The 71585-nt window shown below is 47.9% G+C and overlaps 2 protein-coding genes across 8 annotated transcripts; one reads left to right on the top strand and one right to left on the bottom strand.

Annotated features, from left to right (window-relative positions):
* Nucleotides 1-17579: 17579 nt before the first annotated feature.
* On the bottom strand, nt 17580-63757 carry LOC139249442 (zinc finger protein ZFP2-like). Of its 6 annotated transcripts, none has more exons than XM_070872406.1 (3): nt 63583-63757; nt 55606-55771; nt 17580-19196 (listed from the first exon to the last, which is right to left on the bottom strand). In XM_070872406.1, the coding sequence occupies exon 3, from the start codon at nt 18865-18867 to the stop codon at nt 17914-17916; it is 954 nt and encodes a 317-aa protein (XP_070728507.1). In that variant the 5' UTR covers nt 18868-19196; nt 55606-55771; nt 63583-63757; the 3' UTR covers nt 17580-17913. The 6 variants fall into 6 exon arrangements, with proteins under 6 accessions (XP_070728507.1, XP_070728504.1, XP_070728508.1 ...); XM_070872403.1 differs by lacking the exon at nt 63583-63757 and adding an exon at nt 61905-61999; XM_070872407.1 differs by lacking the exon at nt 63583-63757 and adding an exon at nt 56816-56829.
* Nucleotides 63758-63942: 185 nt separating this feature from the next.
* Nucleotides 63943-70696, top strand: LOC139249449 (zinc finger protein 664-like). 2 transcript variants are annotated; one of them, XM_070872425.1, is made up of 2 exons: nt 63943-64038; nt 65196-70696. In XM_070872425.1, exon 2 carries the CDS (start codon nt 65560-65562, stop codon nt 66016-66018), a length of 459 nt encoding a protein of 152 aa, XP_070728526.1. In that variant the 5' UTR covers nt 63943-64038; nt 65196-65559; the 3' UTR covers nt 66019-70696. The 2 variants fall into 2 exon arrangements, with proteins under 2 accessions (XP_070728526.1, XP_070728525.1); XM_070872424.1 differs by having other exon boundaries at nt 63943-64174.
* The last annotated feature ends 889 nt before the right edge of the window (nt 70697-71585 follow it).

The following is a 71585-nucleotide window of genomic DNA, read 5'->3' as shown; positions in this document are numbered from 1 at the left end:
TCCCAGAACGCCCTGTGGAACTCCATGGTCAGCCCGTCCAGCCCCGGGGATTTTCCCCTCGAGAGCCGGTCGAGGGCACCGGTCAGCTCCGCCAGGCTTAGCGGAGCTTCCAGATTTTCGGCGCCCTCCGGGCTGACCTTCGGCAGGTCCTCCCACAAAACTCTACGCGCTTCCTCGCTGGATGGATCCGGAGAGAACAGAGCCCCGTAATATTCACGGGCCCTGTTGTTGACGCCCTCCGGATCCGAGACGAGAGAGCCGTCGTCGGCCAGCAGCGTCAAGAGCTGCTTACGGACACTCTGCCTTTTTTCCAGCGAGTAGAAGAAGGGGGAGCCGCGGTCCAGATCCCGCAGGAACCGGATCCGCGACCTCACGAACGCGCCTCGGGACCCGACGAGCTGCAGGTCCTTCAGCGCGGCCTTCTTCGCTTCGTACACCGTCCGCAGGGCCAGGTCCTGGACGACTTGACCGAGACGGGCTTCCAGGTCGAGCACCTCTTTTTCTAGGCGCCCGACTCTGGCCGCCCGCCTCTTGGTCGACCCCCTCGCGTACTCTTGACAGAAGACGCGGACGTGAGCCTTGCCCACGTCCCACCATAGCCTCAAGGAGGGGAAGCCCCCCTGCTTCCTTCTCCAGTCGGACCAGAATCGACGGAACGAGTCCTGGAACCGCACGTCCTCCAGCAGCTGGTTGTTAAAGTGCCAGTACGCGGACCCCGTCCTCGCGCGGAGTGAAGCGAGCTCCGCCCACACCAGGTGGTGGTCCGAACACGGCACCGGCCACATGGAGGCCGCCAGGACGCAGGAAACGTACGCCCGAGACAGGTAAAGGCGGTCGACTCTAGACCATCCTACTCCAGGCCTCACCCAAGTAAAGGCGCTGGAGTCGGGGTGGAGATTTCGCCAGACGTCCACCAAGTCGAAGGACCCGACCAGGTCCCTCAACTTCTCCATCGCCGTCATGCACTGCGGGGCACCGGAGCGGTCCCTCGCCTCGAGGGTGCAGTTAAAATCCCCCCCGAGGACAATGCAGTCGCCGACGTCGACGGAGCCAAGAAGAGCGGACACCTCTTCAAAGAAGCGCGTTTGCTGCGGGCCGGGCTGAGGGGCGTACACGTTCACGAGATGGAGCGGCACGTCCCCCAGGTGAACCGTTACGTGCAGCAAGCGGCCTGGCACGGGCTCCTCGACCCCCAAGATCTCCGGCTGAAAATGCGGGCCCAGCAAGATGGCCACCCCACTAGAAATGGCGGTGAGGTGGCTCATGCGGACCTCTCCTTGCCATTCCAGGAGCCACGTGGCTTCGTCTCCCGGAACGGTGTGGGTTTCTTGCAGGAAGCACACCGCATATTTCCCCTCCCGCAGGAGCGAAAAATTGTCAAATCTACGGCGTGCCCCTCTGCCGCCGTTGGTGTTGAGGCTGGCTATGGTTATCTTCATGGCAAAAGCATAGTGCAACCTCTACCTTAACCTATTGTGGGGGAGGGAGCGGAGTCTTTTGTTGAACTCCGCTCCCTCAGCAGCCCAGCGAGGAGTCCCTCGAGCTCGCGAAGCTCAAGGTGTTGCGCCTTTGTCAAGGGCCCGCCCGCGGCCAAGGTTTTAATGGTGGCGCGGACGGACCCCTTGATCAGCTCTGGCTCGGACCATTTTTCCAGGGCCAGTCGGGCTTGGTTGCAGTGACCCCGGCTCTGGGCCAAAAAGTCCCGGAGTTCCTTTGCAGGAATGAGGATGGTCTCGGCGGCGGCCGCGAGCAGATCCACCGACTCGCTGGCGCTGGTCTCTAGGTCTTCACCCGCGTCCCCCACCGAGTCCCCGTCCTCCTCTGGGAGGTGGCCGCCAGCAGCCGGCCCATCGACCACACAAGATACGGCAAATGAACCGGCCGCTCCAACCGGCCCTGGCTCTGCCCCGATCCCACCCCCAGGATCGTCGGCAGAGGAGTCCCCACTGGGCTCTTTTAAAAATGGTGCTAGGTCGGGAAATGACAGCGGAAGGGGTTCCCCCTCCGCCCCAGGAACCGGAGAACAAGGAGAGACCCGGCCATAGGAGATCCCCAGGCTCTCCAAGTGCTCCAGCTCCACAGCAAGAGGCGAGGGTGGGTGTTCCTCCCCCTCCCCGCTGCCACCCCCCGGCCCAGCATCTACAATGTCATTATAAACATTTGTTTCGGTTTCTGCCAGGTCGAGCGACTCCCGGGGGAAGTTGGGTATTGGCTGGGCGGGTTCAGGTTCGGCCTTTTCGGCCCCGCCCGCCTCAGTCCCCGGGACGCCCGGCCCGGCGGCAATGCATTCCTCCACGGTCCCCACGCCCCCCACGACAGGCAGATCTTCCACGCCATCCCCGGGAGGCAGAGGCTGGGCAGCCTCGACTGTCTCACCCTCCCCGGGGACAGACTCCTCCCGCCTACGGCGCTGCTTGGGGGCGCTGGTGGGGGACGCGGGACACGCGGCGGGCACCGACTCCTCCGCGGAGGGATGTTGTTCCCCCTCCGCCTCAACGGAGCGGCGCCTCCTTTTGTTGCTGGAGGTGCGCTGAGGCAGGGAGACCTCCATGTCTGCCGAGGCCTCCCGCTCCGCCCCCCACTTTTTCTTTTCTTGCCCACGCCCGGGCCCCTCTGCTGTGTTGTTCAAGGGCTCGGGCATGGGCTCAGGGCACCCCGCGCTCGCCGGTGACTGGGTTGGGCTGAGCGCGGTGGTCAAACTTTCTGGCGCACTGAGGGGACCCGCCTCTAGATGTCTCGTCTTCTTCCGCGCCTTCTTTTCGATCGGACGCTCTCCCTCCCCCCCGCCGGAGGTCGTGAAAACAAAGGCCTCCGACGATGCCCGCGCACCTATGGCTCCCAGCACGCGGACGCAACTAGGGGGAGGGGTGGCGGCGGCGCCAGCCTTGGCCGCCCTCGGTGGTTTGGCGGCCTTGGAGGCGGGGCAGTTCTTACGAACATGCCCCACCTCCCTACAGGCATGGCACCGCACGCCGTCCGACGTCCAGAAGACGCGGTAGGCAGTCCCCTCGTGCACCACATTAAAATGACCCTCCGCCGTCTCCTCCCGCGCCAGCCGGACAAAGAGCTGGCGGCGGAAGGAGAACACATGCCGCAGGCTGCTCTCCCTGAGGCCGAGCGGTATGGGGTTAATCCTGCCCCAGTTGGTGTTGGTGAGGGAGGAGGAGCTCAGCGGGAACAAAGGGCGGGACGTTAGATATGATGACCCTCTGTGCGGTGGCCTCGAGAGGGTCCACCGGCAGGAACGTCCTGCCCACCGTGAGCCCCCTTTCAAGGGCCAGGGACACTGCTCGCTCCGACCCCAGGAAGAACACAGCCTTCCCAGATATCTTAGAGGCTGCGACAATGGCCGAGGGGCCGACTACCCCAGCCATCGCCCGCACGCACTCCTCGATGCTCATTGTGGGGTGAGTGTAGCTCTTGACCCCGTGTTTTTTCGTAATCAATCTGAAAGGTGGCAGGGCAGCAGGAGGCGCAGGACGTGCCGTGGATGTGGACGCCGCCTGCGCATATGTCCTTGCTGGCCCTGCCACCGGCGTGGATGGGGTCGCCATCACGGGGTCCCTTTAAGGGCTACACCCACCCCAAAGTCACAGGCCTTAATGGTCTTAATTTGCCTCATTCAATAAGGCTGAGCAGAGGAGCTCTTAACGAGGCACACCTCTCCCCAAGTTGACAATTGGGGAGGGGCCTTGCTCCCTCTGCTCAGTTGTTTTAATTGTTTTTTTTAAATTAGGAGGAAAGGGCTCTCAGAGAGAGAGGGGAGAGACAGAGAGAGAGAGATAGAGAAAGGGGGTGTGGGAAAGAGGGAGGCTGCGAGGGCAGGTCTCCCCTCACAGCAATGGGTGGGTGCACTCCCCAGATGGCAAAACAAAGCACAGTCTTTGGGTTGGTCTTCGGATGGGGGGAGAAGATGTCTTCACCTGGGGCAGCTGGAGCCACACAGGCACACACTCCCAACGATGTTCAATAGGGTGATTAATGATTCTTCAGCCAGGTCGCTCCAGCTATCCCAGGCTAGGCAATGGGGGAGGGGTGCTTCAATGGTGTGTGGGGCCTAGTTGTAGGCAAGACCCCCACACACACTTCCACACACACACATCCCCCGCGATGTGCCGGCCCTCGAAAAGTCTTTTTTCCTCCCCCCGCCAATAAAACAATGTATTTCGGGGAAATGCACCAACACCCACCTGTAGAATGTTGTAGAATCTCCCTCCTTCCACACAGGTTGTTGTTTTTTCCCACTCTCTCCAACTCTCTGTAGTTGTAGTAAATAATAAATTTTTCTGTGCTCCACCTCTCCCTCCGGATGTTGAATGGGTAGCAAGCCAGCCCTTCCCTCCTCTTCCTGGGTGTTCTCAGGGCTCACTCCAGGCTTTCGAGACAGGAGCAAAGCAGGTAGCTCCTTCTCTCTCTGCAGCTCAGCTCCAATTGAATAGGCCACGCCTCCAAAGCTCTACCATTGGTCCTTTTTCATGAAACTCTTTTTGGAGTTTTTCTGCAGAACAAAAAAACATTAAACCGTGCCACCCGACCTGGGTGACACACCAGACATTTACAAGGCCCCCCTTTTTTTTTCTCCTTTTTTTGTTTTTTTTTTGTGTTTTTCTTTTCTTTTTTTTTTTGGGGCACTAAAATCACAATTTTCCCCAGTGCCCCCTATAAAAGGGAAGGGGGCCACTAAAAGCACCGGCAATTAAAACAAATTAAACTTTAAAACGTAAAATCAAATTAAAATTTGGTTGCCGGGCGTGATGATGCACTCCAGTCCCTCCGGTGCCCACCTCTCGTGGAAGGCCGCGAGCGTACCGGTGGACACCGCGTGCTCCATCTCCAAGGACACCCTGGACCGGATGTAAGAGCGGAAGAGAGGCAGGCAGTCAGGTTGAACGACCCCCTCGACCGCCCGCTGCCTGGACCGGCTGATGGTCCTTGTGCATGAATCCCAAAAAGTTAGTTTGCAGGTGCAGCAGGTAATCAGGAAGGCGAATGGAATGTTGGCCTTCAATGCGAGAGGGATGGAGTACAAAAGCAGGGAGGTCCTGCTGCAACTGTACAGGGTATTGGTGAGGCCGCACCTGGAGTATTGCGTGCAGTTTTGGTCACCTTACTTAAGGAAGGATATACTAGCCTTTGAGGGGGTACAGAGACGATTCACCAGGCTGATTCCGGAGATGAGGGGGTTACATTATGATGATAGATTGAGTAGAGTGGGTCTTTACTCGTTGGAGTTCAGAAGGATGAGGGGTGATCTTATTGAAACATTTAAAATTATGAAAGGGATAGACAAGATAGAGGCAGAGAGGTTGTTTCCACTGGTCGGGGAGACTAGAACTAGGGGGCACAGCCTCAAAATACGGGGGAGCCAATTTAAAACCGAGTTGAGAAGGAATTTCTTCTCCCAGAGGGTTGTGAATCTGTGGGATTCTCTGCCCAAGGAAGCAGTTGAGGCTAGTTCATTGAATGTATTCAAATCACAGATAGATAGATTGTTAACCAATAAGGGAATTAAGGGTTATGGGGCGGGGCGGGTAAGTGGAGCTGAGTCCACGGCCAGATCAGCCATGATCTTTTTGAATCACGGAGCAGGCTCGAGGGGCTAGATGGCCTACTCCCGTTCCTAATTCTTATGTTCTTATGTACGCTCATTTGAGACACTACTTCCTCACCCTCAATCTGTATTAAAAATTCAACCATACTGTGATCACTCATTCCGAGAGGATCTTTCACTTGGAGATCGTTTATTATTCCTGTCTCATTACACTGGAGCAGATCCAAGATAGCTTGCTCCCTTGTAGGTTCTGTAACATACTGTTCTAAGAAACAATCCCGTATGCATTCTATGAATTCCTCCTCAAGGCTACCCCGTGCGATTTGATTTGACCAATCGATATGTAGGTTAAAATCCCCCATGATTACTGCCGTTCCTTTTTCACATGCTTCGATTAGTCCCTTGATTATTGTCGGCCCCAGCATGAAGTTATTATTTGGGGGTCTATAAACTACGCCCACCAGTGACTTTTTCCCCTTACTATCTATAATCTCCACCCACAATGATTCAACATTTTGTTCATTAGAGCCAATATCGTCTCTCACAACTGCCCTGATATCATCCTTTATTAACAGAGCTACCCGACCTTCTTTCCATTCTTGTCTATCCTTCCGAATCGTCAGATACCCCTGTATGTTTAATTCTCAGTCTTGGCCACCCTGCAACCACTCTATCTAATCTGTCTGGATCCCTCATGATTTTGATCACCTCTATCAATTCTGCTCTGAACCTTCTCTGCTCAAAGAAGAACAACCCCAGCTTCTCCAGTCTATCCACATAACTGAAGTCCCTCATCTCGTGAATCATTCTTGTAAATCTTTTCTGCACCCTCTCTAAGGCCTTCACATCATAATGTGCGGTGACCAGAATTGGACACACTGCTCCAGTTGAGACTGAACCAGTGTTTTCCAAAGGTTCATCATAACCTCCTTGCTTTTGTATGCCTCACCTCTGTGATGCCCAGGATCCTGTAAGTTTTTTAACTGCTTTCTCAACCTTGTCTGCCACCTTCAGCGATTTGTGCGCGTAAACCCGCAGTTCTCACTGTTCATGCACCCGCTTTAGGATTGTACCCTTTAGTTTATGTTGCCTCTCCTCATTCATTTATTCATGCTTCTCTAATTTTATTTCTTAACTCAAATTCACGGCCTTAATTTATTACTTCCTCTGCGCCCGTCAACTTAATCTGGCAGCATAATGTTGGCGAGTGTTAATTGATTGCCCTGGGAACCAACAGGAAGAGAGCTCAGAGATTGGTGGTGTTATGCTCATAATAAAGTAATTCAACTGAGTATTGCAGACAATGAGTAAGTGTGACCTTAGCTCCTTTATTCAGACTCCAGAGTGTTGGTACAGTGTGGGAGGCCAACTTATATACAGTGCTCCAAAGGGATGCTGGGATCCAACAGGTAAGCCCTCTGGTGGCAGTATTATACAGGTTGCCTGGGGTTGCATACATGACATCACTCCCTCCCAAAGTCAATAGTACTCTTATTTACAGGGTGAGACGATTTGGGGCTTTTCGCTCCCTTGTCGATAGACTCGGTTCAAATGCGAGTGTGGGTGAGTTGGTTGGTTCTTCGCTGGGCTGCTGGACAGCTGGACAGCTGGCCTTGCTGGGCTGCTGGGGATGGTGAGTTCAGTTTCGTGGTCAACCGTGATGTCAGTTGCCACTAGTGTGTATGTTGGAGGGTCGAAGTTGGAGTCCTCATCGGGTTGCTTGTGGCTGTTTGTGAATCACAGTTTGGTTTGATCTAAAGCCTTTTTGAATATTAGTCCATTGGCAAGTTTGACCTGAAACACCCTAATCTCTTCTTTGGCTATGACCGTGCCAGCAAGCCATTTGTGACCATGTCCATAACTGAGTACAAATACAGGGTCATTGATTCAATATCACATGACAAGTTTGCGCGATCATGGTACATGTTTTATTGATGCCACCTGTCCTCGATATGATCATGGAGATCAGGGTGGACAAGAGAGAGCCTTGTTTTGAGCACTTTTTCATGAGCAGCTCGGCTGGAGGAACCCCGGTGAGCAAGTGGGGTCTGGTGCGGTAGCTGAGCAGGACTCGGGTGAGGCGGGTTTGCATGGAGCCTTCCAACACGCATTTCAAGCTTTGCTTGATGGTCTGGACTGCCCATTCTGCCTGACCATTGAATGTGGGCTTGAACGGGACAGATGTGAAGTGCTTGATCCTATTGCGGGTCACGAATTCCTTGAATTCAGCACTGATGAAGTATGGCCCATTGTCACTGACAAGGACATCGGGTAGGCCATGTGTGACAAACATGGCTCGTAGGCTTTCGATGTGGCAGTGGGGACATGCTTACAGATATTATTACACATTCAATCCATTTTGAATAAGCATCCACAACAACCAAAAACAGGAATGGGCCCGCAAAGTCAACGTGGATCCTCGATCACGGTTTGGAGTGCCATGACCACAAACTTAGCGGTGCCTCTCTGGGTGCATTACTCAGTTGAGAGCAACTGTTGCATTGGCGCATGCACAACTCTAAGTCTACCTTGATGCCGGGCCACCACACATGGGATCTGGCTATAGATTTCATCATTATTATCCCTGGATGGGTACTGTGTAGGTCGTGTATTAATGTTTCCCTGACAGGGGGATGGGAACCTATGCACGGAGACAGAGGGAAATAAAATGGGGGCAGAAGCAAAAGATAGAAAGGAGAATAGTAAAAGTGGAGGGCAGAGAAACCCAAGGCAAAAATCAAAAAGGGCCACATTACAGCAAAATTCTAAAGGGGCAAAGAGTGTTAAAAAGACAAGCCTGAAGGCTCTGTGCCTCAATACGAGGAGTATTTGTAATAAGGTGGATGAATTAACTGCGCAAGCAGCTATTAAAGATTATGATATAATTGGCATTACGGAGACATGGCTCCAGGGTGACCGAGGCAGGGAACTCAACATCCAGGGGTATTCAACATTCAGGAAGGATAGACAGAAAGGAAAAGGAGGTGGGGTAGCGTTGTTGGTTAAAGAGGAAATTAACGCAACAGTAAGAAAGGACATTAGCTTGAAAGATGTGGAATCTGTATGGGTAGAGCTGCGGAATATCAAAGGGCAGAAAACGCTAGTGGGAGTTGTGTACAGACCACCAAACAATAGTAGTGAGGTTCGGAATGGCATCAAGCAAGAAATTAGCGATATAGCAGTTATCATGGGCGACTTTAATCTACATCTAGATTGGGTTAACCAAGGTGGTAGCAATGCGGTGGAGCAGGATTTCCTGGAGTGTATGAGGGATGGCTTTCTCATTCAGTATGTCGAGGAACCAACTAGAGAGTTGGCCATACTAGACTGGGTGTTGTGTAATGAGAGAGGATTAATTAGCAATCTTGTTGTGCGAGGCCCCCTGGAGAAGAGTGACCATAATATGGTAGAATTCTTTATTAAGATGGAGAGTGACAGGGTTAATTCAGATTCTAGTGTCCCAAACTTAAGGAAAGGTAACTTCAATGATATGAGACGTGAATCGGCTAGGATAGACTGGCAAATAATACTTAAAGGGCTGACAGTGGATAGGCAATGGCAGACATTTATAGATTACATGGATGAATTTCAACAATTGTACATCCCTGTCTGGAGTAAAAAATAAAAAGGGGAAGGTAGCTCAACCATGGCTAACAAGGGAAATTAGGGATAGTGTTAAATCCAAGGAAGAGGCATATAAATTGGCCAGAAAAAGCAGCAAATCTGAGGACTGGGAGAAATTTAGAATGCAGCAGAGGAGGTCAAAGGTTCTAATTAGGAGGGGAAAATAAAGTATGAGAGGAAGCTTGCAGAGAACATATAAACTGACTGCAAAAGCTTTTAGAGATATGTGAGGAGAAAAAGATTAGCGAAGACCAACGTAGGTCCTTTGCAGACAGAATCTGGTGAATTTATAAGGGAAACAAAGAAATGGCAGACCAATTGAACAAATACTTTGGTTCTGCCTTCACTAAGGAAGACACAAATAACCTTCCGGAAATACTAGGGATTCGAGGGTCTAGCAAAAAGGAGGAACTGAAGGAAATCCTTATTCGTCAGGAAATTGTGTTTGGGAAATTGATGGGATTGAAGGCCGATAAATCTCAAGGGGCTGATAGGCTGCATCCCAGAGTACTTAAGGCCCGAGATATAGTGGATGCATTGGTGATCATTTCCCAACATTCTTTTGTCTCTGGATCAGTTTCTATGGACTGGAGGGTAGCTAAGTAACACCACTTTTTAAAAAAGGAGGGAGAGAGAAACCAGGGAATTCTAGACTGGTTAGCCTTACATCGGTGGTGGGGAAAATGTTGGAATCAATTATTAAAGATGAAATAGCAGTGCATTTGGAAAGCAGTGACAGGATCGGTCCAAGTCAGCATGGATTTATGAAAGGGAAATCATGCTTGACAAATCTTCTAGAATTTTTTGAGGATGTAACTAGTAGAGTGGACACAGTGGATGTGGTGTATGTGGACTTTCAAAAGGCTTTTGCCAAGGTCCCACACAAGAGATTAGTGTGCAAAATTAAAGCACATGGTATTGGGTTTAATGTATTGACGTGGATAGAGAACTCATTGGCAGACAGGAAGCAGAGAGTCGGAATAAACGGGTCCTTTTCAGAATGGCAGGCAGTGACTAGTGGAGTGCCGCAGGGCTCAGTGCTGGAACCCCAGCTATTTACAGTATACATTAATGATTTAGATGAGGGAATTGAGTATAATATCGGCAAGTTTGCAGATGACACTAAGCTGAGTGGCGGTGTGAGCTGTGAGGAGGATGCTAAGAAACTGCAGGGTGACTTGGACAGGTTAGGTGAGTGGGCAAATGCATGGGAGATGCAGTATAATGTGGATAAATGTGAGGTTATCCACTTTGGTGGCAAAAATAGGAAGGCGGAATATTATCTGAATGGTGACAGATTAGGAAAAGGGGAGGTGCAATGAGAAATGGGTGTCATGGTACATCAGTCATTGAAGTTTGGCATGCAGGTACAGCAGGCGGTGAAGGCGGCAAATGGCATGTTGGCCTTCATAGCTAGAGGATTTGAGTATAGGAGCAGGGAGGTCTTACTGCAGTTGTACAGGGCCTTGCTGAGGCCAAACCTGGAATATTGTGTTAGTTTTGGTCTCCTAATCTGAGGAAGGACATTCTTGCTATTGAGGGAATACAGCGAAGGTTCACCAGATTGATTCCCGGGATGGCAGGACTGACATATGAGAAGGGACTGGATCAACTGGGCTTGTATCCACTGGAGTTTAGAAGAATGAGAGGGGATCTCATAGAAACATATTAAATTCTGATGGGACTGGATAGGTTCGAGGCAGGAAGAATGTTCCCGTTGCTGGGGAGTTCCAGAACCAGGGGTCACAGTCTAAGAATAAGGGGTAAGCCATTTAGGACCGAGATGAGGAGAAACTTCTTCACTCAGAGAGTGGTTAACCTGTGGAATTCTCTACAGCAGAAAATTATTGAGTCCAGTTCATTAGATATATTCAAAAATGAGTTAGATATGGTCCTTATGGCCAAAGGGATCAAGGGGTATGGAGAGAAAGCAGGAAAGGGGTACTGAGGTTGAATGATTAGCCATGATCTTATTGAATGGCGGTGCAGGCTCGAAGGGCCGTTTGGTCTGCTCCTGCATCTAATTTCTATGTTTCTATGATTCTTGGGCAAAACCACGCAATTATCCCACAAAAGAAAGTGCACCTGTATGGACATTTCGTATTTTCACCACTGGAACTGCTTGATCTTTTCATGCATCTCCGCTGGGACGCTGGACCAGCTCCCATGGAGGACACAGTTTTTTACAAGGGATAGTAAAGGATCCTGGTTGGTCCAGGTCCTGATCTGGTGGGCCATAACGGATGCCTTTTCGTTTGCAAATGCATCCATCACCAAGAGCAAGTCTGTAGGCTGTGCCATTTCTACCCCAGTGATGGGCAATGGTAGCCGACTGAGAGCATCAGCGTGTTTCTCTACCTGGTCTGTGGTGGATTACATAGTTGTATGCAGCCAGCGTGAGCGCCCATGTTTGGATGCTGGCAGAGGCATTGGTATTAATCCCTTTGCTCTATGAGAATTGCGATATGAGCGGATTATGGTCAGTTTCCAGCTCAAACATGAGACCAAACATGAGATACTGGTGCATTTTTTTCACCCCGTAAACACATGCCAGAGCTTCTTTTTCAATCATGCTATAGGCCCTTTTGGCCTTGGACAAGCTCCTGGATGCACAGGCGACTGGTGGCAATGTTCCCGATTCGTTAGCTTGTTGTAACACACACCCAATCCCGTATGAAGACACATCGCAAGCTAGCACTAAACGTTTACATGGATTATACAAGACAAGCAGTTTGTTGGAACATAACAGATTTCTGGCTTTCTCAAAAGCAGCCTCTTGTGATTTCCCCCATATCCAGTCGTCTCCCTTGCGTAGCACATGTAGGGGTTCTAGCAAGGTGCTTAAACCGGGTAGGAAATGACCAAAATAGTTGAGAAGTCCCCAGAACGATCTCAGCTCTGTCACGTTCTGTGGTCTCGGCGCGTTCTTGATGGTTTCTGTCTTGGTGTCGGTTGGTCTGATGCCATCTGCCGCGATTCTTCTCCCTAAGAACTCGACCTCTGGTGCCAGGAAAACACACTTCACGCATTTCAACCTGAGTCCCATGCGTTCTAGCTCACTTAGAACCTCTTCCAGGTTCTGCAAGTGTTCGATGGTGTCCCGACCTGTGACCAGTATGTTGTCCTGGAAAACAACGGGTGTGCAGAACCGACTGTAGCAGACTCTCCATGTTCCTTTGGAAAATTGCCACGGCCGATCAAATCCCAAACGGGCACCTATTGTAGATGAACAGACCTTTGTGCGTGTTGATGCAGGTGAGGCCTTTCGAAGATTCCACCAGCTCCTGCGTCATGTAAGCCAGGTTCAACTTGGTGAATGTCTTTCCTCCAGCCAGAGTCACAAATAGGTCATCTGCCTTAGGTAGTGGGTACTGGTCCTGTAGCAGAAAACAGTTAATCATTACTTTATAGTACCCACAAATTCTGACCGTGCCGTTACCTTTGAGAATTGGAACAATAGGACTGGCCCACTCATTGAACTCCATCGGCGCGATGATGCCTTCTCGCTGCAGCCTGTCCAGCTCAATTTTCACTTTCTCTCGCATCATATATGGTACCGCCCATGCCTTGTGTGTACCAGGAACCAAGTGGATCTGTACCTGTGACCCTGAGAAACTTCCGATGCCTGGCTGAAACAATGACGGGAACTTGCTCAGAACCTGGGCACGAGGTGTTGTCGATGGATGAGAGTGCTCGGATACTGTCCCAATTCCAACAGATTTTTCCCAGCCAGCTTCTGCCGAACAGTGTGGGGCTATCTCCTGGTACAATCCATAGTGGGAGTTCGTGCACTGCTCCATCATAGGAGACTTTTACTGCTGCGCTGTCAATTACAGGGATCAGCTCTTTAGTGTAAGTTGTTACCTTGGTATGAACGGAGCTAAGATTGGGCCTGTGTGCCTTGTTGCACCACAGCCTGTCGAAGGCCTTTTTGCTCATGATAGACTGTCTCGCACCCTTGTCCAGTTCCATGGATACTGGAATTCGATCCAGTTAAACTTTTAGCATGATTGGTGGGCATTTCGTGGTGAAAGTGTGTAACCTGTACACTTCTGCTCCTCGGTTCGAGTCTCTAGTTCAGCCTGATCCGCCATGGATCTGTTCTCCTCTGCAATGTGATGGTTTGCAGGTTTTGCAGCTCATCTGCACATTCGCTGGAGGTGTCCCATTGTTCCACAGCTTTTGCACACATAGTGTTTGAAGCGGCATTGATGGGCTCGATGATCACCTCCACAGCACCAACAAGGTGTTAACTGCCTCAAATTAATGGTTGATGGTGGTCTCTAGGTCATCTGAGGTCGTGCAGCTGCCGGCGTTTAAGTTCTGCCTAAAAATGATGTTACTTTGTGTACAGTACTTGCCGAAACCTCTTTATGCTGCAAAATTTGTTTGGTGTTATCGCTGGTGGACATAAATGCCTGGGCTATCATAGAAACATAAAAAATAGGCAGGAGTCGGCCATTCAGCCCTTCGAGCCTGCACCACCATTCAATAAGATCATGGCTGATCATTCCCTCACTATCCCTTTCCTGCTTTCTCTCCATACCCCTTGATCCCTTTAGCTGTAAGGGCCATATCTAACTCCCTCTTGAATATATCCAATGCACTGGCATCAACAACTCTCTGCGGTAGGGAATTCCACAGGTTAACAACTCTCTGAGTGAAGAAGTTTCTCCTCATCTCAGTCCTAAATGGCCTACCCCTTATTCTTAGACTGTGTCCCCTGTTCTGGAAATCCCCAACATTGGAGTGAGTGAGTGAGTTATGAGTGGGAGAGTGAGTGAGTGAGTGATTTGGTGAGTGTGGGTGAGTGGGTGGGTGGGTGAGTGAGTGTGTGGGTGAGTGGGTAAATGAGTGAGTAAGTGAGTGGGAGTGAGTAAGTGAGTTGGAGTGAGTGAGTGAATGTGAGTGAGTGGGTGAGTGGGAGTGAGTAGGTGAGTGAGTGGCTTTGCTCAGATTCGGTGTTTCAACAGTCAACAGTTTGCGAAGGATAACCTCATGGCCAATGTCAAGCACAAAAAAGTCTTTTCGCATTTGCTCAAGGAATCCATCGAATTTGCTCAAGGAATCCATCGAATTTGCAATGTCCTGCAAGGCGCCTTAGTTCAGCAACGTAGCTCATCACTTCCTGGCCTTCAGACTGCTGACACGTGTAGAATCGATACCTCGCCATCAGAACGCTATCCTTCAGATTTAGGTGCTTTCGGACCAGCGTACACAGTTCTTCATAGGATTTGGTTGTTGGTTTCATCGGAGCGAGAAGATTCTTCATGAGGCCACATAGGTTGTTGCCCCGCAGACGGTGAGGAGGATCGCCCTTTGTTTGGCAGTGTTCTCATCCCCTTCCAGCTCATTGACTACAAAGTATTGGTCCATTCGCTCCACGAAGGCCTCCCAATCGTCCCCTTCTGAGAATTTCTCCAGGATACCAACAGTTCTCTTCATTTAAGCGTGGTTGTTCGTTATCTCATCGCCAATTGTTATGCTCATAATAAAGTAATGCAACTGAGTACTGTAGACAATGAGTAAGTGTGACCTTAGCTCCTTTATGCAGACTCCATCCAGAATGCTGGTGCAGCGTGGGAGGCCTGCTTATATACAGTGCTCCCAAGGGATGCTGGGATCCCTTGGGACTCCAACAGGTAAGCCCTTTGGTGGCAGCATTATACAGATTGCCTGGTGTTGCATACATGACATAGAAACATAGACAATAGGTGCAGGAGTAGGCCATTCGGCCCTTCGAGCCTGCACCGCCACTCAACGAGTTCATGGCTGAACGTGCAACTTCAGTACCCCATTCCTGCTATAGAAACATAGAAAATAGGTGCAGGAGTAGGCCATGACAGGTGGGCCAAGGCAGCAGCGTGTTCTGCAGCCAATCAAGGTGCTTCAGGGTTGGAGCCTGAGTCGGGCTGTCAGGTGAGTCAGTGTGAAGCCCTCTTAAAGAATTTATCTTTTAACAGTTAAATCGAGGTTTGTTTTCTCAATATAACAGTTTAACATTTGTCAATATCTTGTTTCCCTAGAGTTCCTATTATGAGTTCCAGACAATTCAGTGCCAAGTGGAATAGATGTTGAAAAGATCATTCATTTCCCTCTTACCATGTCACTGTTACTTAAAGGGACAGAGATTGATTTCCCCTCATTATGCAGTCGTAGTAGTTAAAGTAACATCCTCCCTATTGGTAGTGAGTCACATTCTGTGCTGGAGGAATAGCTGGTGGCTTCAGCCTTTAAAATACTTCTCCACTTGTTGAAATCCCTCCAAAGCCTCACTCCTGCCTATCTCTGTAACCTCCTCCAGCTCAGCAACCCTCTTAATAGGTTGGGTTTGTTTTCTTTGGAACAGAGGAGGCTGAGGGGGGGACCCTATGGAGGTGTATACAATTGAGTGGGGCCTAGATAGCATGCAAAGGAAGGACCTATTTCCGTTCGCAGAGGGGTCAACAACCAGGGGGCATAGATTTAAAGTAATTGGTAGGAGGATTAGAGGGGATTTGATGGGAAATTTCTTCACCTAGAGGGTGGTGTGTGGTCTGGTACTCACTGCCTGAAAGGTTGGTAGAGGCAGAAACCCTCACCACATTTAAAGAATACTTAGATGTGTACTTGAAATACTGTAACCTACAAGGCTACGGACGAAGAGCTGGAAAGTGGGATTAGGCTGGATAGCTCTCGGTCAGCCTGTACAGACACGATGGGCCTAAATGACCTCCTCCCATGCTGTAAATTTCTATGCTTCTATAATGAGAAATAATTTACTGTGTCGGGGGTCCATGTTGCTGTTAGTTAAAGGTACAGAGATTGATTTACCCTCTTTATGCATCTTTAGTCGTTAAACAAAAATCTTTCCTGTTAGCAGTCAGTCACATTCTGCACTGGGAGAGACAGCTGGTAGCCTCAACCTTTAAAATACTCCTCTTGTCCAAATCCCACCAAGGCCTCGTCCCTCACTATCTCTGTAACCTCCTCCAGCCCACCAACTCTCTTAATAAGGAGAAACAATTTTCAGTGTCAGAAGACTCGGTAACCAGAGGACACCCATTTAAGGTGATTGGCAAATGAACCAGATGCTACACGAGGGGGAAAAATTAAGCAGCCAGATGTTATGGCCTGGAACACACTGCCTGTAAGGGTGATGGAAGCAGATTCACGTTACTTTCAAAAGAGATAAATATTTGAATTGGAAAGATTTGCAGGGTTATGAGGCAAGAGCAGCGGAGTGGCTTGCATCCTCGTGTCTTAAGAGAAGTACCGGCAGGGATAGTGGATGCACTGGTTGTAATTTACCAAAATTCCCTCGATTCTGGGTAGGTCCCAGCAGATTGGAAAACTGAAAATGTAACGCCCCTATTTAAAAAAGGAGGCAGACAAAAAGCAGGAAACTAGTTAGCCTAACATCTGTGGTTGGGAAAATGTTGAAGTCCATTATTAAAGAATCAGTAGCAGGACATTTGGAAAAACAAAATTCGGTCAAGCAGAGTCAGCATCGATTTATGAAGGGGAAGTCATGTTTGACAAATTTGATGTAATTCTTTGAGGATGTAATGAATAGGGTGGATAAAAGGGAATCAGTGGATCAGGTGCATTTCGACTTCCAGAAGGCATTTGACAAGGTGCCACATAAAAGGTTACTGCACAAGGTAAAAGTTCATAGGGTTGGGGGTAATATATCAGCATGGATAGAGGATTGGCTAATTAACAGAAAACAGAGAGTCAGGATAAATGGGTCATTGGTTGGCAATCAGTAACTAGTGGGGTGCCGCAGGTATCAGTGCTGGGGCCTCAACTATTTACAATTTATATTAGTTACTTGGATGAAGGGACCGAGTGTAATGCAGCCAAATTTGCTGATGATACAAAGATGGGTGAGAAAGCAAGTTGGAAGGAGGACACAAATAATCTACAAAGGGATATAGATAGGCTTAATGAGCTGGCAAAAATCTGGCAGATGGACTATAATGTGGTAAAATGTCAGGTTATCCCCTTTGGTAGCAAAAATAAAAAAGCAAATTATTATTTAAATGGGGACTATTACAAAATGCTGTGGTGCAGAGGGATCTGGGGGTTCTTGTACATGAAACTCAATAAGTTTGCATGCAGGTACAGCAATTAATCAGGAAAGCAAATGGAATGCTGCCCTTTATTGCAAGGGGGATGGAGTATAAAAGTAGGGAAGTCCTGCTACACCTGTACAGGGCGTTGGTAAGACCACACCTGGAGTACTGCGTGCAGTTTTGGTCTGGATTGTCTCCATTCCCGTGCCGAGGTGATTGCTGCACCAGACGGGAGGGGCAACATTTGGGGACACGGATTCCCCACCAATTCCCATTCCCCTTCTTTCTGGTGGATAATGGAGGGGCCACTGTGTGTAATGTGCAAGTCAGTAAGAATTGTCAGCAAGCTCTTTCTATTTGGAGATTTTATTCAGTAGAAACTTTCACACACTATTGTAGATTTTGTACCAAAGATCAGTTTAGAATTAAAGTAAAAGTTCATAATTTTATTCCAAACTGAATTTCTGTTGAGAGTCGCTGAATTAAGGGGAAAGATAACACACAGCGTCTCTTAAATGGACACTGCAGCCCCGAAAACACAATCAGCAATATATCCAGAATACTAAAGTCCAGTCCAGTTATAGGGTTATCATCAGAAACAAACCCCAACTGTCAGAATGAACATGGTTCAGTCAGGATGTGATTAACAACAGCAATAACAGCAGATTCCAACCCCTGCAGTCACTTGTGAACTCGCTGGTGTCTCAGCAGGTTGGATGACTGAGTGAATCCCTTCCCACACTCAGAGCAGGTGAACGGCCTCTCCCCAGTGTGAACTCGTTGGTGTTTCAACAGGGTGGATGATGTAGTGAATCCCTTCCCACACTCAGAACAGGTGAACGGCCTCTCCCCAGTGTGAACTCGCTGGTGTCTCAGCAGGTGGGATGAATGAGTGAATCCCTTCCCACACTCAGAGCAGGTGAACGGCCTCTCCCCGGTGTGAACTCGCTGGTGTCTCCGCAAGGTGGATGAATCAGTGAATCCCTTCCCACACTCAAAGCAGGTGAACGGCCTCTCCCCAGTCTGAACTCGCTGGTGTGATTGTAGGTGGGATAACTGAGTGAATCCCTTCCCACACTCAGAGCAGGTGAACGGCCTCTCCCCAGTGTGAACTCGCTGGTGTGTCAGCAGGGTGGATGATGTAGTGAATCCATTCCCACACTCTGAGCAGGTGAACGGCCTCTCCCCAGTGTGAACTCGCTGATGTATCAGCAGGTGGGATGAATCAGTGAAACCCTTCCCACACTCAGAGCAGGTGAATGGCCTCTCCCCAGTGTGGTCTCGCTGGTGAGCTACAAGGTTGGATGACCGAGTGAATCCCTTCCCACACACGGAGCAGGTGAATGGCCTCTCCCCAGTGTGAACTCGCTGGTGAACTACAAGGTTGGATGACTGAGTGAATCCCTTCCCACACACGGAGCAGGTAAACGGCCTCTCTCCGGTGTGAACTCGCTGGTGTGTCAGCAGGTCGGATGACCCAGTGAATCCCTTCCCACACACGGGGCAGGTGAATGGCCTCTCCCCAGTGTGATTGCGTCGATGAATTTCCAGCTCAGATGGTGATCTGAATACCTTTCCACAGTCACCACATTTCCACGGTTTCTCTATAGTGCGGGTATCCTTGTGACTCTCCATGGTTGGATGATGAGTTGAAGCCTCGCCCACGCACAAAACACGTTTACAGTTTCTCCGCGCTGTGAATGGTGCGATGTTTTTTTAGGTTGTGTAACTGGCTAAAGCTCTTTCCATAGGCAGTGGAACACTCACTCGGGTGTGTGTGTGTCTCGGTGCCTTTCCAGTCACACTGATGTTTTAAATCTTTTCCCAAAAACAGAACAGGCAAACATTTCTCCTTCCACTTTCAAAGGCCGATGATATTCAGGTCCTGAAGAATCGATTGACTCCGTCAGATCTTGACGTGATGTTTGGTTTGTGCTTCCTATCTGAAAATCTCTCCTAATATTCTGTAAAAGGAGATAATAAAACTCATCACTGTCAGTACAAGACAGAAATTCAGAATAGACAATCTCGGGACCAAGTTTCGACATGAGTTGCTCCTATTTTTTTGGAACAACTAGTTTTTTTTTGAGTATTCTAGAAATCGCAATTCTCCCCATTTAGTTAGCTCCAGTTTCAGTCGGTTAGTTGAGTTTTTTTTTTCCAAAAGGGGGCGTTTCCAGCCACTTACGCCTGTTTTGGCTATTTAAGTAAGTTTAGACAGCAATAAGTTACTCCAAACTAACTTAGGCCTGAGTCAATGTCCACTTTGATATGCTCAGAAAAACCTTGCGGACACTTTAGCAATCAGGCGCAGGTAGCCAGAGTTAAGGGGAGGGGGAAGTGAAGTTAGAGGATTTTCCAAAGCATTAAACACTTCTCTTTGAAAAATAAAGAACCATCATCAATAATAAATGATCAATAAATCAATAAATAAAAAATTATAAGTTCCTACCTCACCTACTGTAGCACCTATGCGTTGGGGAGCACCGGGAGCCCTCCAGCAGCACACGGCCCACACTCAGCCCTGCCTGCCTGCCTGATTACATTTTCAAGGGGAAGAGCTCGGGTGTGCCCCGCCGTCGAGGAGGTGGTCCGGTGGGGCCCGCTGCCGAGGAGGTGGTCGGGCGGCCCCATCGCGGAGGAGGTGTTTAGGCGGGCCGGCGAGGAGGCCTTGAGGTAAGAGCAGTGGTGGCGAGGTGAGGCCCGAGGTTGGGCAGCGGCGAGGGGTGGTGAGGCAAGGCCCGAGGTTGGGCAGCAGCGAGGCGAGGGGCGGTGAGGCGAGGCCCGAGGTTGGGCAGCAGCGAGGTGAGGGACGGTGAGGCGAGGCCCGGGTTTAGGCAGCAGCGAGGTGAAGGACAGTGAGGCAGGCAGGCTACTCGACCAGGGAGAGGGTCACCCGGAGCCACGATGCGCCGGGAGGGCCAGGAACTACTGCGCATGTGCACAGACTCCACTGCGCACGCGCGCAGCTGCCGGCACTTTTTTCGGCGAAGGACTGTAGCTCCGCCCCCCACTGCTTCTGCTGCGCTGCACCCAGTCCAAAGCAGGCCTGATCATCGTGGAGAATCCCGAGGTAAGTATTAGGTGCACTTTTCCTTCTAGAAAGTCGGCGGACCTCTCGGAGGTGCACCATTCTACTGGTCGGTCGAAACTTGGCCCCCGAGTTTCCATGGAACATACTTTCCTCTCTTGTTCTTCCAAAGCTGTAAATCCCTGTCCCACATATTGTCCCTCCTGCTGTGCTGAAATCCAAAACCATCGCACATTTCTAGACTGTTTCTCCTCCACTCCCAGTTTTCACCACCAATACTGGCTGGGTTCAGAAATACACTCACTGGTTCCCCTCCCTCTCCTCCCCTGAAGGTGCTGACTCTGGCTGGGTTCAGTTCGACAGTCACTGGTTCCCCTTCCTCTCCCTCCCCTGAAGGTGCTGACTCTGGCTGGGTTCAGTTCGACACTCACCAGTTTCTCTCAGAGCCTGACATCGGTAGTGGCGAAGATGTTGGAATCAATTATTAAAGATGTAATAGCAGCGCATTTGGAAAGCAGTGACAGGATCGGTCCAAGTCAGCATGGATTTATGAAAGGGAAATCATGCTTGACAAATCGAGAGTTTTTTGAGGATGTAACTGGTAAAGTGGACAAGGGAGAACCAGTGGATGTGGTGTATTTGGACTTTCAAAAGGCTTTTGACAAGGTCGCACAAAAGAAATTGGTGTACAAAATTAAAGCACGTGGTATTGGGGGTAATGTACTGACGTGGAGAGAACTGGTTGGCAGACAGGAAGCAGAGAGTCGGGATAAACGGGTCCTTTTCAGAATGGCAGGCAGTGAATAGTGGAGTGCTGCAGGGCTCAGTGCTGGGACCCCAACTATTTACAATATACATTCATGATTTAGACGAAGGAATTGAATGTAATATCTCCAAGTTTGCAGATGACACTAAGCTGGGTGACAGTGCGAGCTGCGAGGAGGATGCTAAGAAGCTGCAGGGTGACTTGGACAGGTTAGGTGAGTGGGCAAATGCAGTATAATGTGGATAAGTGTGAGGTTATCCACTTTGGTGGCAAAAACAGGAAGGCAGAATATTATCTGAATGGTGACAGATTAGTAAAAGGGGAGGTGCAACGAGACCTGGGTGTCATGGTACATCAGTCATTGAGGTAGGCATGCAGGTACAGCAGGCAGTAAAGAAAGCAAATGGCATGCTGGCCTTCATAGCGAGGGGATTTGAGTATAGGAGCAGGGAGGTCTTGCTGCAGTTATACAGGGCCTTGCTGAGATCACACCTTGAGTATTGTGTGCAGTTTTGGTCTCCTAATCTGAAGAAGAACGTGCTTGCTATTGAGGGAGTGCAGCGAAGGTTCACCAGACTGATTCCCGGGATGGCAGGACTGACATATGAGGAAAGACTGAATCAGCTAGGATTATACTCATTGGAATTTAGAAGAATGAGAGGGGATCTCATAGAAATGTATAAAATTCTGATGGGATTGGACAGGTTAGATGCAGGATAAATGTTCCCGATGTTGGGGAAGTCCAGAACCAGGGGTCACAGTCTAAGGATATAGGACCAAGATGAGGAGAAACCTTTTCACCCAGAGAGTTGTGAACCTGTGGAATTCTCTGCCACAGAAAGTTGTCGAGTCCAGTTCGTTGGACATATTCAAAAGGGAGTTCGATGTGGCCCTTACGGTTAAAGGGATCAGGGTGTATGGAGAGAAAGCAGGAATGGGGTACTGAAGTTGCATGGTCAGCCATGATCATATTGAATGGTGGTGCAGGCTCGAAGGGCCAAATGGCCTGCTCCTGCACCTATTTTCTATGTTTCTATGAGTTCTCAGGTGACTGAAGAGTCCAATGTGGGAATTACAGTCTCTGTCACAGGTGAGGTAGAAGGTGGTTGAAGGAACGGGTGGGTGGGGAGCCTGGGTTGTCGTGCGCTCCTTCCGCTGTCGGTGCTTGGCTTCAGCTTGCTCCCGGCAAAGAGACTCGAGCTGTTCAGCGCCTTCCCGGATGCTTTCCTTCACTTCGGGTGGTCTTAGGCCAGGAATTCCCAAGTGTCGGTGGGGATGTTACACTTTTTCAAGGCGGCTTTAAAGGTGTCACTGCCTGTTTAAAGGTGCAGTGTCTCTGTGCCTGTTTAAAGGTGCAGTGTCTCTGTGCCTGTTTAAATGGGCAGTGTCTCTGTGCCTGTTTAAATGGGCAGTGTCCCTGTGCCTGTTTAAAGGTGCAGTGTCTCTGTGCCTGTTTAAATGTGCAGTGTCTCTGTGCCTGTTTAAAGGTGCAGTGTCTCTGTGCCTGTTTAAAGGTGCAGTGTCTCTGTGCCTGTTTAAAGGTGCAGTGTCCCTGTGCCTGTTTAAAGGTGCAGTGTCCCTGTGCCTGTTTAAAGGTGCAGTGTCCCTGTGCATGTTTAAATGTGCAGTGTCTCTGTGCCTGTTTAAAGGGAGAGGGAGTGAAATTTTGCTACTTTACATCTCGTGTTACTGCCCCCAGCTCATGAAATGGGGTGCAAGAGAGTTTGCGACTGGGCGCGGTGAGAACAGTGCTTTCCGCTAAAGTTGGCGGGAGTTTTGCAGTGACTCTGCTGCACTCCATGATGCTGAAGTAATAACCATGCACAGCGCCCCATACCAAAAATTGTCCCTGGCCCCCTGGTCCTGTGCCTGGCACTGACAACCACAGCTTCAGCAGTCGGGGTTCAGTCGGATGTCGGCTGGTGGAGCGCTACTTACAGCCACCGTAGTAATTCCCGCCTCCTGTATGGCTCAGAGACGTGGACCATGTACAGTAGACAGCTCAAGTCGCTGGAGAAATACCACCCACGATGTCTCGCAAGATCCTACAAATCCCCTGGGAGGACAGACTCACCAACATTAGCGTCCTCGTCCAGGCCAACATCCCCAGCATTGAAGCACTGACCACACTCGATCAGCTCCGCTGGGCAGGCCACATAGTTCACATGCCAGACACGGGACTCCCAAAGCAAGCACTCTACTCGGATCTTGCCCACGGCAAACGAGCCAAAGGTGAGCAGGAGAAACGTTACAAGGACACCCTCAAAGCCTCCCTGATAATGTGCGACATCCCCACTGGCACCTGGGAGTCCCTGGCCAAAGACCGCCCGAAGTGGAGGAAGAGCATGCGGGAAGGCGCTGAGCTCCTCAGTCTCGTCGCCGAGAGCATGCAGACGTCAAATGCAGGCAGCGGAAAGAGCGTGCGGCAAACCAGACTCCCCACCCACCCTTTCCTTCAACCACTGTCTGTCCCACCTGTGACAGAGACTGTGGTTCTCGTATTGGACTGTTCAGCCAACTAAAAACTCATGCTCAGAGTGGAAGCAAGTCTTCCTCGATTCCGAGGGACTGCCTATGATGACTTACAGGCACCAGCATCTGGTTTACTTTTAGTCGGCCAATAATGCTTCTTTCTTAGTTTCACATAGTCTCTGTGCCCATTTAAAGGGAGAGTCTCTGTGCCCGTTTAAAGGGAGAGTCTCTGTGCCCGTTTAAAGGGAGTTTCTTTGGATTTTCTGATTGCTTCAAACAGGGGTATGCCCCACTTTTGTGATTTGGAGAACAGGCAGTGATGTTAGCAGCAATGACACCGAACCTCAATGCTCATATCAGCATCTTGGAAAAGATAAGAGGAAGGCTGCAAAGTCCAAAAGGACATTGCTTGAACAGCCAAGGAAAAGCAAGAGGCAAACGGAAATCCTCATAGGGGACTCCATCATCAGGCACACAGACAGCATCCTGTGTAGAGGCAAGGCTGTGTCAAGAGCAGACTTCTGTTTTCCAGGAGCCAAGATAGCTGATCTCCGGGATCGTGTGGATGAACTAATGAAAGGTGAGTGTCAGGATTCTGCAGTAGGTTTACATATTGGAACTAACGATATCATGGATAGAAGTCCATTTGTTTTGCAGGATTCCTACAAAAGCCTCATAGATGTCCTTCAGCAAAGGGGTGCAAGGTTAGTAGTCTCCGGGCTATTACCAGTCATGTCCAGATCGAGGGAGAGGAACAGGCAAATCCGTGGGATTCAACATCGGCTTCAGGACCTCTGCAAGAAGCAGCTTCACTTCATCAATAATCGGGAGGTGTTCCCTGGACAAGGTAAGTTGTTTAGGAGGGACAGCCTCCATCTTAACCTCTTGGGAGCTAAAAGACTGGCAGAGGGTGCTGAATTATCCCCGAGTTCAGCAAGGGGATAGTGTAGATAAGTTCAAAGCTAGCCTTACTGCACGTGATAATTACATAGCAGCAAAGCATGAAGATAAACCAGTTAGGAAGCAAACAAGAATTAATAGATGTGAGACCTTTTAAATTGCTTTCATGTAAATGCAAAGGAGTGTTAGAAGCAAATTGTTAAAATTGCAATCCTGTGCTGTGTTGAAGAATTTAGACATTGTGTATTTCTCAGACATGACTAGATGACAATGATGGCACAGACATTCATCTAAAGGGCTACAAGGGTTTCAGAAAGGTTAGTGTAGGCCAAAGGGGAGGTGGGGTTGCTATTTTTATCTGAGAGAATCTAACAGCTCGAGAGAGAGACTTGATATTGCCTCATTAGGCACAGCTGAAGCTATCTGGGTTCAAGTGGACCAAGCTCACGGGCAGGGATTAATTATTGCTAATTGCCTGTATTTTTAATTGATCACTGCACTCTGGAATGGTTCCTACAGATTGGAAGGAGTCCCCATTTTTAAAAAAGGTGACAATGCAGACCCAGGTAGCTATAGGCCCATCAGTTTGACATCAGTAATAGGTAAAATCCCAGACACCATGAAGTCTCATGGCTTCAGGTCAAGCATGGACAAGGAAACCTGCTGATTACCACCTACTGCCCTCCATCAGCTGATGAATCAGTACTCCCCCATGTTGAACACCACTTGCAAGAAGCACTGAGAGTAGCAAGGACAGAGAACATACTCTGGGTGGGGGACTTCAATGTCCATCATCAAGAGTGGCTCGGTAGCACCACTACTGTCCGAGCTGGCCCAGTCCTGAAGGACATAGCTGCCAGACTGGGCCTGCAGCAGGTGGTGAGAGAACCAACATGAGGGAAAAACCTACTTGACCTTGTCCTCACCTGTTATGTATGTAAATCTGTAATTACCATGTCTAACCACCAGAGGGCTTATCCCCTGATGTCCCAAGGGATCCCACAATCCCTTGGCAGTACCTGCATATAAAGAGGCCTCACAGGCTGGAGAAGCACTCTGAGACCTGCAATAAAGGACTATGGTCACACTTACTTTGAGCTTGCAGTATCTAGTCTGACTCCTTATCTAAGACATAACATCACCAATGTACCTGTTGCAGATGCATCTTTCCATGACAGCATTGGTAGCAGCGACCACCTCACAGTCATTCTGGAGATGAACTCTCATCTTCACACAGAGGACACCCTCCATTGTGTTGTGTGGCACTACCACTGTGCTAAATGGGATATATTCAGAACAAATCTAGCAGCTCAAAACTAGGCATCCATGAGGCACTGTGGGCCATCAGCAGCAGCAGAATTGTATTCCACCACAATCTGTAACCTCATGGCCCGGCATATCCCTCACTCTACCATTACCATCAAGCCAGGGGACCAACCCTGGTTCAATGAAGAGTGTAGAAGAACATGCCAGGAGCAGCACCAGACGTACCTAAAAATGAGGTGCCAATCTGGGAAAGTTGCAACACAGTAATACATGCATGCTTAAAAACAGAAGCAGCATGCTGTAGACAGGGCTAAGCAGTCCCACAACCAATGGATCAGATTAAAGCTCTGTAATCCTGCCACATCCAGTGGTGGTGGACCATGAAACAATTAACGGGAGAAGGCGGCTCCATGAATATCCCCATCCTCAATGATGGCAGAGCCCAGCACACGAGTGCAAAAGAAAAGACTGAAGTGTTTACAACCATCTTCAGCCAGAAGTGTCGAGTGGATGATCCATATCGGCCTCCTCCTGAGGTTCCCACCATCACAGAAGCCAGTCTTCAGCCAATTCGATTCACTCCACGTGATAGCAAGAAAGGGCTGAATGCACTGGATACAGCAAAGGCTATGGGCCCCGACAACATCCCGGCTGTTGTGCTGAAGACTTGTGCTCCAGAACTAGCTGTGCCTCTAGCCAAGCTGTTCCAGTACAGCTACAGCACTGGCATTTATCCGACAATATAGAAAGCTGCCCAGGTATGTCCTGTCCACAAAAAGCAGGGCAAATCCAATCCGGCCAATTACCGCTCCATCAGTTTACTCTCAATCATCAGCAAAGTGATGGAAGATGTCGTCCACAGTGCTATCAAGCGGCACTTACTCACCAATAACCTGCTCACTGATACCCAGTTTGGGTTCCCCCAGGACCACTCTGTTCCAGACCTCATTACAGCCTTGGTCCAAACATGGACAAAACAGCTGTACTCTAGAGGTGAGGTGAGAATGACTGCCCTTGACATCAAGGCAGTATTTGACCGAGTGTAGCATCAAGGAGCCCGAGTAAAAGTGAAGTCAATGGAAATCAGGGGGAAAACTCTCCACTGGTTGGAGTCATATCTAGCACAAAGGAAGATGGTTATGGTGGTTGGAGGTCAATCATCACAGCCCCAGGAGTTCCTCAGGGCAGTGTCCTCGGCCCAATCATCTTCAGTTGCTTCATCAATGACCTTCCTTCCATCATAATGTCAGAAATGGGGCTGTTCGCTGATGACTGCACAGTGTTCAGTTCCAACTCCTCAGATAATGGAGCAGTCCATGCCCGCTTACAGCAAGACGTGGACAACATTCAGGCTTGGGCTGATAAGTGGCAAGTAACATTCACGACACAAAAGTGCCAGGCAATGACTATCTCTAACAAGCAAGACACCACCACCCCATAACATTCAATGGCATTACCATCGCCGAATCCCCTACCATCAACATCCTCGGGGTTACCATTGACCAGAAACTTAACTGGACCAGCCACATAAATACTGTGGCAACAAGAGCAGGTCAGTGACTGGGTATTCTACGGCCAGTGTCTCACCTCCTGACTCCCCAAAGTCTTTTCACCATCTACAAGGCACAAGTCAGGAGTGTGATGGAATACTCTCCACTTGCCTGGATGGGTGCAACTGTGACAACACAAGCAGCTCGATACCATCCAGGACAAAGCAGGCCGCTTTATTGGCACCCCATCCAACACCTTAAACATTCACTCCCTCCATCATCGACGTACCGTGGCTGCAGTGTTTACCATGTACAAGATGTACTGCAGCAACACGCCAAGGCTTCTTCGGCAGCATCTCCTGAACCCATAACTTCTACCACCTTGAAGGACAAGGGCAGCAGGCGCATGGGAACATCACCACCTCCATATTCCCCTCCGAGTCACACACCATCCTGATCTGGAAGCATATCGCTGTTCCTTCATTGCCGCTGAGTCAAAATCCTGGAACTCCCTTCCTAACAGTACTGTGGGAGTACCAACACCACACGGACTGCAGCGGTTCAAGAAGGTGGCTCCCCACCATCTTCTCAAGGGCAATTATGGATGGGCAATAAATACATAGAAAAAAGGTACAGGAGCAGGCCATTCGGCCCTTCGAGCCTGCACCACCATTCAATATGATCATGGCTGATCATGCATCTTCAGTACCCCATTCCTGCTTTCTCTCCATACCCCTTGATCCCTTTAGCTGTAAGGGCCACATCTAACTCCCTTTTGAATATATCGAACAAACTGGCCTCAACAACTTTCTCTGGTAGAGAATTCCACAGGTTCACAATTCTCTGAGTGAAGAAGTTTCTTCTCATCTCAGTCCTAAATGGCTTACCCCTTCTCCTTAGACTGTGACCCCTGGTTCTAGACTTCCCCAACATCGGGAAATTCTTCCTGCATCTAATCTGTCCAATCCTGTCAGAATTTTATATGTTTCTATGAGATCCCCTCTCATTCTTCTAAATTCCAGTGAATATAAGCCTAGTCGATCCAGTCTTTCTTCATATGTCAGTCCTGCCATCCCGGAATCAGTCTGGTGAACCTTCGCTGCACTCCCTCAATAGCAAGAATGTCCTTCCTCAGATTAGGAGACCAAAACTGTACACAATATTCAAGTTGTGGCCTCACCAAGGCCCTGTACATCTGCAGTAAGCCCTCCCTGCTCCTGTGCTCAAATCCTCTCGCTATGAAGGCCAACATGCCGTTTTCACCGCCTGCTGTACCTGCAGACCAACTTTCAATGACTGATGTACCATGACACCCAGGTCTCGCTGCACCTCCCCTTTTCCTAATCTGTCACCATTCAGATAATATTCTGCCTTCCTGTTTTTGCCACCAAAGTGGATAACCTCACATTTATCTACATTATACTGCATCTGCCATGCATTTGCCCACTCACCTCACCTGTCCAAGTCACCCTGCAGCCTCTGAGCATCGTCCTCACAGCTCACACTGCCACCCAGCTTGGTGTCGTCTGCAAACCTGGCAATATTACATTCAATTCCTTCGTCTAAATCATTAATGTATATTGTTAATAGCTGGGGTCCCAGCACTGAAACTTACAGTACCCCACTAGTCACGGCCTGCCATTTTGAAAAAAACCCGTTTATTTCTAATCTTTGCCTCCAGTCTGCCAACCAGTTCTCTATCCACGTCAATACATTACCCCCAATACCATGTGCTTTAATTTTGTACACTAATCTCGTGTGGGACCTTGTCAAAAGCCTTTTGAAAGTCCAAATACACCACATCCACTGGTTCTCCCTTGTCCACTCTTCTAGTTACATCTTCAACATTTTTGAGAAGATTTGTCAAGCATGATTTCCCTTTCATAAATCCATGCCAACTTGGACCGAGCCATTCACTGCTTTCCAAAGCCGCTGCTATTACATCTTTAATAATTGATTCCAACATTTTCCCCACTACCGATGTCAGGCTAACCGGTCTATCATTCCCTGTTTTCTCACTCCCTCATTTTTTTAAAAAGTGGTTTTACATTCACTACCTTCCAATCCATAGGAACTGATCTAGAGTCTATAGAATGTTGGAAAATGACCACCAATGCATCCACTATTTCTAGGGCCACTTCCTTAAGTATTCTGTGATGCAGACTATCAGGCCCTGGGGATTTATCGTCCTTCAATCCCATCAATTTCCTGAACACAATTTCCTGACTAATAAGGATTTCCTTCAGTTCCCCCTTCTCGCTAGACCCTCGGTCCCCTAGAATTTCCGGAAAGTTATTTGTGTCTTCCTTAGTTTAGACAGAACCAAAGTATTTGTTCAATTGGTCTGCCATTTATTTGTTCCCCATTATAAATTCACCTGATTCTGACTGCAAGGGACTACATTTGTCTTCGCTAATCTTTTTCTCTTCACATATCTGTGGAAGCTTTTGCAGTCAGTTTTTATGTTCCCGGCAAGCTTCCTCTCATACTCTATTTTCTCCCTCCTAATTAAACGCCTTGTCCTCTGCTGAATTCTAAATTTCTCCCAGTCCTCAGGTTTGCTGCTTTTTCTGGCCAATTTATATGCCTCTTGCTTGGATTTAACACTATCCCCTAATTTCCCTCGTTAGCCACGGTTGAGCCAACTTCCCCGTTTTATTTTTACTCCAGACAGGGATGTCCAATTGTTGAAGTTCATCCATGTGATCTTTAAATGTCTACCATTGCCTATCCACCGTCAACCCTTTAAGTATCATTCGCTAGTCTATTCTAGCCAATTCACTAGTTAGTTCCTCGACATAATGGTCTAGAAAACCATCCCTTAGACACTCCAGGCAATCCTCCTCCACCGTATTGCGACCAGTTTGGTTAACCCAATCGATATGTAGATTAAAGTCACCCATGATAACTGCTCTACCTTTATTGTACGCATTCCTAATTTCCTGTGTGATGCCAACCCCAACCTCACTACTACTGTTTGGTGGTCAGTGCACAACTCCCACTAGCGTTTTCTGCAGCTCTACCCATACAGATTCCACATCATCCAAGCCAATGTCCTTCCTTACTATTGTGTTAATCTCCTCTTTAACCAGCAACGCTGGCCTTACCAGCGATGCCTACATCCCTTGAACGAATAAAAAAACGAATCAGACCCATCTGACCTCTCAAGTGGGTGTAAAAGATTCCATGACATTATTTTGAAGAAAAAATATCTCTCCGGTGTCCTGGTCAACATTTATCCCTCAACCAACATCACTAAAACAGAGGCTGTGAAAAGCATTTTATAAATACAAGTCTTCCTTTGACAAAGGAGAAAAAGCTTAAAAATGGAACAGTCGATAACAGGACATAATTAGCCTCCCCATGGAGAAATCAAGGAATCGATTCACTGTATGTAGGAAACAAAGCTAATTTATTTGACAGTTGTTTGACAGAGGGAGCAGAAAAGATTTACAAGAATGATTAAGAAACATAGAAAATGAGTGTAGGAGTCGGCCATTCTGCACTTCGAGCCTGCACCACCATCCAATAAGATCATGGCTGATCATTCCCTCAGTACCTCTTTCCTGCTCTCTCTCCATACCCCTTTGATCCCTTTAGCCATAAGGGCCATATCTAACTCCCTCTTGAATATATCCAATGAACTGGCATCATCAACTCTCTGTGGTAGAGAATTCCACAGGTTAACAACTCTGAGTGAAGAAGTTTCTCCTCATCTCAGTACTAAAAGGCCTACCCCTTATCCTAAGACTGTGTTCCCTGGTTCTGGACTTTTCCATCATCGGGAACATTCTTCCCGCATCTAACCTGTCCAGTCCCGTCAGAATCTTGTAAGTTTCTGTGAGATTCCCTTTCATCCTTCTAAACTTCAGTGTATAAAGGCCTAGTTGATCCAGTCTCTCCTCATATGTCAGTCCCACCATCCCAGGAATCAGTCTGGTGAACCTTCGCTGCACTCCCTCAATAGCAAGAACATCCTTCCTCAGGTTAGGAGACCAAAATTGAACACAATATTCCAGGTGAGGCCTCACCAAGGCCCTGTACAACTGCAGTAAGACCTCCCTGCTCCTATACTCAAATCCCCTAGCTATGAAGGCCAACATACCATTTGCTGCCTTCACCGCCTGCTGTACTTGCATGCCAACTTTCAATGACTGATGAACCATGACACCCAGGTCTCGTTGCACCTCCCCCTTTCCTAATCTGCTGCCATTCAGATAATATTCTACCTTTGTGTTTTTGCCCCCAAGTGGATAACCTTACATTTATCCACATTATACTGCATCTGCCATGCATTTGCCCACTCACATAACCTGTCCAAGTTACCCTGCAGCCTCTAAGCATCCTCCTCACAGCTCACACTGCCATGTGAGTTAGTGTCATCTGCAAACTTGGAGATAGTACATTCAATTCCTTCATCCAAATCATTGATGTATATTGTAAATAGCTGGGGTCCCAGCACTGAACCCTGCGGCACCCCACTAGTCACTGTCTACCATTCTGAAAAGGACACGTTTATTTCCACTCTTTGCTTCCTGTCTGCCAACCAGTTCTCTATCCACGTCAGTACATTACCCCCAATACCATGTGCCTTAATTTTGCACACCAATCTCTTGTGTGGGACCTTGTCAAAAGCCTTTTGAAAGTCCAAATACACACATCGACTGGTTCTCCCTTGTCCACTCCACTAATTTTGTCCACATCCTCAAAAACTTCCAGAAGATTTGTCAAGCATGATTTCCCTTTCATAAATCCATGCTGACTTGGAACGATCCTGTCACTGCTTTCCAAATGCGCTGCTATTTCATCTTTAGTAATTGATTCCAATATTTTCCCCACTACTGATGTCAGGCTAACCCGTCGATAATTGCCCGTTTTCTCTCTCCCTCCTTTTTAAAACAGTGGTGTTACATTAGCTACCCTCAAGTCCATAGGAACCGATCCAGAGTCGATAGACTGTTGGAAAATGACCACCAATGCATCCACTATTTCTATGGCCACTTCCTTAAGTACTCTGGGATGCAGACTATCAGGCCCTGGGGATTTATCGGCCTTCAATCCCATCAATTTCCCTAACACAATTTCCCGCTTTATAAGGATATCCTTCAGTTCCTCCTTCTTCCTAGACCCTCGGTTCCCTTGTATTTCCAGAAGGTTATGTGTGTCTTCCTTCGTGAAAACAGAACCAAAGTATTTGTTTAACTGGTCTGCCATTTCTTTGTTCCCCATTATAAATTCACGCGAATCTGACTGCAAGGGACTTATGTATGTTTTCACTAATCTTTGTCTCTTCACACATCTATAGAAGCTTTTGCAGTCAGTTTTTAATGTTCCGAGCAAGCTTCCTCTCATACTCTATTTTCCCCCTCCTAACTAAACCCTTTGTCCTCCTCTGCCGTATTGCAAAATTCTCCCAGTCCTCAGGTTTGCTGCTTTTTCTGGCCAATTTATATGCCTCTTCCTTGGATTTAACACTATCCTTAATTTCCCTTGTTAGCCACGGTTGAGCCACCTTCCCCGTTTTATTTTTACTCCAGACAGGGATGTACAATTGTTGAAGTTCATCCACGTGATCTTTAAATGTTTGCCATTGCCTATCCACCGTCAACCCTTTAAGTATCACTCACCAGTCTATTCCAGCCAATTCACGTCTCATACCATCGAAGTTACCTTTCCCTAAGTTCAGGACCCGAGTCTATGAATTAACTGTGTCACTCTCCATCTTAATAAAGAATTCTACCATATTATGGTCATTATTTCCCAAGGGGCCTCGCACAACAAGATTTGCGGGATGAGGGACTTCAGTTACATGGATAGACTGAAGAACCTGGGGGTGGTCTTAGAACAGAGAAGGTTGAGAGATTTGATAAAATCATGAGGGGTCTGGACAGAGTAGAGAGAAAATATTCCCACTGGCGGAAGGGTCGAGAACCAGAGGACACAGATTCAAGGTGATCGGCAAAAGAACCAAAGGCAACACGAGAAAAAACTTTTTTTTACGCAGCGAGTGGTTAGGATCTGGAATGCACGGCCTGAAAGGCTGGTGGAGGCAGATTCAATCTTGGCTTTCAAAAAGTGAATTGGATAAGTACCGGAAATAAAGCATTTGCAGGGCTACGGGGAAAGGGCAGGGAGTGGGACTAGCTGAAGTGCTCTTACAGAGAGCCGGCACGGGCTCGACGGTCCGAAAGGCCTCCTTCTCTGCTGTAACCATTCTATGATATCCAGAAAATTAAACTCCAGCCCAGTTGCAGGGATTAATTACACCAGCGGCAACAAACCCCAACTGTCCGAGTGAACATGGTTCAGTCCGGGATGTGATTAACGGCAACAATAACAGCAGAGTCCAACCCCTGCAGTCCCCTGTGAATTCGCTGGTGTGTCAGCAGGTCACATGTTCGAGTGAATCCCTTCCCACATTCAGAGCAGATGAACGGTCTCTCCCCAGTGTGAATGCGTTGGTGTGTCAGCAGGGTGGATGAATCAGTGAATCCCTTCCCACACTCGGAGCAGGTGAACGGCTTCTCCCCAGTGTGAACTTGCTGGTGTGCCAGCAGCTGGGATGATCGAACGAAACCCTTTCCACATTCAGAGCAGATGAACGGTCTCTCCCCAGTGTGAATGCGTTGGTGTGTCAGCAAGTTGGATAAACAAGTAAAGCCCTTCCCACACTCGGAGCAGGTGAATGGCCTCTCCCCAGTGTGAGTGCACAGGTGTGCCCGTAGGCTGGATGACTGAGTGAAGCCCTTCCCACACATGGGACAGGTAAATGGCCTCTCCCCAGTGTGAATACGTTGGTGTGCTAGCAGGTGGGATGAACGAGTGAATCTCATCTCACACACCGAGCAGGTGAACGGCCTCTCCCCAGTGTGAACTCGCTGGTGTGCTCGCAGGTGGGATGAACGAATGAATCCCTTCCCGCACACAAGACAGATGAATGGCCTCTCCCCAGTGTGAACTCGCTGGTGTACCAACAGAGCGGATGACCGAGTGAATCCCTTCCCACACACGAGGCAGGTGAACGGCCTCTCTCCGGTGTGACTGCGTCGATGAGTTTCCAGCTCAGATGGGTAATTGAATCCCTTCCCACAATCTCCACATTTCCACGGTTTCTCCATGGTGCAGGTGTCCTCGTGTCTCTCCAGGTTGGACGATCAGTTGAAGCCTCATCCACACACACAATACATGTATGGTTTCTCCCCGCTGTGAATAGTGCGATGTTTTTTCAGGCTGTGTAACTGGTTAAAGCTCTTTCCACAGTCAGTGCACTGGAACACTCTCACTCGGGTGTGTGTGTCTCGGTGCTTTTCCAGTCACACTAATGTTGAAAATCTTTTCCCACAGACAGAACAGACAAATGTTTCTCCTTCCACATTCAAAGGCCGATGATATACAGGTGAATCGAGTGACTCTGTCAGATCTCGATATGATTGGTTGGAGTTTCCCGTCTGCAAATCCTCCTTTTCTAATATCCTGTAAAAGGAGTTTACAAAAGTCAGCACGGAAAGTGCAGGATAGAAATGGAGGACAGACAATCCTAGTTTCTACGGAACATTCTTTCCTCTCTTGTTCCCCCAAAGCTGTAAATTCCCGTCCCACACACTCTCCCTCCTCCCGGTGCTGAAATCCAAACTCATCGCACCACCTCCATCATTCTTTCTTCCATCTGCTGTTTTCTCACTCCCTCTTCTCTGGTTGAGTTCAGTTTTATATCACTGCAGACTGAGAATAAATGAGGAATGATTTTCTCTCCTGGTCACTGGGACTCTAAAGCCCCGCCCACCCTCTGCTCCTGTAGCAAGATGGGCACGCAGGCGCCCTGATCCTGTCCAAGAATTCGGCTAGTTACCCCGAGCGGTCGGGTCTATCACCGCGGGTCAAACATGGGGCCTGCGGGCTCGTATTCAGGGCCTGAGGCCTACACCAGGTATTTATGAAGCTGCCCAGCCCACCCAGGGGTCTAATTCCTCCGCTGAGCCCACAAGCTCCTACCGACTCGCAGAACGTCTCTTCCGCCTCAGACCACCTCCACCACTGGCACTGCGCCTGCTCAGAGCACAGCCCGGTCCCACGTCTGGGCTCCTGTTGTCATTGACAGAGCACTTTACCCCTGCGTGGGGAATTCTGGCTACAGAAGTAAACGTTGCAACATTTGGTAGTGAAATGGGTTGATTCAGGACAGACAGCAGGGATTATTGCAGGAAATAACACAGTGCAGTGAGAAAGGAAATGCAGTGGATGTTGTGTAGATGGATTGTCAAAAGGTGTTTGATAAGGTGCCGGACAAGAGGCTTGTTGATCAAATTAAGGCTCATGGTATTAAAGGGAGTGGGGCCGCGTGGAGAGGAAGTTGGATAAAGAGCAGAAAACATAGAGTAGTGGTTAATGGATGTTCTTCAGACTGGAGGGATGTAAACAGTGGTGTTCCCCAGGGTCAGTGTTGGGACCATTGCTCTTAATATAGAGAAATGATCTGGGCTAAGGTATAAACACATAAGAATTAGAAGCAGGAGTAGGCCATTTGTCTCCTCGACCCTGCTCCGCCATTCAAGACCATACTGATTCATCAACTGATCCACCGCTTCGAAAATCAATAATAAGAATAAAACCGGACAGACCACCCGGCATCGACCTCCGCCCCGGTTACGGACACGACAACGGCACACCCAGCCCAGTCTTTCCCATCAACATCTGGGGACTTGTGCCAAAATTGGGAGAGATGTCCCAGACTAGTCAAGCAACAGCCTGACATCGTCACACTCACAGAATCATACCTTTCAGCCAATGTCCCAGACTCCTCCATCACCATCCCTGGGTATGTCCTGTCCCACCGTCAGGACAGATCCACCAGGGGTGACAGCACAGTAGTATACAGTCGGGAGGGTGTGGCCCTGGGACTCCTCAACATTGACTCCGGACCCCATGAAGTCTCGTGGCTCGAGGTCAAGCATGGGCAAGGAAACCTCCTGATTACCACCCACCGCCCTCCCTCAGCTGATGAATCAGTACTCCTTCATGTTGAACACCACTTGGAAGAAGCACTGAGAGTAGCAAGGTGCACAGAATGTACTCTGGGTGGGGGACTTCAATGTCCATCAAGACTGGCTCGGCAGCACCACTACTGACTGAGTCCTGAAGGACATCGCTGCCAGACTGGGCCTGCAGCAGGTGGTGAGAGAACCAACACGAGGGGAAAAACTTACTTGCGCCCATCCCTTCGGAAAGGGCCCGAGAGTGGGAGCAGCGGTAAGCCTACAAAGGGCGTGAGTCAGCCGAGCAGACAGCCGAAACAGCACCAAGTGACCTGGGAGGGTAAGAAGTAAAAAGATTCAAAGTGTGATATCACAGGAAAGCAGGGAAGTGATTGGTTGGTCAGTTTTTCTCTCTTTTCTTGGGCATTGGTTTAAATTAAGAGCTGGGATTAAAAATCTAAACTTTCAAAACATGAAAACTTAATTAAATCCATTCGAGATGGCAGGGCAGGCGATGTGTTACTGCTGCTGCATGTGGGAGCTGGTTGACCCCATTGAGGTCCACGGCGACCACATCTGCAGTAAGTGTTGACTGCTCGAGGAACTTCGGCTCCGCGTTGATGAGCTGGAGTCCGAGCTGCAGACACTGCGACACATCAGGGAGGGGGAGAGTTACCTGGACCCTGTGTTCCAGGAGGCTGTCACACCCCTTAGATTAATTCATTCAAATTTGGTCCGTGGTCATGGACAGGAGGGTGTGACTACGAGCGAGGCAGCTGTGGGGACCCAGGAGGTAGTGATGGAGGAGCCTCGGCCCTTGCAATTGTCCAACAGGTACGAGATTCTTGCTCCCTGTTTGGACGAGGGCAGGGACTGCAGGGAGGATGAGCAAACTGACCACAGCGCCGTGGTACAGGAGGCCATTCAATGGGGGGAGTAAAAATAAATGTTGCAGTGGTAGGAAAGAGTATAGTTAGGGGGATAGATACTGTTCTCTGCAGCCGAGAGCGGGAGTCCCGAAGGCTGTGTTGCCTGCCCGGAGCCAAGGTTAAGGACATCTCCTCTGGGCTGGAGAGTGGGAGGGGGGAAGATCCAGTTGTCGTGGTCCATGTAGGGACCAATGACATTGAAAGAACAAAGAAAGAGGTTCTGCTGAGAGATTTTGAGCAGCTAGGGGCTAAATTAAAAAGCAGAATCACAAAGGCAATAATCTCTGGATTACTACTCGAGCCACGAGAAAATTTGCATAGGGTAAATAAGATCAGAGAGATGGACATGTGGCTCAAAGACTGGTGTGGGAGAAATAGGTTTTGGTTCATGGGGCACTGGCACCAGTACTGGGGGGGGTGGAGGGTTCAGGTGTGCGGAAATTTAAAAAGTCAAAGAGCAAGTAGAAGGCAATAGAGCAGGGTAGCGGTGGGGGAAATGATAACCAGACTGTGACAGGAAGGGACAGAATGTATAAAATAAAGAGTGTAACAGAAAGTAGGGTTAAAGCAGGGAAAAATGGTAAAAAGACAAAATTAAAAGCTCTTTATCTGAATGCACGCAACATTCGTAACAAGATAGATGAGTTGACGGCACAAATAGATACAAGTGGGTATGATCTGATAGCCATTACTGAAACGTGGTTGCAAGGTGACCAAGGCTGGGAACTGAATATTCAGGGGTATTTAACAATTCAGAAGGATAGACAGAAAGGAAAAGGTGAGGTAGCTCTGTTAATAAAGGATGAGATCAGTGCAGTAGTGAGAAATGATATTGGCTCAGAAGATCAAGATGTAGAATCAGTTTGAGTGGAGATAAGAAATAATAAGGGGAAGAAGTCACTGGTGGACGTAGTCCATAGGCCCCCTAACAGTAGCTACACTGTTGGACGGAGTATAAATCAAGAAATAATGGAGGCTTGTAAGAAAGGTACGGCAATAATCATGGGCGACTTTAATCTTTATATTGATTAGACAAATCAAATTGGCCAAGGTAGACTTGAGGAAGAGTTTATAAGAGTGTATCCGGGATGGTATCCTTGAACAGTAAGTTGAAGAAACCAATCAGGGAGCAGGCTATCTTAGATCTGGTACTGTGTAATGAGACAAGATTAATAAATTATCTCATAGTAAAGGATCCTCTCGGAAAAAGTGATCATAACATGGTTGAATTTCAAATTCAGTTGGAGAGTGAGAAAGTCAGATCTCAAACCAGTGCCCTGATTCTAAATAAAGGCGACTACAAAGGTATGAAAGCAGAACTGGGGATGTTCGCTGATGACTGCACAGTATTCAGTTCCATTCGAAACTCCTCAGATAATGGAGCAGTCCATGCCCGCTTGCAGCAAGACCTGGACAACATTCAGACTTGGACTGATAAGTGGCAAGTAACATTCGTGCCACACGAGTGCCTGACAATGACTATATCCAACAAGTGAGAGTCTAACCACTGCCCCTTAACATTCAATGGCATTACCATCGCCGAATCCCCTACCATCAACATCCTGGGGGTCACCATTGACCAGAAACTTAACTGGACCAGCCACATAAATACTGTGACAACAAGAGCAGGTCAGAGGCTGGGTATTCTGCAGCAAGTGGGTCATCTCCTGACTCCCCAAAGCCTTTCCATTATCTACAAGACACAAGCCAGGAGTGTGATGGAATACTCTCCACTTGCCTGGATGAGTGCAGCTCCAACAACACTCAAGAAGCTCGACACCATCCAGGACAAAGCAGCCCGCTTGATTGGCACCTCATCCACCACCTTAAACATCCACTCCCTCCACCATTGGCATACCGTGGCTGCAGTGTGTACCATCTACAAGATGCACTGCAGCAACTCACCAAGGCTTCTTCAGCAGCACCTCCCAAACCCGCGACCTTTAACATCGAGAAGGACAAGGGCAGCAAGTGCATGGGAACACCACAACCTCCACGTTCCCCTCCAAGTCATACACCATCCTGACTTGAAAGCATATCGCCATTCCTTCATCGTCGCGAGGTCAAATTCCTGGAACTCCCTCCCTATCAGCACTGTGGCACTACCATCACCACACGGACTGCAGCAGTTCATGAAGGTGGCTTACCACCATCTTCTCAAGGACAATTAGGGATGGGCAATAAATGCTGGCCTTGTCAGCGACGCCTGCATCCCGTGAACGTATAAAAAAAAAAGTTGGCTTAAGTCAACTGGGAAAATAGATTAAAGTGTAAGACGGTTGAGAAGCCGTGACAGACAATAAAGGAGATATTTCATAACTCAACAAAAATATATTTCAGTGAGAAGGAATGATTTTAAGCGAAGGGAGAACCATCCGTGGCTAACGAAGGAAGTAAAGGATGGTATCAATTTGAAAACAATGTCATACAAAGTGGCCAAGATCAGTGGGAGGCCGGAGCATTGGCAAATTTTTTTAAAACAGCAAATGATGACTAAAGAAATAATAGAGAGGGAAGATAGATTATGAGAGTAAACTAGCAAACAATATAAAAAAGATAGTATGAGCTGCTACAGGTATGTAAAAAGGATAGGGTAACTAAAGTAAATGTTGTCCCTTAGAGGATGAGACTGGGGAATTAATAATGGGAAACAGGGAAATGGCAGAGACTTTGAACAAATAATTTGTATCAGTCTTCACGGTAGAAGATACTAAAAACATCCCAATAATAGATAATCAATGGACTATAGCGAGGGAGGAACTTAAAGCAATCACTATCACAAAAAAAGGGCTCAGTAAAATAATGGGACTAAAGATGGAAAAGTCCCCTGAACCTGATGGTTTGCAAGCTTGGGTCTTAATACACAGTAATGGTCCCACTTCACTGTCCCATCAAATACTCCAAGGGCCCACACAGCACGGATTAAATACAGAGTAAAGCTCCCTCTATACTGTCCCATCAAACACTCCCAGGGGAGGTACAGTACGGGTTAGATACAGAGTAAAGTTTTCTCAACACCGGCCAATAGACACTCCAAGGGCAGGTATTGCATGGGTTAGGCAGAGGGTAAAGCTCCCTCTATACTCCCCGATCAAACAATGCCAGGGCAGGCATAGCATATGCTAGATAAGAGCAAGGCTCCTTCTATACTGTTCCATCAAACACTCCCAGGACAGGTACAGCACAGGTTAGATACAGAGTAAACCTACCTCTACACTGCCCCAAACACTCCCAGAGCATGTACAGAATGGGTCAGATACAGAGTAAAGCCCTGTGTACACTATCCCACCAGGGAAGGTACAACACGGATTAGATAGCGTAAACCTCTCTCTATACTGTCCCATCAGACACTCTCAGGACAGGTACAGTAATGGTTAGATACAGAGTAAATCTCCTTCTACACTGTTCCATCAAACACTCCCAGGGCAGGTACAGCCTGGATTAAATATAGAGGAAAGCTCCCTTTACACTGTCCCATCAAACACTCCAAGGGTAGGTATAGAACATAAGAAATAGATGCAGGAGTTGGCCATTTGGCCCCTCGAGCCTGCTCCGCCATTCAATAAGATCATGGTTGATCTGATCCTGGCCTCAACTCCACTTCCCCGCCCATTCCCCATAACCCTGGACTCCCTTATAATTCAAAAATCTGTCTATCCCCACACCTTGAATACATTCAATGACCCAGCCTCCACAGCTCTCTGAGGTAGAGAATTCCAAAAGACGTCCCTCAGATAAGAAATTCCTCCATTTCAGTTTTAAATGAGCTACCTCTTATTCTGAAACTATGCTCCCTAGTTCTAGATTCCTCCACGAGGGGAAACATCCTCTCTGTATCAACCCTGTCAAGCCCCCTCAGAATCTTAAACATTTCAATAAGATCACCTCGAAGTCTTCTAAACTCCAAAGAGTATAGGCCCCACCTGCTTCACCTTTCTTCTTATGACAACCCCTTCATCTCAGTCATCAACCTCAGGAACCTTCTCTGAACTGCTTCCAATGCAAGTATACTCCTCCTTAAATAAGGAGACCAAACTGTATGCAGTACTCCAGGTGTAGTCTCACCAATGCCCTGTACAGTTGCAGAAGGACTTTCTTACTTTTATACTCCATCCCCCTTGCAATAAAGGACAACATTCCATTTGTGTTCCTAATTAATTGCTCTAACTGCACACTAACTTTGTGTGTTTAATGTACAAGGACCCCCAGATCCCTCTGTACTATCGCATTTTGTAATCTCTCCCCATTTAAATAATAATTTGCTGTTTTATTTCTCCGACCAAAGTGGATTACCACACATTTTCCCACATTATACTCCACCTGCCAAAGTTTTGCCCACTCACTTAGCCTCTCTATATCCCTTTGTAGATTCTTTGCATCCTCCTCACAACTTGCTAAGTTAGCACAGGTTAGATACACAGTAAATCTCCGTCTACATTATCCATCAAACACTCGCAGAGCAGGTACAACACAGGTTAGATGCAAAGTAAAGCTCCCTCTACATTGTCCAATCAAATACTCTCAGGGCAGGTACAGCATGGGTTAGGTACCGATTAAAGCTCCCTCTACACTCGCAGGGCAGGTATCGCAAAATTAGATACAGAATAAATCTCCCTCGACACTGTCCCATCAAAAACTCCCAGAGCAGGTACAGCACGAGTCAGAAAGAGAGTAAAGCTCCGTATACACTGTCCCATCAAACACTTGCAGGGCAGGTACAACATGGATTAGATAGAGTAAACCTCCTCTACACTGTCCCATCAAACACTCCCAGGGCAGCTACAGCATGGATTAGATATAGAGGAAAGCTCCCTCGACACTGTCCCATCAAATATTCCAAGAGCAGGTACAGCTTATGTTAGATACAGAGTAAACCTCCCTCTACACTGTCCTATCAGACACAACTAGGGCAGGTAGAGTATGGGTTAGATACAGAGGAAAGCTTCCCCTACACCAACCCATCAAAGCACACAGGGCAGGTAGAGTATGGGTTAGATACAGAGCAAAGCTTCCTCTGAAGTGTCCCATCAATCACTCACAAGACAGGTACAGCACGGGTTATGTGAAGAGTAAAGCTCTCTCTACACTCTGGGAGGAGAGTTAAACAGCCAGAGGTCGTGGTTCACATCGGTACCAATGACATGGGTAGGAAGAGGGATGAGGTCCTGCAGGCAGAGTTTAGGGAGCTAGGAGATAAATTAAAAAGCAGGACCTCAAAAGGTAGTAATCTCTGGATTACTCTCGGTGCCACGAGCTAGTGAGTACAGAAATAGGAGGATCGAGCAGATGGCTCGAGAGATGGTGCAGGCGGGAGGGCTTTAGCTTCCTGAGGCATTGGGACTGCTTCCGGGGGAGGCGGGACCTGTACAAGCCGGACGGGTTGCACCTCAACATAGCAGGGACCAATATCCTTGCGGGTGGGTTTGCTAGTGCTGTTGGGGAGGGTTTAAACTAGCTTGGTCGGGGGATGGGAACCTGAAAAAGATTCAATAGGGAGGAGTAAAGCTGGAATTAGAAAGCAAAAATAAAGAAAGTGAATTTGAAGGAGAGGATACAAGCAGGAAAAAAAGGTAAAAAAAAACAAACTTAAAGGCACTGTGTCTAAATGCACGTAGCATTTGTAACAAAATAGATAAGTTGACGGCACAATTTGAGACAAATGGATATGATCTGATAGCCATTACAGAGATGTGGTTGCAAGGTGACCAGGACTGGGAATTAAATATCCAGGGGTATTTGACAATCTGGTAGGACAGACACAAAGGAAAAGGAGGTGGGGTAGCTCTATGGATAAAGGATGGAATCACTGCAATCGTAAGAAACGATATTGGCTCAAATGATAAGGGTGTTGAGACAGTTTGGGTGGAGATAAGGAATAATAAGGGGAAAAAGTCACTGGTGGGCATAGTCTATAGGCCCCCGAACAGTAACAACTCTGTTGCTCGTAGCATAAACCAGGAAATAGTGGGGGCTTGTAAAAAGGGAACAGCAATAATCATGGGTGATATTAACTTCCATATTGATTGGACAAATCAAATTGGTCAGGGCAGCCTTGAGGAGGAGCTCATGGAGTGCATAAGGGACGGGTTCCTTGAGCAGTATGTAACAGAGCCAACCAGGGGGCAGGCTATCTTAGATCTGATCCTATGTAATGAGACAGGATTAATAAACAATCTCCGAGTAAAGGATCCCCTCGGAATGAGTGATCATAACATGATTGAATTTCAAATTCAGATGGAGGGTGAGAAAGTTGGATCTCTAACCAGCGTACTAAGCTTAAATAAAGGAGACTATGAAGGTATGAGGGCAGAGTTGGGTAAAATGGACTGAGAAAATAGATTAATGTGTAGGACGGTTGATGAACTGTGGTGTACATTTAAGGAGATATTTCACAACTCTCAAGAAAAATACATTCCAGTGAGGAGGAAAGGGTGCAAGAGAAAAGATAGCCATCTGTGGCTAACTAAAGAAATAAAGGACGGTATCTGTTGTAGAGAGTAGAAATATATATAGACTTAGGCATTAGGCACCTGCTGGATATTTAAAACTCACATAAGCTTAAATGGACACACACATAAAATGGCTGCCCAGGCATTATGGGAAATCAGGTAGTCAAACTGTGAACTGTTGAACGTTCACTGACCGAGCAATAACCCTGTGAGGCCCACTGTAGGAATGCCTGGGAAGACAGAGATAAGAAGGAAACCATCTCCTGTGAACAAGGCCATGAAACCAATTATTTCAGGAAGAAAGATAAGAGGGAAACCATTTGCTGTAAACAAGGCTATATACCAATTATTTCTCCCAGATGAAAGAACTAGGGAGAGAACCTATAAAGCCATCGATCAGCCCAAGCTGACAATAACCGAACATATGGTTCCCTGGATAGTAGGAGAATTCTATTGGGTTAAAGAACCTATATGTAATCTATAATCGTTGTGATTGGCTTGTGTCCAGCCGTGATGGGCTGTGTAACTGTAGTAAACTGTTTTGTAACTGTTGTGAAACATATAAAGGTACATGTAACTCTTTGTTCTGTGAAGAGAAACCTGGATACGGTCCTGAGTTTTTCCTTCCCGCTGAGCGTAATAAAAGCTGCTTCAGCATTGGAACCGACCCCGAGTGTTGAGTGATTCTTCTAAGAAAACACTAACGCTAACAATGGTGTAGTCGACGGGATTTCCCGGAGTCGCTGGACGCCCTTGGAAAAAAAAAAACCCGGGTGAGTATAAAAAACAAGGTGGAAGCTGGTTGATCGACATGAGGAGACGGTCTAATATCTCAAACGCCTAGCCTGAGCCTGAATTAAGAGGACTTTTGTCCCACGTGACGGCCAGGAACCAAGTAGGCGTAGGGAACACACTTAGACCGTGGGATCGTGATACCGAGAGACATCTTCCGGACTCAGTAGTGTAATTTGAAATACCCCGGGATAGAACCAAGCGGTGTACAGCGGCTAACGGAATCCAAACCTGTGAACAGGGTCGGACCAACGGGCTGAGCGGTGGTAGGTAGTCGTTAAGGATACGTAGAGCACTGCGGGAATTGCTTAAACGCGTTTTTAAGAATTGTATAAGTTTGTGCAACAGCAGAACTTGTGACCTGACAGTAGCCAAGAGACAGTTTACTACAAGTCGCGCTAGAAAGAAAGCGGACCTCTGAGAGTAGATTCCTAACGGTAGTAGTCCTACCCAGGAATGGCCATGAAAACAAGTAAACTCGAGTGGGGACCAGAAGGGTCGCTTACCCGCCACCTGGCGGAAAAACAAAAGAAGCTAATTGAAAAAATGATTAAAGCAGGGTGGAATCCTCAGGAATTAGTTATGTGAGGAATTATTTAGATAAAACTACGAATTCCCTGAAAGGTCATGGATCCAAAAATAGAGCCGGCCAAAACAAGAAGAGAGACTGCTGTAAATGTCTGATCGTTGAGTGAGAAGTGTCTGTGTGATTTTTGACTGCAGAATGAATTTTTTATGTTTTCATGTTCCGAAAGCCTGGTTGGAAGAGGAATGCAAGTGTCTGTTTATTTTAGAAACAGAGTGAAAGTCTTTTTTTAAACCCTTTGTAATGTTGTCCTGTATGTGGGAAGTTTTAAGACATTTAAGTTAGAAACGCAGGTGTGGATTTATTCGGATGATAAGTTACGGAGCTAGGAAAATAAATAAATAAAGAATAGGTTTGTTGAGCAAAATATTTATTTGACATGCTCACTTACTTGCCGAAAGAAAACATGCAATGATTGATTGGGTTGAAAGACATAAATTTAGTCTCGGAATGAGATAAAGAATGCTTTAAAAAAAAAGAGCTTCTAAAAAAAAAGTTTTAAATAAAGATTGAAATTACAACGTTTGAATTGGGATTTTGAGATATTCAGAGAAGGCACAGGAAATACTGAGGTGGATTTAAAAAAAAGAGAAAGATTAAATTAAATCTGATCAGGTCAAACTCCTGGGCAAGTGGCGAGCTATCTGCGAAGGTGTAAAAGGAACTTTTGGAAAATGTTAAAAAACAGCAAGCTTTAGTAATGACTTTGAAACTGGAGCATTTTGAGATAACGAAAGGCAGCACTCAAAAGCTGGACTCCATTCCAGTTATGGAGAAAAAGAAAAAGATAAAGACGCCACTTTGAAAGTAAACAAATGATTTTAAATTAACAACTTTATGGAGTTACGAACCCTCCGTGTAAAATACAAAACCTAATTTGAAGAAAGAAAAAAAAAGATGTAACAGACTAAATGGAAAAAGACATAACTTACTAAATACTAGTTGATGTTTGCTGTGAAAAAGATATTGGTTTAATTAGAAGAGAAAAAAAATTGGAATAAGTAAAAAAACACTCTACATGGATTCGAATTTTCAATTATGAAAAAGTTTCAATGCAGTTTGAAAAGATTTCCAAAATGTCCCGAACAGTCTAAACAAGCAGGAGGGTTTTGAAGATAACGAGGAGAAAGAGAGAAATAAAAAAAAAACAGAATTGAATTTCAGTAAACAAAATTGCTATTGTATGTGTGGTCTTGTTTTAAAACAATTTAAAAAAAAAATTCTTTGGCAAGTACTTGAATTAGAAGTTAAGAAAACATTGGAGTTTACTCTAATGATTTATGCTGTTTAACGGATTCCTAATTTCGAAGCCAGTTTTGAAGGCACAAAGACTTTTTTTTCAGATGATTACGTGAAGTCACGTAATGACATCAGGTCTTCTTACAAACCTGGAAAGGAGTTAACCCTTTCCATTGACAGCCGTTTTATACTGAACATTATTAATTTGGATTTCTTAATAGGGAAAAAAAAGACTCACCTAACAGAGGAAACAAAAATAAAAACAGAACTAGCTTATGTAATAATACTTGCCTGATACAATAAAGAAATAGATATTCAATAAAACAAATTGAAGAGTTAAAAGCTAAGATAAACAGGCTGGAAGAGATAACGGGACTAGACGGATAGTGCAGTGCGCAGCCATAGCACCATCACCTCTGGCAATAGAGCCAATGTACCCCACGGTGGGTAGGTGTAGTCCACAAACCCAACCTAACGGTAAAGCAGACAGCGATGTTTGGAGGAATAGCTTTGGCCTTGGTCATAATAGGAGTTTGGGTAATATTTAAGTGGGTAAAGACACGGGCGCACGCCCTGCAGATTCAGCTCGAAATGGTTCGATTATAACCTTGTCCTTCTGATTTTGCAGGGTGACAGGGACACTCGTAGAGCAAAAAAACTTAACCCCTGGTGACGACCAGGCCGTCTGTTTAAAATTACAGATAATACTTACCGGAATGGGAATACGAAAGGCGCTACTCGTAATATGGATAGCCCTGCGACATGCACGTACCCTGGGCAACACCGACGGACAGCAGAGCACGCTGGAAATAAACAACTATATGAACTATGGAGTCTTGTTTAATTTAACGGACGGAATGTGCATCCCAGCAACCAAGGACTGGAGCAAGGACAGGACTTATTTTAATGCATGGTTACAAGTGAATCCTAATAAGAATCCTAATAAGAATAAGAGTATGTGTACAGTGCTCCACGGGTATAAGGAGCAGATGCATTAAACGGAGGGATGTCAAAGGGCCTGATGAATGTACTTTCGGCATAATTTGCGCGCCTCCGGGACAATCCCAGCAATCAGTCATCCGCAAGAAGGGAATGGGGCTGTGTGGGTATTACGAGGAGGCGGGGGCGGCTGCAATATAATTGTATGTATGTTTCTCACCCCCTCCGACACCGCGCCCCATAAGAATCACTACATTGCCCGAAGAACTGCCTTGTCCCATAACTACTAAGGGACCAGAAAATGGGATTGCAATGTACAACGAAGGGGAATTATTGTATGATAATGTTAAACATGAAATTGTGCCTGTTCTGATCAATATTTCAGGCATCCAGATGCCGGAATATTGTACCGAACAGTCAAGGAAGATGTACAATGTATTAAGTAAAGTCGTAATGCAGCAGGTTGCTGATGCCATGGGTGCCAGTAAGTTCCGGGGACAGGGGTTAGCACCCAGGGTGAAGAGGGAAATAGTAAATGATGTTGCTACCGTTTTCAATACAGGAACCTCCGTAGTGAACTCGATAGACATACAAGGGCTAAATGAGAGGGTAGAACAGCTTAAAGGGGTGATGAAGGGGTTATTGGAGAGGGTGGAGCAAAACCAGGAAGACCAGGCCAACCTAGGAAAGGAGGGTGCCGAAATCCAGTTGGATGGCATCTCAGTCCAGGAAGCTCACGCTAAAACCATCAATCACCTCATTGATAGAGAACAAGAAGATACAATAAAGCAAAGACAGGGGCAACTCTGTCATGCTTATGGTCTGTGGATGGTGGGACAGATCCGCCACAACCTCGACCAGATCCAACGCGGGGAAGTACCCGATTGGATAGACAGTTCACATTTGGCTCAGTTGGCGAACCAAAGGGGGACACTGGATAATTGTACTCTGAAGGGACTGACCCGAGTATACCCCGCAATTCCAGATTGCCAGATGGGTAGGACTACCGGGATAGGGATAGTCCTGTTGATCCCCATAGCAACGCCGGACTCAGGGCCGTTCCCCTTATACTAACTAGAGAATATCGGAGTAATACGGGAAAATGTCTCCATACGCTACTACCTAACCACCACCTCTGCCGTTCGTCGAAACAACATACTTACTGGGATTTCCCTAGCAGATTGCAAGCAAAGGGGGGAAATCACAGTATGCCCTCACCCGGTGGGCCGAGGGGAACTAGACTAGTGCGGGTTTAACCGAACCAACAGGTGTGTACTAGAAATAGTGCCCGCACACATGCACTTCGCGAGGGCAGGCTACGGAGGGAGGGGAAGATACTGCGTCTCTACTACTGAGCGTTCATACCAGTATAATGACCTGCAGTGCCCTATACCGCAGCCAAACTTTTGCTTTACACCACTACGACCTGTCGCGATCGGGCAAGCGCATATCACCCAGGTTAGGCGCAGGAAGTCCGAAGTTATTGAAGTAACTGATCAGCTCCATGATCATTTGCAGGATTATGACGAGCCAGAGCAGGTCCCTATCCCACATCTAACCGAAGTATTACGGGAGTTGAGGCTCAGAGTGGGTCAATCTGTAAAACTCTATCACCAGCTCAAAGAAGATACCGAGGTAGACTTACAAAGTCAGAGTTGGTGGAGAAAGGTCTGGGACTGGGGAATAAATGTGAACATCCACCCATGGATTCGAATTATTTCACACACACTGGTCGGAATACAATTAATCTTAGCAATAACATGGGGTGTGATGGCCTGCCAGGTATGCAGGCGCCACAAACGGCGGAAACGGACCAATCACCGTTCCCTGGATATTAAACAAGCCTGTTTGATAAGGGGACGGGAGGAGCTAGCCTTTGTTAATTTGATCTAAGCAACCGGGACTCCTGAAACCGCGTGACTGGCCAGCACGTTGAGGCAAGGAGTACCGGGCAGTGCACAAATATCAGATAAAGGCAGTACGGTCGGTTAAAAGGGGACTAGGACTAGTCCCTTTACCGAAAGGGGGGAATTGTTGTAGAGAGTAGAAATATATATAGACTTAGGCATTAGGCACCTGCTGGATATTTAAAACTCACATAAGCTTAAATGGACACACACATAAAATGGCTGCCCAGGCATTATGGGAAATCAGGTAGTCAAACTGTGAACTGTTGAACGTTCACTGACCGAGCAATAACCCTGTGAGGCCCACTGTAGGAATGCCTGGGAAGACAGAGATAAGAAGGAAACCATCTCCTGTGAACAAGGCCATGAAACCAATTATTTCAGGAAGAAAGATAAGAGGGAAACCATTTGCTGTAAACAAGGCTATATACCAATTATTTCTCCCAGATGAAAGAACTAGGGAAGAGAACCTATAAAGCCATCGATCAGCCCAAGCTGACAATAACCGAACATATGGTTCCCTGGATAGTAGGAGAATTCTATTGGGTTAAAGAACCTATATGTAATCTATAATCGTTGTGATTGGCTTGTGTCCAGCCGTGATGGGCTGTGTAACTGTAGTAAACTGTTTTGTAACTGTTGTGAAACATATAAAGGTACATGTAACTCTTTGTTCTGTGAAGAGAAACCTGGATACGGTCCTGAGTTTTTCCTTCCCGCTGAGCGTAATAAAAGCTGCTTCAGCATTGGAACCGACCCTGAGTGTTGAGTGATTCTTCTAAGAAAACACTAACGCTAACAGTATCCAACTAAAAACAAGGGCATACAAAGTGACCAAAACTAGTGGGAGGACAGAAGACTAGGAAGCTTTTAAAAGTCAGCAAAGAATGACTAAAAAAATGAAGAAGAAAGGGAAGATAGACTATGAGAGTAAATTAGCACTAAATATAAAAACAGATAGCAAGAGTTTCTATAGGTATATAAAAAGGAAAAGAGTGGCTAAAGTAAATGTTGGTCCCTTAGAGGACGAGACCGGGGAATTAATAATGGGAAACATGGAGATGGCAGAAACTCTGAACAAATATTTTGTATCAGTCTTTACGTTAGAGGACACCAACAATATTCCAACAGTGGATAGTCAAGGGGATACGGGGGGGGGGGGGGAACTTAACACAATCACAATCACTGAGGAGGTGGTACTCAGTAAGATAATGGGACTAAAAGCAGATATATCCCCTGGACCTGATGGCTTGCATCCTAGGGTCTTCAGAGAAGTCGCGGCCGGGATTGTAGATGCATTAGTTGTAATTTACCAAGATTCCCGGTATTCTGGAGAGGTCCCAGCAGATTGGAAAACTGCAAAGTAACACCCCTATTTAAAAAAGGAGGCAGAAAAAAAACAGGAATAGACCAGAAAGCCTAACGTGGTCAGGAAAATGTTGCCCTTGTCCATTATTAAAGAAGCAGTAGCAGGACATTTGGATAAGCAAAATTCGATCAGGCAGAGTCAGCATGGATTTATGAAGGGGAAGTCATGTTTGACAAATTTGCTGGAGTTCTTTGAGGATGTAACGAACAGGGTGGATAAAGTGGAACCAGTGGATATGGTGTATTTGGACTTCCAGCAGGCATTTGACAATGTGCTACATAAAAGGTTGCTGCACAAGATAAAAGTTCACGGAGTTTGGGGTAATATATTAGCATGGATAGCGGATTGGCTAACTAATAGAGAACAGAGAGTCGGGATAAATGGTTAATTCTCTGGTTAGCAACCAGTAACTAGTGGGGTGCCGCAGGGATCAGTGCTGGGTCCCCAACTATTTACAATCTATATTAACGACTTGGAAGAAGGGACTGAGTGTAACCTAGCCAAGTTTGCTGACAATACTAAGATGGGTGGAAAAGCAATGTGTGAGCAGGACACAAAAAAATCTGCAGAAGGACATAGAGAGGCTCAGTGAGTGGGCAAAAATTTGGCAGTTGGAGTATAATGTTGGAAAGTGTGAGGTCATGCACTTTGGCAGAAAAAAATCAAAGAGCAAGTTATTATTTAAATGGAGAAAGATTGCAAAGCGCCACAGTACAGCGGGACCTGGGGGTACTTGTGCATGAAACACAAAAGGATAGTATGCAGATACAGCAAGTGATCAGGAAGGCGAATGGTATCTTGGCCTTTATTGCAAAGGGGTTGGAGTATAAAAGCAGGGAAGTCTTGCTGCAGCTATACAAGGTTTTGGTGAGGCCACACCTGGAATACTGTGTGCAGTTTTGGTTTCCATATTTACGAAAGGATATCGTTGCTTTGGAGGCAGTTCAGAGAAGGTTCACTCGGTTGATTCCGGGGATGAGGGTGTTGATTTATGAGGAAAGGTTGAGGAGGTTGGGCCTCTACTCACTGGAGTTCAGAAGAATGAGAGGTGATCTTAACGAAATGTATAAGATTATGAGTGGACTCGATAAGGTGGATGCAGAGAGGATGTTTCCACTGATGGGGGAGACTTGAACTGGAGGGCATGATCTTAGAATAAGGGGCCGCCCATTTAAAACAGAGATGAGGAGAAATTTCTTCTCTCACAGGTTTCGAAATCTGTGGAATTCGCTGCCTCAGAGGGCTGTAGAAGCTGGGACATTGAATAAATTTAAGACAGAAATAGACAGTTTCTTAAACGATAAGGGGTTATGTCCTCTTCACAACTTGCTAGGTTAGCATAGGTTTGGCACACAGTAAATCTCCGTCTACATTATCCCATCAAACACTCCCAGGACAGGTACAGTATGGGTTAGATTCAGAGAAAAGCTCCCACCACACTGTCCCATCAAATACTTCCAAGGCAGTTACAGTATGGGTTAGATAGAGAGAAAAGCTTCCTCTAAACTGTCTCATCAAACTCTGTCAGATCAGGTACAACATGGGTTAGATACAGCGCAAAGCTTCCTTTACATTATCCTGTCAAAAGCTCCCAGGGCAGGTACAGCACAGGGTTCGATACAGAGTAAAACTCTCTCTACACTATCCCATCAAACAGTCCCAGGACATGTACAACATGGGTTAGATACAGAGTAACTCTCCCTTACTACAACAGTGACTACAATCCAAAAGTACTTCATTGGCTGTAAAGCACTTTGAGGGGTCCTTTGGTCGTGAAAGGCAACAAATAAATCCAAGTCTTTCTCCCTCTTCACTGTCCCATCAGACACTGCCAGCCCATAATGAGCAGGGCTCAGGGAGGTTGGTTGCTAGGCACTGCAGTGTTATCATAAAGCAGGGCCATTCAGCCCAGTGGGTCCTCTCCATGTCCCTTTAAAGGTGGAGAGCTGGGACATCCTGTCTCAACACACATCCCCCTGTTCATACTGAGAATCCCCGGGGAAGGCCCAAGGCCCAGAGTGTGGAACACAACCAAGGGGAAAAGAGGAGGAGAGACGGTGCAGTGTGGGAGAGGAGGGAGGAGTCTGCTCATTCCCAGGGGAAGATCAGACAAAGTGCTTTAAGTGGTAGGTCCAGCAGTGAAACTGAAAACAAACAAAGGGAATAAATAAAGATTCAATCCAAGGGAACAAGCAACGGTCATTGGGCAGACATCACAACCGGCCCAAAATTATTCAATGGGCGAGCATCGATTGCTTATTGTGGGAAGTTCCACACTTCAACCATCCATTGAGTGAAGAAGTGTATCCTAACATCTCTCCTGAATGGCCTGGCTCTGATTTTAAGGTTATGTCCCCTCGTCCTAGACACCCCAAGCAGCAGAATAAATTTCTCTCTATCTAACCGAGCAATTGCTTTCAAATTCACACTAAATTCCCACAGGCTAGGTGGCGTATGGGTTAGATACAGAGTAAAGTTCCCTCTCCCATGCCGCAGGGCACACTTCGGTGTCCGTCCCAATCGTGCTGAGCAGCTTATCAATTAAAATTCAGCAGCAGTACGATCTGCCACTGCACTGAAAACTTTCCACCCGCAGCTCCTGATCAGTTTCAGGTTAAAGCTCCTTCTAAACTGTCCCATGAAGCACTCCCAGCAGGGAGCAGGGACAGCACGAATTAGGTACACAGTAAATCTGTGTCAGAGGAAACTGTACCCCAGTGAGAGTCAGTGCCAGAGGAAACTGTACCCCAGTGAGAGTCAGTGCCAGAGGAAACTGTACCCCATTGAGAGTCAGTGCCAGAGGAAACTGTACCCCATTGAGAGTCAGTGCCAGAGGAAACTGTACCCCAGTGAGAGTCAGTGCCAGAGAAAAAATGCAGCAGAGCCTGGTCTCCAGTCATCTTGGATCCCTTGCCACTGGACCAAGACCTTGCTCTGCCAAGCCCGTGTGGTAGCTATTGTGCAAGGGCCACCTCACGTTAAAAGAATTCATGCTATTAGCAATACATAACAACCCTCTTCCTCTGCAGTTATCAATCTATTGCAATTCCCCATCCTGTAGTTTCATTATATTACAATTCAAAATATCTTCAGTTATCAGCAACAAATGGCATCTATATCACGCCTTAAACGGAGTAAAATGTCCCAAGGCACTTCACAGCACTGTTAGCAAACAAACTTTGACACCCAGTCACGTAAGGAAATATTAGCACAGGTGACTGAAAGCTTGTTCAAAAGGCTAGGTATTAAGGAGCATTTTAAAGGTGGAGAGGTTTAGGGAGGAATTCCAGAGCTTATGGCCTCAGCAGCTGAAGGTATGGCCACCAATATTGGTGGGATGAAAATTGGGGCTGCTCAAGAGGCCAGAATTGGAGGAATGCAAAGATCTGAGGGTTGTCGCGCTGGAGGAGGTTACAGCAATAGGGAGGGGCAAGGTCCTGGACAGATTTCAAACCAAGGATGAGAATTTTAAAAGCGAGGCATTGATGGAGCAGGAGCCAATGTAGTTCAGCGAGCACAGGGGTGATGGGTGAACGGAAATTGGTACAAGTTGGGATGAGAGGGCTGAGGACGGATTGAGTAGAATAGGCCTATATTCTCTGGAGTTTAGAAGAACGGAAGGTGATATCATTGAAATATATAAAACTCTTAGAGAAATTGACAAGGGCTGGATAGTCGAGAGTTAGGGGTCCTAGTATTAGGATAACAGATCGGTCATTTAAGACTATGAGGAGGAGCTATTTCTTCACTCAGAGAGTTGTGAATCTTTAAAATTCTCTATCGAATAGAGATCTTACTGAATGGCGGAGTAGATGGGAGAGGCCGTATGGGCAACTCCTGCTGCTACTTCTTGTGTTCTTGAATAAGGATACAGGCAGGAGTGTTTTAGAAACAGAAATTTACAGCGCAGAAGGAGGCCATTTCGGACCATCATGTCCGCGCCGGCCGACAAAGAGCCGCACGGCCCTCGGTCAGCAGCCCTGAAGGTTACATATAAACCTATGAACAATGGCGGAAAGGTAAATAGCACCCAGCCTAACCAGCCCGCCGCACACAACTGCGACACCCCGAAACATTCTACACACCACCCTAACCATGTGATGTCCTGGGAGAGGCAAAAACCAGGTAAAAACCCAGGCCAATTTAGGGAAAAAAAATCTGGGAACATTTCTCTCCTACCCATCCAGGCGATCGAAACTAGTCCAGATCACCCTGGCCATATTCGATTCCCTGCAGCACTTACCATTATATCTGCGCCAGCCAATAAGAGGTGATCTAGTCTAATCCCAATTACCAGCTGTAGGTCTGTAACCCTGCAGGTTACGGCACTTTAAGTGCCCATCCAACCATCTCTTAAAAGTGGTGAGGGTTTCTGTATCCACCACTCTTCCAGGCAGCGAGTTCCAGATCCCCACAACCCTCTGCGTAAGGAAGTCCCCCGTCAAATCCCCTCTAAACCTTCCACCAACCACCTTAAAACTATGCCCCCTAAGTTTAAGCTTAAGTTTACGGAGAGTGCGAGGTGTGAGGCCGATCAGAGGCATGGATGAGGGTTTGAGCAGATGAGCTGAGGAAGGGGCAGAGACCGGCGATGTTATGGAGGCGGAAGTAAGCGGACTTGGTGATTGAGGGAATATGGGTTCGGAAGCTCATCTCGGGGTCAAGTACGACGCCAATCAATAAATTGCAACTCCCCATATCTGTGTTTCAGTATATTAGAATACTGCATATCTTGAGTGATCAATGCTTCAATATTAGTAGTTATCAATATAAAATAGTTATCAATATATTTTCTTATCATTCTAAATGTTCATGAATGAATAATTAATTCTGTGGGTGATAGGCCGTGCTGGTCTTTCAGATGGGTCTGTGCACCATGATCAGTGAATTGACGATGTGCTTCCGGTTCAATCTTTCCATTGGCTTTCTCACCAGATGGGAAATATTTGAACATTGAGATCTGATGGTGTCGGTGTGAGTTCAGCCGCACCTAATGTACAGAGACCGGTCCATCTGCTGGGCTCTGCCTCAAACTGGAGTCACCTCTTAGATCAAAGCCCTTTACTCTAAAACACACACAAGATTCACTGTGACTGTGTTTAGAGACAGAAACTGATCTCACTTCACATCCCATTGCACGGCCTCATGCTGGATAATTGTACTCGGTGGTTAGTCTCTCCTGGTCTCATTTCCTGTCTTACCTTGTAATCTGTGTGTACTGTCTACAGGATCAGTGTATATCTGAGTAAATGGCACTTTCTCTTACCTTTCTCCCCAGTCGATCTATTGAAGCGCTTTCAATCGGAAGGGGCTCACTGGTTTGTGCTCTCACAATCCTGTGCTGGTTCACCTGCTGTTGTTCCTCAGTCCACAATCCCTGTTTCCTTCCAGCTGTGGAACTTTCTCAATCACTCCGCCATTCACCGGGAGATCTAATTATCACAGGGCAGAAAATTAGAAGATTAATGTTGTGAAGTGGAATGTAATGTAAAGTGTTTTTCCAAAGTTTCAGAAAAGTATATGTCCAGTATTTCTGTTTGATTTTATCTTTTCCTCAGATCTCTGTCCCGCCCATCTGGACTTACAGAAAATCACCAGAATTCTCCCCGGGTTACACACTGTCTGATCTCACTGGGCCCCCGGGTTACACATTGTCTTATCTCACTGGGCCCCCGGGTTACACGCTGTCTGATCTCACTGGGCCCCCGGGTTACACACTGTCTTATCTCACTGGGCCCCCGGGTTACACGCTGTCTGATCTCACTGGGCCCCCGGGTTACACGCTGTCTGATCTCACTGGGCCCCCGGGTTACACGCTGTCTGATCTCACTGGGCCCCCGGGTTACACGCTGTCTGATATCACTGGGCCCCCGGGTTACACGCTGTCTGATCTCACTGGGCCCCCGTGTTACACGCTGTTTGATCTCACTGGGCCCCCGTGTTACACACTGTCTGATCTCACCGGGCCCCCGTGTTACACACTGTCTGATCTCACTGGGCCCCCGGGGTTACACACTGTCTGATCTCACCGGGCCCCCGGGTTACACACTGTCTGATCTCACTGGGCCCCCGGGTTACACACTGTCTGATCTCACTGGGCCCCCGGGTTACACACTGTCTGATCTCACTGGGCCCCCGGGTTACACACTGTCTGATCTCACTGGGCCCCAGACGAGGAGCCGAGGGGAGCGGGAGAGAGACGACGACAGGAGTCCCTCAGCTTTCGCAGGAACCGCCCGCCCCTCCCTCCCCAGTCATTCTGGGGATGTGCCTGTGTCAGTCTGTGTGCGCGTGTCCGTCTCTCTCGCCTTCACCCCCATTCCATGTCTCATCTCCCCCCTGGGACACTCTCCCTCGGCCCCCTCTCCCCCCGGGACACTCTCCCTCGGCCCCCTCTCCCCCCCGGGACACTCTCCCTCGGCCCCCTCTCCCCCCTGTGCCGCTCAGCTCCGCTCACTTTCCGCCATCTTGTTTACCTTCATAAATGGCAGGACTCCGGGGATCCCGGACATGCGTAGTGCCGCCTCACAGCGCGCTCGGGGAGGCGTTGTCCGCCCTGCAATTGGCTGATTGACCTGATTGACAGGCCGCCCACCAATCGCGGCCCTGTATCTGCCATTTACCTCGCCCACTCCCACAGTCGGAGGCGGCCCGCCGGGTGACGTGTCTGCGATTCGAATTCGCGCCGCCGTTCAGTCTGCGCCAGTGACGTCACCAATCCGGCAGCGCGCTGCGTGACGTCAACAACACGACAAGAAGGGGTGTGTGACGTCAAAACCCCAGCAACGCAAGGTGTGTGACATCAGTAACCTGGCAACGCAATCTCTGTGACGTCATGTAGCCTGGCAGGGAGGGCACTGAGCCCACAGGATGGGTATACCGAGCCTGGCACCAGGGGAGGGCACCGCCCCACAGGATGGGCGTATACCAAGCCTAGCACCAGGGGAGGGCACCGACCCCACAGGATGGGTATACTGAGCCTGGCACCAGGGGAGGGCACCGACCCCACAGGATGGACGTATACCGAGCCTAGCACCAGGGGAGGGCACCGACCCCGGTGGCCGTGTACACAGCCTGGCACCAGGGGAGGGCACCGCCCCACAGGATGGCCGAGTTATGAGCCTGGCACCGGGGGGGCAGGGAGAGGAGGGCACAAACCCCACAGGATAGCCAAGTACCGAGCCTGGCACCAGGGGTAGGGAGGGCACCAGGAAAACCATTGGCGGGTTTTACCATCAGTGACAGGCCCAGATTACCCAGGTGTATCGGCGTTGCATGGCCCATGGGACAGGAACAAGAAGGAGAGAATGATCTGAAGTTCTATCCTGTACTTACAGTGATGACTTTTGTAAACTCCTTTTAAAGAATATTAGGAGAAGATTAGCACACGGGAACCTCAAACCCAAAGATCACGTCCCTATCTGCCAGAGTCAGTCGATTCGTCAAGGGCTGATTATCATCGGCCTTTTACATAAGAACACAAGAAATAGGAGCAGGAGTAGGCCGTACAGCCCCTGGAGCCTGCTCCGCCATTTAATACAATCATGGCTGATCTGATTATAGACTCAGGTCCACTTTCCTGCCCGCTCCCCATAACCCCTTAATCCCTTATCGGTTAAGAAACTGTCCACCTCTGCTTTAAGTTTATTCAATGTCCCAGCTTCCACAGTTCTCTGAGGCAGCGAATTCCACAGATTTACAACCCTCTGAGAGAAGCAATTTCTCATCTCAGTTTTAAATGGGCGGCCCCTTATTCTAAGATTATGCCCCCAAGTTCTAGTCTCCCCCATCAGTAGAAACATCCTCTCTGCATCCACCTTGTCAAGCCCCCTCATAATCTTATATGTTTCGATAAGATCGCCTCTCATTCTTCTGAATTCCAATGAGTAGAGGCCCATTCTATTGAACCTTTCCTCAGAAGTCAACTCCCTCATCTCCGGAATCAACCTAGTGAACCTTCTCTGAACTGCCTCCAAAGCAACTATATCCTTTCGTAAATATGGAAACCAAGGCAGTATTCCAGGTGTGGCCTCACCAATACCCTGTACAACTGTAGCAAGACTTCAATGCTTTTATACTCCATCTCCTTTGCAATAAAGGCCAAGATACCATTGGCCTTCCTGATCACTTGCTGTACCTGCATACTAACCTTTTGTGTTTCATGCATAAATACCCCCAGGTCCTGCTGTACTGCAGCACTTTGCAATTTTTCTCCATTTAAATAATAACTTGCTCTTTGATTTATTTGCCAAAGTGCATGACCTCACACTTCCAACATTACACTCCATCTGCCAAATTTTTGCCCACTCACTTAGCCTGTCTATGCCATTTTGCAGGTTTATTGTGTCTTCCTCACACATTGCTTTTTATCCCATCTTTGCATCGTCAGCAAACTTGGCTACGTTACACTCGGATATGATGTAATTGGCATCACGGAGACATGGCTCCAGGGTGACCAAGGCTGGGAACTCAATATACAGGGGTATTCATTACTATACCTGGGTGTGTGCTGTGGAGATCCGAGATGAACGTCTCCCTGCTCTTTTTTGATAGCGCTACGCGGTTACCCCACAACAGGCAGTCTGCCTGAATGGACAGCTCGTCCTTTCGCCGCTGGAATGGCTTGATTGGCTCTTGCATTTCAATGGGGATGCTGGCCCAGCTCCCATGCAGTATACAGTTTTTTTACTGGGGACAGCAGAGATTCTTGGCTGGTCCAAGTCCTAATCTGGCGGCCGTGACAGGTGATTTATCATTTTCAAACGCTTCTATGACCATGAACAAGTCTGCGGGCTGCGCCACCATCAACAAGTTTGCAGGGTGTCCCAGGGTGTGTGTCAGTATTTAGAGGGGTTCCCTGGGTGTGTGTCGATTTTTACAGGGTGTCCCCGGGAATGTGTCAGTGTTTACAGCGGGTACGTAGGAGTGTGTCTGTATTTCCAGAGGGTCGCCGGGAGTGTGTCAGTGTTTACAGGGGGTCCCCGGGAGTATCTCAATATTTACAAGGGGTCCCCAGGGAATATGTCAGAATGTACAGGAGGTGTCCCCAGGATTGTGTCTGTATTTACAGGGAATGTGTCAGTATCTACAGGGGTTGTCCCAGGGAGTGTGTCAGTATCTACAGGAGGTCCCCGGGAGTGTCTCAGTGTTGACAGAGGATCCCCAGGTGTGTGTCAGTATTTACAGGGACCCCCGCTAGTGTATCGGTGTTTACAGGGGGAGCCCTGGGGGTTGTCAGTATTTACCGCGAATTCCCGAGAGTGTGTCAATTTTTACAGGGGTCCCCGGGAGTGTCTCAGTGTTTACAAGGGGTCCCCGGGAGTGTGTCAGCATGTACGGGGGTGTCAGTATTTACAGGGGGTCCCCGGGTGTGTGTCAGTATTTACAGGGGTCCCCGGGAGTGTCTCAGTGTTTACAGGGGGTCCCCGGGAGTGTGTCAGCATGTACGGGGGTGTCAGTATTTACAAGGGATCGCTGTGAATCTGGCAGTGTTTACAGGGGTCCCTGAGAGTGTGGAAGTATTTACAGCGGATCCCTGGGGAATATGTCAGTATATACAAGGGGAGTCCACAGGAATGTGTCTGTATTTACAGCGGATCCCCAGGGAATGTGTCAGTATCTACAGGGGTTGTCCCAGGGAGTGTGTCAGCATGTACGGGGGTGTCTGTATTTACAGGGGGTCCCCGGGAGCGCGTCCGTGTTTACAGGGGGTACCCGGGAGTGTGTCAGTATTTACAGGGACCCCCGACAGTGTGTTGGTGTTTACAGGAGGTCGCTTGGAGTGTGTCAGGTTTTACAGGGGTCTCCGGGAGTGTGTCAGCATGTTCAGGGGTATCTGTATTTACAGGGGATCCCCGGGAGTTTGTCTGTATTTACAGGGGGTCCCCGGGAGTGTGTCGGTTTTTACTGGGAGTTCTCGGTAGTGTGTCAGTGTTTACAGCGGGTACCCAGGGGTGTGTCAGTAATAACAGGGGGTCCACAGGAGTGTGCCCGTATTTGCAGTGGATCCCCAGGGAATATTCAGTATGTACAGGGGGTGTCCCCAGGACTGTGTCTGTATTTACTGGGGATCCCCAAGGAGTGTGTCAGTATTTACAGGGGATCCCCGGGAGTTTATCTGTATTAACAGGGGATCCCCTGGTGTGTGTCAGTATTTACAGTGAGTCCCCGGGGAATATGTCAGTGTGTACAGGGGATGTCCCAGGACTGTGTCGGTATTTACAAGGGATCCCCAGGGTATGTGTCAGTATCTATAGGGGGTGTCTCAGGGAGTGTGTCAGTATTTACAGAGGATTACCAGGAATGTGTCTATATTTACAGTGGGTCCCTGTGAGTGTGTCAGTGTTTACAGTGGGTCCCCGCGGTATGTGTCAGTATCTATAGGGGGTGTCCCAGGGAGTGTGTCACTTTTTACAGGGCATCCCCGGGTGTGTGTCAGTATGTACAGGGGGTGTCGCCAGGAGTGTGTCTGTATTTAAAGGGTGTCCTCTGGAGTTTGTATTTACAGGGTGTCCCCGGGGGTGTGCCCGTATTTACAAGGACCCCCGATAGTGTGTCGGTATTTACAGGTAGCTGCCAGGACTGTGTCAGTGTTTACAGGGTGTCCCCTGGCGTGTGTCAGTGTTCACAGGGGGTCTCCGGGGGTGTGTGTCAGTGTTTACAGGGAGTCACCGGCAGTGTCTCAGTGTTGACAGGGGGTCCCCAGGGGTGTGTCAGTATTTACAGGGACCCCCGCTAATGTGTCGGTGTTTACAGGCGGTCCCTGGGAGTTGTCAGTATTTACCGAGAGTTCCCAGGAGTGTATCAGTATTTACAGGGGGTCGGCGGGAGTGTGTCAGCATGTATGGGGATGTCTGTATTGACAGGGGGTCCCCGGGTGAGTGTCAGTATTTAGAGGGGGTCCCTGGGTGTGTGTCGATTTTTACAGGGAATCCCCGGGAATGTGTCAGTGTTTACAGCGGGTTCCCAGGAGTGTGTCTGTATTTACACGGGGTGACTGGGATTGTGTCAGTGTTTACAGGGGGTCCCCAGGAGTGTATCTGTATTTACAGTTGGTCTCCAGGAGTGTCAGTGTTTACAAGGCATCATCGGGGAGTGTGTCAGTACTGACAGGGGGTCCCCGGGAGTGTGTCAGCATGTACAGGGGGTCTCTGTATTTACGGGGGATCCCCAGGAGTATGTCGGTATTAATGGGAGTTCCCGGGAGTGTATCAGTGTTTACAGCGGGGTCCCTGCGGGTGTGTCGGTGTTTACAAGGGGTCCCCAGGTGTGTGTCTGTATTTATAGAAGGTCCCCGGGAGTGTGTCAGTGTTTTCAGGGGGTATCCAGAAGTGTATCGGTATTTAAAGGTAGTCCCCTGGAGCGTGTCAGTATTTACAGGGGGCCCCAGGAATGTGTCTGTATTTACAGGGCGTCCACAGGAGTGTCTGTGTTTACAGGGTGTCCCCGGGGAGTGTGTAAGTATCACAGGGGGTCCCGGGAGTGTGTCAGTATTTCCATGGAGTCCTTGTGGAATGTGTCGATATTTACAGTAGGTCCCTGGGGAGTGTGTGGTTATTTACTTACTTGGTGACTGAGGTGAACTCGCCCCAGATATTGGGGGAACCCTCTGCTGGCTGTGAGCCCGGGCTGGGCCCAAGGACACGGGAGTGACATCTAGCCTGACATTTGTAAAAGATCGGACAGAGACTGGTGTCACAGAGGAGTCAGCAATAAATGTCTTCCTTCAACTAACCCTAGTATTCTCCAATAATGTCCCAAGATCTCCTCCTTTTTGAGGCAATGACCCCCACAGTGGGATGTAAGGGTTTTGTTGATGAGCTATTCGCCCGTGAGGGGCTTCACAACCAATCCTAAACATTGCCTCTCCCGCGCACAGGCTCTACGCACATGCTCCATACATGCTTACCCCCTCACAAGGGTCATATAATCATAGAAATTTACAACACCAAAGTAATTCATTTCGGCCCATCGTGTCCACGCCAGCCGACAAAGAGCTATCCAGCTAAATCCCGTTTTTCAGCCCTTGGTCCGTAGCCCTGTAGGTTACGGCACTTCAAGTGCACATCCAAGTACTTTTTAAATGTGGTGAGGGTTTCTGCCTCGATCACCTTTTCAGGCAGTGAGTTCCAGACCCCCACAACCCTCTGGGTGAAGAAATTTCCCCTCAAATCCCCTCTAACCCTCCTACCAATTACTTTAAATCTATGCCGAATGGTTGTTGACCCTCTTCTGAGGGAAATAGGTCCATCCTATTCACTCTATCTAGGCCCCTCTTAATTTTAGACACCTCAGAAAAGTTTCCCCTCAGCCTCCTCTGTTCCAAAGAAAACAAACCCAGCCTATCCAACCGCTCCTCATAGTTAAAATTCTCTAGTCCAGGCAACATCCTCATAAATCCCCTCCGTACCCTCTCTCTAGTGCAATCACATCTTTCCTGTAATGTGGTGACCAGAACTGATCGCAGTATTCTAGCTGTGGCCTAACAAGTGTTTTGTACAGTTCAAGCATAACCTCCCTGCTCTTGAACTCTTGGGCCATTGGACAGCGAGTAGGAGCAGTGATTCCGGTTGATTTGCAAACCCCACCACCCCCAGCCCAGCCCCGGGACATCAAGCTCCAATCATGTCTCTATTCCTGCACACCGGTCGAGATCAGGTTAACTCAGACAGGGCCAGGGATGGGGGCTGGGCCTTCCCTGCGAGCGCTGTGTGGACAGGTCCCACGTGTATCCCACCTTCCCCTCCACCAGTACCTGCGTTGCTGTCTTGTTGGGCTGGGGGCAGGGGTTGGGGTCAGGGTGGTGACCTTCCTGCCGGGCGAAGGCAGGAGTGGGACGCGACCTCCGGTTCCTCCTGTAGCCCGCGGCCTCGATATGTCCCACTTTTTAATGTTCTGGAACGCCAGCAATAGAATGATCCCGCAATCAGAGCGCGCCCTCAGCTCCATTTACCCGCCCTCCTGTAACATTTCACAGAAACAGGCCATTCGGCCCAACCGGTCTCTGCTAATTGCAGCCTTCTGCCCTTAACCCAGCACAGCCCAGGGGTGAATGTGTGAGGCCTCCCCAGGTCGGTCAGCTCCATGCTATACTGGGCAGCGGGGGGGCGGGAACTGAAGGGGGTGGTATTAACAACAAGGGGTTGTTGCATTTCGGTCATCAAACTGTGGCCCCGCCCACCACCAGCGGGACCCACAGAACCGCCTCTCTCCCGCTCGCGGTCCCCGGGGCCTTCGCTCCGACCTGGTCCGCGCGGCCCAGACTCGCCGTCGCTCTTGGCAAATCCACTTCCGGCGTCCGTGCGTCACTTCCGGTCAGCGGCTGGCTGCCCTTATGTGTTTCCCCTGGCAACTGGGGAGAGAACTTTAAAAACAGCGATTAATTCATGAAAGGTTCGCAGCAGTCTGTTTATTTTTATGATATGATTCTCCGCTTTATCATTTTATTATAAAACAAACAAATGCCAGGTTGTTTTATATATTTTAAAAATCGCGCACTGGGGCCCTCCCGCCGCATTTCTGTGACATCACAACGTCATTGCCCTGGGGGAGCCCAGTGCGCAGGCGTGGGCTGTATGTGGAGCATGCGCAGTGTGTCATTGTTCAGAGCGGACGCGGGCTGTGAGCGGGCGGAGGCCGGACACACAGTTTGGAATTCAACGTGAATCTGCGGGGCGCAGGGGAGTAACGTACTCGACAGGTGGGCTTCATAAACACCTGGTGTAGGTCGTTAACCCGGACTAAGGAACAACAGGTCTTGAGTTTGCAACTCCCGGGCGTTTTCGCGGTAACAGGCCCAGGCTGACGGTCGCCATCTTTGTAAAGCATACCTAGAGGTTAGTGCGCCAGCATCGTGCTTCATCGAGCAGTAGAGCGCATGCGTGGCCATCTTTGTGACAGAACAATGTGTGGGCGGGGCTTCAGGGTCCCAGTGAACCCAGCCAGAGTCAGCACCTTCAGGGGAGGAGAGGGAGGGGAACCAGTGAGTGTAGAACTGAACCCAGCCAGAGTCAGCACCTTCAGGAGATGAGTGGGAGGCAACCAGTGAGTGTAGAACTGAACCCAGCCAGAGTCAGCACCTTCAGGGGAGGGGAACCAGTGAGTGTAGAACTGAACCCAGACAGAGTCAGCACCTTCAGGAGAAGAGAGTGAGGGGAACCAGTGAGTGTAGAACTGAACCCAGCCAGAGTCAGCACCTCCAGGGGAGGAGAGGGAGGGGAACCAGTGAGTGTAGAACTGAACCCAGCCAGAGTCAGCACCTCCAGGAGATGAGTGGGAGGGAACCAGTGAGTGTAGAACTGAACCCTGCCAGAGTCAGCACCTCCAGGGGAGGAGAGGGAGGGGAACCAGTGAGTGTAGAACTGAACCCAGCCAGAGTCAGCACCTCCAGGAGATGAGTGGGAGGGAACCAGTGAGTGTAGAACTGAACCCAGCCAGAGTCAGCACCTCCAGGGGAGGAGAGTGAGGGGAACCAGTGAGTGTAGAACTGAACCCAGCCAGAGTCAGCACCTCCAGGAGATGAGTGGGAGGGAACCAGTGAGTGTAGAACTGAACCCAGCCAGAGTCAGCACCTTCAGGGGAGGGGAACCAGTGAGTGTAGAACTGAACCCAGACAGAGTCAGCACCTTCAGGAGAAGAGAGTGAGGGGAACCAGTGAGTGTAGAACTGAACTCAGCCAGAGTCAGCACCTCCAGGAGATGAGTGGGAGGGAACCAGTGAGTGTAGAACTGAACCCAGCCAGATTTCAGGACAGGGATTTATGTGATGGGGATTTACAGCTTTGGAGGAACGAGAGAGGAAAGAATGCTCCATAGAATCAGTACTTGCAGTAATGATTTTTGTAAACTCCTTTTGCAGGGTATGAGAACGGGTAGATTTGCAGACCTGAAAATTAAAACAAACATCACATCAAGATCTGAGAGAGTCACTCGATTCAACAGGACCTAAATATCATCGGCTTTTGCATGTGGAAGGAGAAATGTTTGTCTGTTCTGTCTGTGGGAAAAGATTTCAAATATCAGTGTGACTGGAAAAGCATCGAGACGCACACACCCGAGTGAGAGTGTTCCAGTGCACTGCCTGTGGAAAGAGCTTTAACCAGTTATACAGCCTGAAAAAACATTGCACCATTCATAGTGGGGAGAAACCGTACACGTGTTCTGTGTGTGGACGAGGCTTCAACTGATTGTTCAACCTGGAGAGACACAAGGACACCAGCACCATGGAGAATCCGTGGAAATGTGGGGACTGTGGGAAGGGATTCAATTATCCATCTGAGCTGGAAATTCATCGCCGCAGTCACACCGGGGAGAGACCTTTCATCTGCTCCATGTGTGGGAGGGGATTCACTCAGTCATCCAGCTTGGTGAGACACCAGCGAGTTCACACTGGGGAGAGGCCGTTCACCTGCTCTGAGTGTGGGAAGAGATTCACTCAGTCATCCACCCTGCTGAAACACCAGTATGTTCACAGTGGGGAGCACCTGTTCACCTGCTCCGTGTGTGGGAAGGGATTCACTATCGTATCCGACCTGCTGAGACACCAGCGAGTTCATACTGGGGAGAGGCCATTCACCTGCTCTGAGTGTGGGAAGCGATTCACTCAGTCATCCCACCTGCTGCTACACCAGCGAGTTCAAAAGTTACTGCAGGGTTTGGATTCTGCTGTTACCCCAGACTGAATCATTCTGACAGTTTCTTTCTGCTGATATTGATTCCCCCTATAACTGGGCTGGAGTTTAATATTTTGGATATTGGACCAATTAATCAATGGGAAAAGGGTCAGATAAAAATAACGTTGATTGTGTTTGCATCCATACTTCACTGTTTAAAGGCATTTCTTCAAATACTGAAAGCTGCAACAAATTGAGCTGAACTTTGTTGAATCATTGAGAAAACCATTGAATCTGCAGGTTGGTTTTGGATTTCTCTGGGATAGAGCTGGACATGATGTGCATTGAAATACCGCCGGTGTCCAGTAGATGACGCTGTCCCTCCAATTAACTCCGACTGAGGGGTGCGTGACTGCCCCCTAGAGCAGGAGGAATGTGGGCAGCTCAGGGTCAGACATTGCACATAATGTCCCCTCTCTGGATTATTTTTACTCCAGACAGGGATGTACAATTGCTGAAGTTCATCCATGTGATCTTTAAATGTTTGCCATTGCTTAACCACTGTCAACCCTTTAAGTATCCTCTGCCAGTACATCTCTGCCTAGAGTAAAAATAAAACAGGGAAGGTGGCTCAACCGTGGCTAACAAGGGAAATTAAGGATAGCGTTAGATCCAAGGAAGAGACATATAAATTGGCCAGAAAAAGCAGCAAACCAGAGGACTGGGAGAAATTTAGAATTCAACAGAGGAGGACAAAGGGTTTAATTAGGAGGGGGGAAAATAGAGTACGAGAGAAAGCTTGCTTGGAACATAAAAACTGACTGCAAAAGCTTCTATAGATATGTGAAGAGAAAAAGATTAGTGAAGACAAACGTAGGTCCCTTGCAGTCGGACTGAGGTGAATTTATAATGGGGAACAAAGAAATGGCAGACCAATTGAACAAATACTTTGGTTCTGTCTTCACGAAGGAAGACACAAATAACCTTCCGGATGTACTAGGGGACCGAGGGTCTCGTGAGAAGGAGGAATTGAAGGCTATCCTAATTAGGTGGGAAATTGTGTTTGGGAAATTGATGGGATTGAAGGCTGATAAATCCCCGGGGCCTGATTGTCTGCATCCCAGAGTACTTAAGTAAGTGGCCCCAGAAATAGCGGATGCATTGGTGATCATTTTCCAACAGTCTATCGCCTCTGGATCAGTTCCTATGGACTGGAGGGTAGCTAATGTAACACCACTTTTTTAAAAAGGAGGGAGAGAGAAAACAGGCAATTATAGACGGGTTAGTCTGACATCAGTAGTGGGGAAAATGTTGGAATCAATTACTAAGGATGAAATAGCAGTGCATTTGGAAAGCAGTGACAGGATCGGTCCAAGTCAGCATGGATTTATGAAAAGGAAATCATGCTTGACAAATCTTCTGGAATTTTTTGAGGATGTAACTAGTGGAGTGGACAAGGGAGAACCAGTGGATGTGGTGTATTTGGACTTTCAAAAGGCCTTTGACAAGGTCTCGCATAAGAGATTGGTGTGCAAAATCAAAGCACATGGTATTGGGGGTAACGTACTGACGTGAATAGTGAATTGGTTGGCAGACGGGAACCAGAGAGTAGGGATAAACTGGTCCTTTTCGGAATGTGAGGCAGTGACTAGCGGAGTGCCACAGGGCTCAGTGCTGGGACCTAAGCTCTTTACAGTATACATCAGTGATTTGGATGAAAGAATTGAGTGTAATATCTCCAAGTTTGCAGATGACACTAAACTGGGTAGCTGTGTGGAGGATGCTAAGAGGCTGCAGGGTGACTTGGACAGGTTAGGTGAGTGGGCAAATGCATGGCAGATGCAGTATAATGTGGATAAATGTAAGGTTATCCACTTTGGTGGCAAAAACACAAAGGCAGAATATTATCTGAATGGTGGCAGATTAGGAAAAGGGGAGGTGCAACGAGACCTGGGTGTCATGGTTCATCAGTCATTGAAAGTTGGCATGCAGGTACAGCAGGCGGTGAAAGCGGCAAATGGTGTGTGAGCCTTCATAGCTATCGGATTTGAGTATAGGAGCAGGGAGGTCTTACTGCAATTGTACAGAGCCTTGGTGAGGCCTCACCTGGAATATTGTGTTCAGTTTTGGTCTCCTAATCTGAGGAAGGACATTCTTGCTATTGAGGGAGTGCAGCGAAGGTTCACCAGACTAATTCCAGGGATGGCTGGACTGACATATGAGGAGAGACTGGATCAACTGAGCCTTTATACACTGGAGTTTAGAAGGATGAGAGGGGATCTCATAGAAACGTATAAGATTCTGACGGGACAGGTTAGATGCGGGAAGAATGTTCTCGATTTTGGTGAAGTCCAGAACCAGGGGACACAGTCTTCGGATAGAGAGTAGGCCATTTCGGTCTGAGATGAGGAGAAACTTCACTCAGAGAGTTGTTAATCTGTGGAATTCCCTGCCGCAGAGTGGATAGTATTGGACTAATTGAGTCAGACTTTAGTGAAGTGGATAGGCTGGTACTCAATATTGAGGGCGAGTCACTGGCGAGCTGTGACGGGGATTTTTGCAACAGGTACAGGGTCAGCAAGAAACAGAAATAAGTGCTGGAGGAAACAGAGCACATAATATAATGGAGGATGCACTGAAAGCAGGAAGAACACTTGTAAAGACACTGAGAAAGGCAGAACAATGTGCTGATATAGGAACAGGAGTCGGCCATTCAGACCCTTGAGACTGTTGAACCAGTCAATTAGATCAATGACTAACTCCGAATGCAGAAGACCAAATCATAGAGGAAGAAGTAGTTCAGAAGCCTGAGAACACGGTTAGGACAAAGCTGCAGTTGGTGAGCTGCAGTGAGGTGGGTGGTGATGAGTGTGGTAATGATGATGAGTTGGTTACCCAGGGATAGGGTCTGTGCACATTGAAGATAAATGACAAAAGGTACTGGAGCAGCAGGAGGGGCTAAATGACAATGTAACAAATCCTGTAAGAGCTCTGAACCCTCCCATGCAAGGATGGCCGAGAAAATCAAGGCAATTCCCTGTGTTATACTTCCTGTTCTGGGTGAAAAAGATGTTTGTAAAACAAGTCGCAAATATGAATAACTGTCAGTCAACTTGTGGCTAAAATAATACTGGGACTTTGAAAAGTAAATGGTGGTGTTCTTGTGACAATAAATGGGAGAGAGATGACCAAATAAAAACAATGGAATTGGTCAGGAACATTGGAAGTAGCTGTAAGAAGCATTTACATTGGAGGAGGGAGGTGGCCAGGAGGAAAGGTGATCCACATGATATTGATTACAGAGTGGAATCTAGACAGCAGGTGGGTGATATACAAGAACCAGGTAACATTAACAAGGGTAAACTTGGGGCCAAAAGATGGAACATCGACAGTAAGCTGTATAGACGTGAATGCTGAATGCATTCGGAATCAGCAATTCCAAAACACGAGGTTACTGCAGCACTCGGGAACTCCAGTGTTGTGGGAATATTATAAATATGGCTGACTGCAGAGGATGGTGCACAGGGACAGGAGGAGCCTGTTCCACCATTCAGTTAGATCTGTACCTCAACTGCATTTACCCACTTCTGCTCCATATCCCTTGATGCCCTTAACCAACACAAATATACCCATCTCAGTCTGGAAAATGGTGAATTGTTTGATCCTTGCATTCAGTCTCTTAAGGGAGAGTGTTCCAGATTGCCACAAACCCGTGAATGAATTTTTAAAAAAGTATTCAGGCACAGCAGAGTGGACAGCAGGGATATGATGTGGGCCTGGATGTCAAAGACACCGAGGAGATTAAAGCTGTTGATCCTGTGAAAGAGGTGTCCAATTTATTCCCACACCCAATCCTTTCCCCATAACCCTGCAAATTAGTTCTCTCCAGCTACATGTCCCATTGCCCTTTGAACGTCCCGATGGAATCTGCTTCCACCGCCCTTTCAGGTTCCAAATCTGAAAACATATCTCCACATTTCCCCTCTAATTCTCTTGCCAATTATTTTAGATCTGTGACCTCTGGCTCCCGATCCGGTTGCCAGAAGAAAGGTTTCTCCCGTTTGCTCAATCAAACCCCCTCAGAATTTTGAATACCTCCGTTAGGTGTCCCCTTGACCTTTGCTGCTCCAAGGAGAACAATCCCAGCTTCTGCTATCTCTCCACTTTACTGAAGTCCCTCATTCCTACTCTCATCCTAATAAACCTCCTTCTTACTCTCTCCAAGATCTTGACATTCTTCAAGTGTGATTCCTAGAATTCTACACAATACTCCAGCTGAGGCCTAACCAGTGATTTGTAAAGGTTCAGCATGACTTCCTTGTATTGAATTCAATGCCCCTGTTTATAAAGCCAAGTATCCCACAAGCTTTCTTCACTGTCTTATCAACTTGCCCTGCCACCTTCAAAGATTTGTGAACATTTACCCCAGTTCATTCTGTTCTTGTGCAACCCACAAAATAGCACCATTTAGATTATACTACCTCTCCATGTTGTTCTTCCCAAAGTGCATCACCTCACACTCAGCCACGTTAAACTGTACCTGCCATGTGTCTGCCCATTTCTCCAGTCTATGTACTCCTGAAGTCTGCTTCTATCCTGCTCACTATTCACTACGTTGCCAAGCTTAGTATCATCTGCAAACTTCAGAATTGTACTTTCTATCCCCAAGTTCAGGTTATTTATCTACAACAAGGAAAGCTTATCATGAATTGTCTCGGGGGTTCTCAGATTTTTCTCCATTCTGAATAAAATATCATCTTTTTCCTCATTCAGTTCTTTGACCAAATTCTGTTTATTTTCATCCAAAATATTGCGCAATGTAGAAAATTCAGAGTCGATGATGTTCTTCGATTGATTCGACTGTTCCTGTGAAGACAAAAAAAGTTTGTTAAAAAAGAAAGCAAAACTATCGCAGGTCACCAGCACCATTGATCACAATGCTTAATAAACATCAAGCCACGCTGCTGAAAATGCACAGGGATAGAGTTCTGTTAGCCAGGCATGGGATACATAACACGCTAACTGTACAGGCACAGCCCACATCGGCCCACTGAGAATTCACCGTCATTTCAGAGATGTTCTCTTGCTGCTCAAACTCAAAATCGTTAAAAGAGGTTTTCTTCTGCCTCAGAGAATGTAGGATTGTCTTCATTTTCTCCTGGGATTGAAACTCCGAGATCTGAAGATAATTGGCAAATGGCAAAAAAAAAACGGGGTAAATGAGGGGATATATTTTTACACAGCAAGTTATGGTGATCTGGAGTGCCCTGCCTGAAAGGGCGGTGGAAGCAGATTCAATAGTAACTTTCAAAAGAGAATTGGATAAATTGTTAAATAGGAGACATTTGCAGGGCTCTGGGGTAAGAGCAGGGAGTGAGACTAATGGGACAGCTCTTTCACAGGCACGATGGGCCGAATGGCCTCCTCCTGTCTGTGTGTGTCTATGATTCGAGGAGCTGACAAGAGGGCCACGGCGCTGCTAAAATTAAAAAAATTAAAAGTAAATTTATAGTTTGTACAATCGGCAAAGTGTTAAACTGGACAATGTGACCCCCTCCTTCACCTCCACATTCCTGACCCATCTCCTCCTCACATCCCACCCCCTTCTCCTCACTGCCCCATCCTCTTCCCCCATC

The sequence above is a fragment of the Pristiophorus japonicus genome, unplaced genomic scaffold, assembly GCF_044704955.1.
Source record: "Pristiophorus japonicus isolate sPriJap1 unplaced genomic scaffold, sPriJap1.hap1 HAP1_SCAFFOLD_313, whole genome shotgun sequence".
NCBI classification, from domain to species: domain Eukaryota; kingdom Metazoa; phylum Chordata; class Chondrichthyes; family Pristiophoridae; genus Pristiophorus; species Pristiophorus japonicus.
The sequence above is the reverse complement of the archived record's forward strand: the minus strand, read 5'-3'. Positions and strand labels throughout refer to the sequence as shown.

Coding starts and splice junctions, on each gene's coding strand:
- LOC139249449 (XM_070872425.1), top strand. CDS start 65,560: ATGGAGAATCCGTGGAAATGTGGGGACTGTGGGAAGGGATTCAATTAT.
- LOC139249442 (XM_070872406.1), bottom strand. CDS start 18,867: ATGGAGAGTCACAAGGATACCCGCACTATAGAGAAACCGTGGAAATGT.